This window comes from Apium graveolens, chromosome 8 (assembly GCF_009905375.1).
Source record: "Apium graveolens cultivar Ventura chromosome 8, ASM990537v1, whole genome shotgun sequence".
Classification (NCBI taxonomy): Eukaryota; Viridiplantae; Streptophyta; class Magnoliopsida; order Apiales; family Apiaceae; genus Apium; species Apium graveolens.
The window spans coordinates 251,859,278-251,931,366 of NC_133654.1; the positions used below are offsets into that span (position 1 = coordinate 251,859,278).

The 72,089-nt window shown below is 37.8% G+C and overlaps 2 protein-coding genes across 2 annotated transcripts; one reads left to right on the plus strand and one right to left on the minus strand.

The window, feature by feature from the left end:
* Window positions 1-13,870: 13,870 nt before the first annotated feature.
* On the minus strand, window positions 13,871-16,948 carry LOC141680647 (uncharacterized). Its single transcript, XM_074486818.1, has one exon. The coding sequence runs from the start codon at window positions 16,946-16,948 to the stop codon at window positions 13,871-13,873; it is 3,078 nt and encodes a 1,025-aa protein (XP_074342919.1).
* Window positions 16,949-35,413: 18,465 nt separating this feature from the next.
* LOC141678624 (ubiquitin-like modifier-activating enzyme atg7) lies at window positions 35,414-43,622 on the plus strand. Its single transcript, XM_074484970.1, has 20 exons — window positions 35,414-35,601; window positions 35,696-35,904; window positions 36,019-36,210; window positions 36,300-36,354; window positions 36,502-36,596; window positions 36,755-36,947; window positions 37,047-37,152; window positions 37,275-37,419; window positions 37,500-37,649; window positions 37,737-37,928; window positions 38,385-38,576; window positions 38,652-38,767; window positions 38,921-39,062; window positions 40,076-40,381; window positions 40,455-40,610; window positions 40,701-40,889; window positions 41,444-41,629; window positions 41,713-41,828; window positions 41,970-42,129; window positions 43,167-43,622. Exons 1-20 carry the CDS (start codon window positions 35,445-35,447, stop codon window positions 43,335-43,337), a joined length of 3,228 nt encoding a protein of 1,075 aa, XP_074341071.1. The 5' UTR covers window positions 35,414-35,444; the 3' UTR covers window positions 43,338-43,622.
* The last annotated feature ends 28,467 nt before the right edge of the window (window positions 43,623-72,089 follow it).

Here is a 72,089-nt window from a genome sequence, read left to right on the forward strand (position 1 = left end):
AGACCCGGAGGAGCACTTGAACTACTTTGAACAGATAGCGCAGATATACTACTACAATGACTTGACGAAATCAAGGTTCTTCGCTTCAACACTTAAGGGAGGGGCCCAGAGATGGTTCAGCAGAATCCCCTCCCGCAGCATCCATTCCTGGAAGGAATTTCGAGCCTCTTTCCTCAGGAGATTTCGGGCGAACAAAACGCACGAAATGCACATGTGTCACCTGGAGACAATCCGGCAGCACGACAATGTATCCCTATCTGCATACATGCGCCGGTTCCAGGAAGCAATCAATAAAGTTTCAAATCTGGATGAGAGGGAAGCTTTAAGCATTTTTAGAAGAAATCTGGACCCAGAGCACAACGAAAGGTATATTGTGGAGCTAATCAATAAGGAGCCGCAAAGTCTGGCAGCAGCTTATTCCATGGCTGCCAGATTCATTAAGGAAACAGACGTGCTCCAAGCAATGAGAATGACCCGGAATGGAGGGTTCAGGAGTAAAAACACTGAAGACCGACCGAAAGGAGGTTACCATCAGGACAAGAAATTCAAGCAAAGCAACCAAAGCCAAGAAAGATAAGCAAACCCGGTTTTCCAAAGACTTGGTCCTAAGCAGGAGTCGAACAGCGACCCAGGACCCGTGAAGCAAGCTCGGGAGCCAAAGCAGGAGCCGGACTGGACTCCTCTCAACATGACCCGGGAAGAAATCTTGAAAGAAGTCAAAGAAAAGCCTTTCTATTATCCTCCGAAGCCAATGCAAACTCCTCCGGAGAGTAGGCCCTACAATAGACAATGTGATTATCACGAGACCCATGACCACAAAACCGAGAATTGCTTATCACTAAAGTACTTCATTGAGGACCAAGTGAAGAAGGGGAATATGAACAAATACTTAGTTCGGGACAACAGCAGAGGAGAAGCACAGAAGAAAGGAAAGAATATAGTCAATGTGGTCCTAGGCGGATCCTACTCCCCACCCAGGAGCTCGGGCTTCGGCGAAGAAGTACTCTCAATCCAATCACTCCCAGACCTGGTGATATCCTTCAGCAGCAAGGACTATGAATGAGTCAACCCTCATCACAATGCAGCTTTGGTTGTCACTCTGGACATCTTTGATAATGAAGTAAGAAGAATGCTCATAGACAATGGCTCCTCAGTAAATATTCTATTCAAGCACACAGTGGATAGAATGCAGTTAGGGAGCGTCCGCTCAAATGAATGTCGAGAAGACCCACTCTATGGCTTCGGCCACAACTTAGTCCCGATCCAAGGAACTTTGTATCTGCCAGTCATTTTTGGATCTGCTCCTAACCAAGTGACTCATGCCATCAAATTTTATGTGATCAACGCTCCTTCCTCATACAACGGAATTATTGGCAGATCAGCTCTAACCATGATGCAAGCAATAACTTCAATCTCCCATCTCAAGATTAAGTTCCCAACCCCGACGGGAGTCGGGGAGATTAAAGGAGATTACGGAGTTGCTGAAATATGCTACAACCAGGGGTTAGTTATGGCAGAAACCCATCAAGATAACAAGAGGAAGGCTACGGTCCTTCGCAAGCAACAAAGCACGAAGAAGCACCGACCCCGGACAAGGGAAGAACCAAGCAAAACAAGTCCAGAAGAACTGGCAAGCAACCAAGTCATGGTAGTGGACAAGACAAATCGAGTCCTAGACCAACATCGTCCTACCATGCAAGCAACCGAAGAGCCTGAAAAAGCAAACAACTATCTAAAGAAGAACTCTGAAGCCCGGATTCATCAAATGATCTCAAACAAAGAACAAGCAAAAATTGAAGCAGCAGTCGAAACAGAAGAAATCGAAGTAGATGCAACCAATTCAAGCAAAAAAGTGAGGATTGGGTCAGGACTCGAGGAGTCCTTCAAGGAGAGATTAGTATCCCTGCTCCGGGAGTATAAAGATGTTTTTGCCTGGAGTCCAAGGGACATGCCAGGACTACATGAGTCCATAGCAATGCACAGCTTGGATGTCAACCCCAACAAAAAACCAGTAAAGCAGAAGAGAAGAAACTTTGCTCCAGAGAGGCAGAGAGCCATTGACGAAGAAGTAGAAAAGCTACTCAAAGCTGGAATTATCAAAGAGATCAAATATCCGGAGTGGCTAGCTAACGTGGTCATGGTTAAGAAGTCCAACGGCAAATGGAGAATGTGCGTGGACTACACTGACCTAAATAATGCATGCCCGAAGGACCCGTATCCCCTTCCAAACATTGATCAGCTGATAGATGCCACCTCAGGACATGTAATGCTAAGTTTCATGGACGCCTTCTCCGGATACAACCAAATAAAGATGAACCCGAAGGACATCCCTAAGACAGCATTCATAACTCACAGAGCAGTCTACGCTTATGTGATGCTACCCTTCGGGCTTACCAGCGCAGGATCCACTTACCAAAGAGCCATGAATAAAATATTCAAGTCCCAGATTGGGAGAAACTTGGAATGCTATGTCGATGACATGATTTCTAAATCAACAACTATACAAGGGCATGTGGAAGATCTGAAGGAATGCTTTGAAAATCTAAGGAAGAACCAACTCAAGCTAAACCCGGAGAAATGCACCTTCGGAGTAGGAGCAGGGAAGTTCCTAGGGTTCATGATCAGCAGCAGAGGCATAGAAGCCAATCCGGAGAAAATAAAAGCAATCCAGGAGATGAAAGCTCCCAGGACCCAAAAAGATGTGCAGAAGCTAGCAGGATCACTAGCAGCACTCAGGAGATTTGTCTCAAGACTAGCAGAGAGGTGCTTACCTTTCTTTGATCTACTCAAAGGAGCAACCAACAAGAAAGAGGTAAACTGGAGCCCAGAGTGCCAGAAAGCATTCGAGGAAATCAAAACTTACCTCTCTCAACCACCAGTCCTAACTAAAGCCAAGCCAGAAGAGCCTCTCTACTTATACTTATCAGCAGGAGCACAAGCCGTAGGAGCTGCCCTGATCAGGGAAGAAAATGGAACACAGCAACCAGTCTACTATGTAAGCCAAGTCCTAAAAGATTCAGAAACAAGATACCCAAGATTGGAGAAGTTTGCTTTTGCTTTGGTTACAACATCAAGAAAACTCAGACACTACTTTCAAGGGAGGGAGATCAAAGTAGTAACAAATCAACCACTAAGAAAAATACTCCATAAGCCAGAAATCTCGGGAAGACTTGTTAATTGGGCTGTGGAATTGAGCCAGTTCAACCTAAGCTTCATTCCCAGGACTGCAATCAAAGCTCAAGTTCTTGCAGATTTCATAATCGAATGCAACTTCCCAGAAGAAGACCAAGAACCAATGGACATGGATCAGGAGCCAAAAAAGGAAATTAGTCCGAGAGCCTGGACCTTAAAAGTAGATGGTTCTTCAACAACCGAGAGGTCAGGAGCCGGACTCATACTCAGGAGCCCAGAAGGATTCAAGATTCAGACAGCTATATCCTTTAACTTCCCGGCAACAAACAACCAAGCAGAATATGAGGCGCTGATCGCAGGACTAAAGCTCTCCCGGACTCTAAGGGTCCAGGACTTACAAATTTACAGCGACTCCCAGATAGTGGTCAAACAAACAAACGGAGAATACATAGCAAAGGACCCTACTCTGGCGAAGTACCAAGCACTGGTTCAGAGCTACTTAGCTTCAATCCCAAGCCACCAAATCCTCCAAATATGCCGAGAAGAAAATGAAGATGCGGATATCCTATCCAAATTAGTCCGGAATTCATCAGACCTAGACTGCTCAGTCTACTTCGAAGAGCTCCACAAACCATCCATTGAATCCGGAGAGGTCTTGGAAATAGAAAACACTCAAAATTGGATGACTCCCTTCATAGACTACTTGGACAAAGGGGAATTCCCAGAAGATAAAGGAAAAGCTCAAAGATTGAAAGCAAAAGCAGCCAAGTTCTTCCTCGAAGAAGGAGTACTCTACCGCAGGACCTTCTCATCTCCTACCCTGAAGTGCATTGGCCCAGAGGAAGCAAAGTACTGCTTGGCAGAAGTGCATGAAGGAATATGCGGAGACCACATGTCTGCAAAAGCCCTAGCTCATAAGATCATAAGACAAGGCTACTACTGGCCAACAATTCATCAGGATGCAATACAATTCGTCAAGAAGTGCAAGGAGTGCCAACTCTTCAGCAATGTATCCCGAATAAGCCCAGTCCTACCATCCTCAGTCCTGTCACCTATCCCCTTCGCTGTTTGGGGTATTGATATCATGGGACCATTCCCTCGAGCAAAAGGAGATCTAAGGTACCTACTAGTCTCTATTGATTACATGACAAAATGGGTTGAAGCAAAAGCAATGAGGACAATCAATCAGCAAGACTGCATAAAGTTTATGGACAACATTTTGATGAGGTTCGGAATACCACGAGTCCTAGTATCAGACAATGGACCTCAATTCGTTGGATCAGAGTTCGAGTCCTACCTCCAAGACCGCGGGATCAAGCACAAAAAATCATCAGTGGCATATCCCCAAGGAAATGGCCAAGTAGAAGTAACGAATAGAATCCTGCTCCGAGGTATCGAGAAAAGACTCAAAGAAACCAAAAGCAAGTGGCCAGAAGAACTACCAAGCGTACTTTGGTCCTACAGGACAAGCCCAAGGACAAGCACAGGAGAAACTCCATTCAAACTAGCTTATGGAACAGAAGCAATGCTGCCTATTGAAGTGGGCTCTCCTTCCCATAGAGCAATAAACTTTGAAGAAGAAGCAAACGAAGAAGGACTCAAAACAAACATGGAACTAATTAATGAAGTCCGGGACCAAGCTGTACAAAGGATGAAAAAATACAAGGAGAAAACAAGAGAGCACTTCAGTAAGAAGTCAAGAGTCAAAAACTTCCAAGTTGGAGACTTAGTCCTTCGAGACACTGAAGCATCAGATCCCACAAACACCGGAAAGTTAATGCCCAAATGGGAAGGACCATACAAGATCAAAGAACTCCTCAGGCCAGGAACATACAAGCTCCTCAACATGGATGGCTCAGAAGTCCCAAACACTTGGCATGGACTAAGGCTAAGGAAATTCTACCAGTAGTGAAGCAAACAAAGCAACCAAAAAACTTGTAGCCAATAGGGCAAGCAACCAAAATGTTTCTCCTTCTATATTGTATGAATGATCAATGAAAAGCTTTCTCTTTAAACTTGCATATTTTTCAAAAACAATCACTAGTCCGGACAAGCTATTGGTCTGGACTATAGCAACCAAATTCTATTAGAATTAAATCTCTAAGCAACCACTAGTCCGGACAATCTGTTGGTCAGGACTAGAGCAACCAATTTTTAGTTCGAATTAGTCTTCTAACTAAAAGCAGCCACTAGTCCGGACAAGCTATTAGTCAGGACTAGAGCAACCAACTTTTACTTAGAATTAATTTTCAAAATTAAAGCAACCACTAGTCCGGACAAGCTATTGGTCTGGACTAGAGCAACCAAATTCTATTAGAATTAAATCTCTAAGCAACCACTAGTCCGGAAAATCTGTTGGTCAGGACTAGAGCAACCAATTTTTACTTAGAATTAATTTTCTAACTAAAAGCAGCCACTAGTCCGGACAAGCTATTAGTCAGGACTAGAGCAAAAATCTACTTGGAAAATATTCTAAGGCAAAAATATTTTAAGGCAAAAACAAACTACAGAAACAAAGTAAAATAGCGTCAAGGAAAGCATTCATTACAAATTCAACGGCCTCAAACAAGCCCGGACCAAAGTACAAAAAATATTACAAGAACCAAATATTATCAAGTCTCAAATCAGTAGCAGTAGCAGTTTTACAAATAAAATATATATCAGTACTCCGGAGCATTGGGAGGCAGGAAACTGGGGCAAGGACCGTCGAACGGCTCCGGTTCACCTAGCCCAAGTTCAATATCTTCCTTGGCTTTGATAAACTCAGATACGAAACTATCCCAATCAGCCTCCGGATTCATCTTGATATGCTTCTCAGCAACCAACCAGCATCGAGCTATCTCCGGAGCACCAGCATTGGCAAGAGCTCTATCGTACTCCTCAGATCTTTTAAATTCCTCAATAACATCAGCCTCCGGACGAACAGCTGACATTTGCCTCCGGAGCTCTGCCAATTTGGATTTTAAATCAGAAACCTCCCTCTCCGCTTTATCAGCCCGGATAGTCACTTCGTTCAGATTCTTGTTCAACCCGGACAAAGAGTTATCCTTCTCAATTATTTGGTCCCGGAGCCGACTAATCTCAGCATCCTTATCAGCAACAGCGCTCCGGAAACCTTTAATCTCATTATAAGCAAGAGAGGCGGATCCGGCCATATATCCACCAAGCTACAAAAGACAGAAAAACTTAGAAAAATATTCTAAGTCAAAACAACATAATAAACAAGAAGCAAGAACAGAAAGAAAATACCTGACCCTAAAGCCGGGAACACTCCTTCATTGTGGCATCGAATCCGGACCCATTCATCTTACCCCACTGAGTTTGAGTCGGAATCCCAGCCATGAAACGAGCCACCCTCTCCTCCAGCACCGGACCATCTTCATCCGGACTATCAACATCAACTGCTTTCCCTTTGCCAGCCCCGGACCCGGAGCCAGCTTCATAGTTTTCAGCCCTAGTAGGTTTCGACCCAAGAGTCCGGAGCCTCTTCCTCCTCCGCCCAGAATCAGCACCCGGAGCCTCCCCAATAGGGCCTAAATCCTCAAGATTGTCAAACTCGTTACCCATATCCAACTCAACATTACGCTCCGGAGTGGATTCGTTCACAGGAACTTCGGGCCCCGGATTGGGGACGGCATTACTCTGCGATCCCTCCTCAGCCGAGGCGTTCGATCCGGAGCCAGCAACAACATTCTTCTTAGGCAACTTGAAAGCCTTGCCCAGACCTTTCAGAGCATCACTGTACGCTGAAGACGACATGTCCGGATTGTAATGGGGCAAACCTGCAAAGAAAACCAAAAACACAAGTCAAAACCGATACAGAATCAAGGCAAATAAACAAATACAAGAAACATATACAAGGTCCGGACAAAAAGAAACTACTTACACCCTATTCTATGCATAGTCCTATACATCATAAACGTATCCCGGGTCATTTGAAAACCCAAGCATTCACAAAATGCAAAAATCATCCGGAGCGCATCCCCCCGGAGAACATCCCTTCGGAAACTAGTCCGGACTCCTTCACCAGCTATGTAGGGAAGATAAAACAAATCCAAGCCCCTCAGCAGGATAAGCTCTCCATTCCAATGCTTCAGAGAAGACTGTTGAATCACTGGCCTATAAGAACCCCCATAACCGCACTCAGCAGCCCGGAACCGAAGCTCATAAAGAGGGGTCTGACCGGACCGGACCAGATGAAATAAGTGATGCCATAGTTTAAAAGTGGGCTGAACTTTAAACTTATTACAGGTGGCAATAAACCAAGTCATCCACTTTATTCCGTTGGGCGTAATCTGCATCGGAGAAACCTTATATACATATTTGCACAAATGCTTGAGAAACAAGTGCCAGTGCGGGTTCCACCCGGACCGGAGATGCTCCAGCCATACCGGAACAAACCCATCAGACGGCCTATGATAAATCCTTTCGTCCGGAGTCGGCCACCTCCACTCAATCCGTCGATCTAGTTGAAAGGCAGCCCGGACTGAAGAATCCTGCGCCTCATGGTCCAAGGCGGCGTATTCCTCCTTCAACTCATAAGGCTCCTTAGCCACTATGCTCCCAGAAAATTTCCTATCCAACTCTTCCTGATTGTAAGGCCCCGGAGCCGCGTTCTGCTGCCTAGCGTATCCGGACCTAATGCTCCTATAGTAAAAGCTATCCTCAATTTCCTCACTCTTAGTCACGAAATACCCGAGATTCTCAACCCATAGCCCCTCCGGACTGCACGGTACCTTCCTGGAGGAGATCTTAGCAACCGAAAGCTTCGTTATGGCCTCGGAGTCCGAAGTAGAAGCTTTCTTAACCATTTTAACCCCCTCAGAATACTCAGAATCCGAACTAGATGGCCCCGGATAGCAAGTTATGTAGGCCTTGGCAAGAGCTTTAGTCCGGACCATAAACCTAAAACAAGTGACAAAGGTTAGTCTATAACCCTACAGTTTATTTATTTTCAATGCTAGATGGTCCGGACTACCCTATTATCAATTTTATTACAAGCCAAAGGTAGCCAGTCCGGAGACCCAATCCAAAAGAAAACAAAGCTCCAAAACCCAGCAGGAGCTCCGGACTGAGAGAACCCCGAAGTTAAACACCCAAAACTAGCCTAATACTCCGAAATCAAACGACACATCAACACAAAAACAACAACCAATTACAAGCTCCAAATCCTACCCTATCAGTCCGGACTAGTTATCCAAGTCCGGACCCTAACAGAAAACCATAATTCCAGAAACACTATCATTACAGATCAAACACCAAAACATAAACATATACATATACACATACATACAGCAAAACACCCAAAACAAAATACAAGAACACAGAATCTCTACAACGAAACCATGAAAATCAAGAAAGAATCAGATTAAAGAAAGAAACAAAGAGAGAGAACAACACTTACAAGATGGAGAAAAACGGAGTGACTGGGAACGACCAAGAAGCAACCACTGCCAAACAACAGCGACAGGCGGCGACGGCAAGAACAGCAAAGGAAACTTCCAGAGAAAAAGAGAAAAATAGAAGAATTGGAGAAGCAATAAAAAGAAAAACAAAGAAGACAACACCTCCTTTTATAGGGGGTTAAAAACTAAACAGCCACACCATGTGGCACGATCCTAGCCGCCCATCATGAGCGGTCATTATTGGAGAGTCATTATTACAGCACGTCTTTTGAAAAAGACAACTGTAATAATTCAAATAATTGGGGGGAAACCCCCAAAACCGTTTCAACTTCCAAGCCCGGACTCCCCCACTCAACTCACTCCGGACTGGGGAGCAAGAAAAGCTCAATTCCTAACAAGGACAACCACCTAAGTCCTGATTCGCCGAACTCAGCCCAATCCGGACTAGGGGGCAAGAAAAGCTCAACTCCGGACAATGACAACCACCTTAATCCTGATTCGCCGAACTCCGCGCAATCCGGACTGGGGAGCAAGAAAAGCTCAATTCCTAACAAGGACAACCACCTAAGTCCTGATTCGCCGAACTCCGCGCAATCCGGACTGGGGGGCAAGAAAAACTCAACTCCTGCGAGGGACAACCATCTTAGTCCTGATTCGCCGAACTCAGCGTAATCCGGACTGGGGGGCAAGAAAAGCTCAACTCCTGCGAGGGACAACCATCTTAGTCCTGATTCGCCGAACTCGGTCCAATCCGGACTAGGGGGCAAGAAAAGCTCAACTCCTGCGAGGGACAACCATCTTAGTCCAGATTCGCCGAACTCAGCGCAATCCGGACAGGGGGGCAAGAAAAGCTCAACTCCTGCGAGGGACAACCATCTTAGTCCAGATTCGCCGAACTCAGCGCAATCCGGACTGGGGGGCAAGAAAAGCTCAACTCCTGCGAGGGACAACCATCTTAGTCCTGATTCGCCGAACTCGGCCCAATCCGGACTAGGGGGGCAAGAAAAGCTCAACTCCGGACAATGACAACCACCTTAATCCTGATTCGCCGAACTCCGCGCAATCCGGACTGGGAGCCAAGAAAACCTCAACTCCTTCCAACAAAACAATAAAAAACTCATGTTATAAAAATAAACCCAAAGACACTCCCCCATCCAGAAAATCTGCATAAGGGAGTGGGGGGCACATGATAGTACATACTGATAGTACATACAGCTCCTGGTAGGCCTACTTCTAAGCGCCTAACTCCATACAGCTCCTGGGAGGCCTACTCCTAAGCGCCTAACTCCATACAGCTCCTAGGAGGCCTACTCTTAGGACCCTAACTCCACGCGGCTCCTGGGGGGGGTAGTCCCGCACGGCACCACTCCTAACAAGCTCAGTCCCGCAAGCAGAACCCTGATACACCCCAGCATGTGAGACGTTGGCACAAGCACGTGACGGGGACAACTGTCACACATCAATCATGGGAATAATCAGGGCACGTGTCAGAGGATCCTCAAAACACTCCTCAACCAGTCCCGCGCTAACACGTGTAAAGCATCCACTCCCGCCAGGTGTCCTCCGCTCCCAGAACCAATGGCTACGATTCAGAGGTACCAACCCCAAAACCCTACCCTTGGGCTATAAATAGCCCAAGAAGGTGAGGTTTTGGGGTTAATCATTCTTTCACACTCATATACACACACAGCCACCTTACATTCATATTCATCCTCATCTTCCCAAAAAGCTAGTTCTTACTCTCACGCCGGAGGCGCCGCGGGACTCCAACCCCCGTTCCGGTGTTGTTTTGTAGGAACCCAACCACAGCTACACCTCTACAGCGGCGAAGGATCCAGGACGGCGTCGAAGGAGCAGCCCCGCCACCAGGAGTTATCACTAAACAGCCTTGTGATAGGTGTTACCCCTTGATTCAAGGAGTTAGATTGGAAATTTAAATTTCAAATTTTCCCTCTACAGAGTATTTGACCCTTTCAAGTTTCAAGAATGCAAGTAGTTAATATATTCTCTTACTCCAAAGAGATTTTTTATTTTGTTGATTTTGATGTAATCATAAAAATATATTAATTCTGATTTCCGAAATTATAACTATGCTTATGTTGTTACGAAATGTCAAAGAATATACGAATATAAACACATGAAAAGTTCCAGCCAGACAAATTAGGAAAATATCACAATTATGTTTTTCACTTTGATCACTAGATAGTTTTCATTTTAAGATTATGTACAGTTAACGTATATTCTATTATTAAGAAAAAATCATATCCAAAAATAAACTCTCGTAATTATGCAAAGTTAAAGCATTCGAAAAATCTTTTAAAAGATGGACAGTATATTTAAAAAGATATAGTTTCAATCTCATACTTGCTCAAATTATATAGTCACCCATATTTTATTATTATGCTATTTTTACTTCTATATTATACTTAAAATTGTTTTGTTAAAATTATTAGTTAAAATAATTTAAAATAGAGATTATCTAAAAATTTACTGAACCTGTAAGGTTATTTATTTCTGTTGAGTTTTTTTTGACTAATTTGACTTATATACCTTATAATTAAGTATCTGTCATATCCTAACAAATCTCGGAGGTGAGTGAGAATCGAATCCAGAACCTGAGACGACAAGAGATAAGCCCTTAACCACTTGAACTATCTCATCGCGCTCGATTTCGGTTGAGTTGGCTATAATGATTGCTTATAATTTAAAAATAGTATGTAGTTATTATTTCAGATTGTTATAAATAGAATGTATTATTTGAATATGGTAATATATTATGTTCAATTTAACTATAGGTTGTTAGAGGTTCAACAAATATAGCCAACGTGGAGAGATTAGCTAAATTTTTAGCTAAGGGGATGCAACAAAGCAGCGAATAATTTTTTACATAATATCTAAAATATATATTTATGGTATGTTTGACACATTTTTAGCCAAAGGCTCATCCTTGTTGGAGATGCTCTTACTATATTATAATAGACGAAATACTAAAAGTTTAGGAGTCGGTTGTTCAGTACTTGCAAATTACATAGTCGTCCTCGGTGACGGAGTCAGTTTCGAATATAAGGGAGGTCATGCAGTTTTTTTAACGAGTTCGAGTCGGACATGTGGCATGTTTTGCCCGAGTCCGGCTTGAAATAAGCTCGAGCTCAATTAAAAAAATCAAAAATATGTTCTTATATATTAGATTGTTGAGAATCTTTTCCGGTGAAAACCCTCTCTTAATTGTTGCAGTTGCAACCGTTAGAATCACTGACAATTTTAACAACATATAAACTCAAGGATATTCAATATCTTTGTGTAAGGCTGTAATACGATTTGGGCAGCTGGCGGGCTCGTCCGGCTTGAACTCGTTTTACTGGGCTCGACTCGGCTCGTTTCTTAAACAAATCAGCTCAACTCGACTTGTGAAATTAAAAGAGTTGGATTCTGATAGCGTTTTAGGCTCGATTTAGTGTAAAATTGAACGAGCCGGCTCTCCCGGCTCGTTAAAGCTGACTCGTTTAGCTAAATGAGCCGGCTCGACTCGACTTGTAAAAATTAACTTGTCGGGTTCGAGCAGAGGTTTAGGCTCGTTTAATAAACGAGCCGACTCGACTCAATTAAACCCGGCTCAACTCAATTAAACCCGACTCGAATTACACCCAACTCGAAAACTGGCTTGCCCGGACCGAATTATACCCATATCTTTGTGTTTTTCAACCATCTTTTGAACGAGATCAAGAATACCATTCAAATTTTGAAAATCAACTTTGCTTCCTGTGTCAATTATATAGTTAAAAAGCTGACCTTTTGTTGAAGGATATAGTTTTAATCAAAAGCTGATAAAGAATTATGTGAATTAAGATATGATAGGCAATAAATCAACTTCATATTAACTTCATTATAATTCTATCAAAATCAAAATTAATGGTGTTAAATAGGGCTGAACATGAATTAGCCAAACCGATTGAAACCGCCCAATCTAAACCGACCAAACCGAATTTTACGGTTTACTAACAGTTTGGTTCATTTACGAATTGACATTTTAAAAACCGAATTTTTTCGATTTGATTTTGGTTTTTACCTCCAAACCGGCCGAAATAATCGAACTGAACCGCATATTTAGATTAAAACATTAATATACATATATTAATAAAGTGTAATTAATAATAAATTATGTTATACAACATTTGTGTAATTACCCAATACCTCATCTATTCTTTATATATCTATCTATACTATATTATAATAGACGAAACGCTAAAAAATTGGTAGTAGTCGGTACTTATTAAAATTACATATTCGCCCTTATTTTATTATTACACTATTTTTACGTAATTACCCTATACCCCCTATATTATATATGCTAATAGTTATTCGACTTCTTTATATCTTTGATCAAATAAGACTTTTTCTAAAAAATATAGCTTGCAGCAAAATTCTCCCCAGCCCAGCAAATTTTTCTATGCCCTGTCTTTCGCGGTTGTTTTTGTTAAGCCTGCCCTAGTGATAAGAAAGAGTGTTTAGGTTTACAACAACAAAAGTATTTATCATCTTCTTATAACATAACATAAATCAATTAGAGAGTGTTCGTTTTCGGGGAAAAAACTTGACAGCCTATTTCTTTAACGGGTTTCTGGTATTTAGTTATTTTTTTTTTTTTGCTAAATTATGTGTATATCAACAAAGAACCAAGAAAACAACAGGGATCTACCCTATGCTCTATGACAGGCCATAGAGAGGGAGCTATCTATAACCAATCTCAGAAAAAGATTGGAGATAGAAAGCAAAGAAACAAACTACAACAAAATATTGGAAATACAGGAATGTAAATCTGGCCTACTACAAGATAAATTACTAAACCAATAAGAGGTGCTAAGTCTAGCAGCAAAATCAATGAACATCCCCTGCATGAGTTTTCTCGGGCCAAAAATTCCTTTGTTGTGCGCCCTAGCATTACGTTCCCTCCAAATATGATAGCAATAAATCTGAACTAAGCATAGAGCAAGTAAACCCCGAGGTTTGTCCTAAAGATCCGCAATATGGCTGAGCAAGGATAACCAAGTATCCCCAACAATCCCAATACCAAGCCTGCCTAGAATCCGAGATAAAATCCACCTACTAAAAGTGCAGTGAACAAAGAGATGATTATCTGTTTCCCTGCCAGAGATACAAAGGAAGCATTGTTGAGAATCCACAATACCAAATCTGTTCAATCTAGCTAACGTGCCAAGACGGCCATGACACACCAACCATTGGTGATGGGCAAATCGAGTGACACGAAGACGATGCCAAACAGCCTTAAACCAAGACACCAAATCTGCTCTACTTCTGATGGAATTCCAAATGTGTCATGTTCTGATTTTGATAGCTTCTATACCATCCCACCGAATAATATCTATCCCATTGGAGTTTATATTTGGATGATCAAATGTTTGAAGCCAGTGAATCAGCAAAGGATCCAAGTGATGATGCAAGGGGTTAGGAGTCGGGAGCCTCCAAGAACCGTTATGAATAATACCACTAAGCTTTGTAGTGTGGTGAAGGCCACATTGGGAAATGATAGGAGAAGTTTGAGAATTAGCCAAGCATGAACCTCCCCACCACGGATCAAACCACAAGGAGAAATTATCACCCGAACCAACAGAATAAGTCAGGAATTGAAGAGCAGTCACACGAAGCTTCAGGATTTTCCTCCAAATCCACGAACAATCTGTGGGAACTGTCATGGTCCAGAAATGGCCATGTTTAAGCACATTAGCATTCACCCACTTAGCCCAAAGGGAGTTGGACTTAGTTATCACCTTAAGCAAGTGATAGATTAGCTGAGCCCTATTCCATTCAGCCATATTCTTCAGACCTAAACCCCCTTCCTCCCTTGGAAGACAAATAACATTCCAGGCCACTTTGGCTCCACCCTTAATATTAATGTTACCTTTCCACAAGAATCTAGTGAGCATGGATTGTATTGTTGCATGTATAGAGCTAGGGAGCAGAAAATGATTACACCAAAAGGCTTCAATGGCATGCACGATTGACTTGATAAGCATAACTCTGCCTGCAAGGGATAGTAAAAGAGTAGCCCAGGATTGCAATCTAGAAGTAATTTTTTCAACTAGAGGCATGCAATCATTAACGCACAATTGGGAAGAAATAAGAGGCACCCCAAGGAATTTGACAGGGAGATTACCTCTAGGGATAGACAAAGTGTCAAACCAGCTAGTAAAATCAGAATCACAATTGCATAAGTAACTGGTACTTTTATTGATGCTTGGGGTCAGCCCACTCCAAGATGAGAAGATAGTGAAGGAGTCCATAATATGCTTAACAGAAAGCTTGGAACCATGAGAAAAAATCAGAACATCATCAGCAAAGAATAAGTGGTTCAATCTTAGTTCTTTGCAACGCCAGTGGTACTTGTAACCCTCAGGGGTTTTGTTCAATATGCAAGAAAGTATATTCATGCATAATGCAAAAATATAAGGAGACATTGGGTCACCTTGTCGAAGGCCTTTGGTGCCCTTGAAGTAACCATGAATAACCCCATTTAATTTGACAGAGAATCGAGTTGTACAAATACAAGCCCTGATCCAACGAATCATGATTTCCGGAAATCTCATTTTCTTTAAAATTGCAAATATGAAGCTCCACTGAACAGAGTCGAAGGCTTTATGCAAGTCAATTTTAAGAGCACACTTGGGCATGCCTGTCCCCCTTTCATACCCTCGAAACAGTTCTTGAGCCATAAGAATATTGTCCGAAATAGATCTCCCCGGTATAAAAGCTGATTGAGAAATGTGAACCAAATCAGGCATGACTTTCTTAAGTCTGGAGGCTATAATCTTCGAAATACACTTGTAAAGTACAGTGCACAAAGAGATTGGTCTGAAGTCTTGCATTTTGGTTGGGGCGGCTCCTTTAGGAATTAAAGCAATAAAGGTGGAGTTAATTCCCGAAGGCATCGAACATGAGTCAAAAAAATGTCGAACAGCAGCACAGAAATCAGGACCTGTAACTTGCCATGTAGCAAGAAAAAATTCCACATTAACCCCATCTGGACCAGGGGCTTTATTCTTTTTCATTTTCTTGATTGTGTCAAATATAAGCATGTCAGTCACCGGAGCTACCAAGATGTCTGATTGCTCATTTGTAACCGTTTTGCAATCAACCACAGAGAGATCAACATCACCAGTGACAGGATTGACAGGGGTTCCCAAGAGTTGAGAAAAGTAGTTCACAGCAATAGAAGCACATGAGTCCTGACCATGCACGAAATTGCCTTCAGAGTCTTGGAGAGTTAAGATTTTGTTTCGATTCCAATTAACTTTACACTGTTGGTGAAAAAAAGAATTGTTGTTGTCACCAAGATGCAGCCACCTAACTCTGGCCTTTTGAAGCAAGAGTGATTCTTCTTGGGCCAGAGCCAAGTTAAGCTTAGAAATCAGATCTTGCTCTTCAATAATTCTGGATTGGTCGAAAGTGGAGCCAAAAGAAGCCTGAAACTCTTCAAGATTACCACGGGCATGCTGCACATTATTGTGAATATTGCCATGATCCCTATTAAACTTACGAAGCAGCACTTTAGTGTGCCTGAGCCTTGCATGAAACTGGGCTATAGGGGAACCAAGGCAATGAGTAGACCATGCAAAAGAAACTATATCCAAAAAACCAGGGATCTCAATCATATAATTGAAAAATTGGAATGGCTTACCAAATTTACGTAGCTGCATAGGTTCAACAAACAGAAGAGGGTTATGATCCATAATGTCTCGATTCTTAACAAAAACGCTGCCCTCAGTGAAAGCATTAAACCAAGCAGAGTTTGCAACCATACGATCAAGACGCTTAAAAACTGGATCATTCAACCGTTTGTTAGTCCAAGTGTAATTGTCACCAACTGTTCGTAATGATTCCAAGCCATTATCATTCAGGCAATCCTTAAAACACTGCATCTCAGGAGTCCAGTGCTCACGGCCCCCAACAACTTCACTCAAACTAGAAATGCAGTTGAAATCACCAAGAAAAGCCCAAGGTGCAGAGCTGGGGCAAGTAGAATTGATATAATCCCAAAGAGGCACACGATCTATAGCATCATTAAAAGCATAAATAAACGTTACAATAAAATTCAGATTTTTTTCAATGAATCTAGCATTGCAAGTTATAAATTGAGAAGATTTCAAAAGCAAAGAAATATCCCAAACATTAGGATTCCATCCAACCCAAATTCTACCATTGTAGTGATGGTCATAATTGAATAGCCAAAGCCAATTTTTGTTTATTTTCTTCGAGATGGTAGAGGCTTTAGAAATTTTAACCTTTGTCTCCAAAATTCCCATAAACTCTATATTATTAACAGAAATAAATTGTTGAAGCTCCTGCTGATGAGGGATTTTATTAATACCCCTAACATTCCATGATACAAAATTCATTGGAGACGTCTCAGACTAATTGGCTGAACAGCCAATTTAGGACTCCTTTTATGTGCTGGACTTTTCCTGTTGACAACCAAGGTGAACCCATCTTCATCAACTAAATCAGATTTGGGCGCTTTGAGGGCAATCACAACCGGGTGGGTTGGATGCTTAGCTGCAGGCGCTGCATGTGTTGCAGGCGCAGGGGCTGCTGCAGGCAGGAATGATAAAGGTTTAGCTCGAGTGGCATCTTGGCTACGACCCCGTCTTCTTTTCTGACCCGGAGATTTAGTTTCAACTGCCAGCATAGTGGGCTCTTTAGGCTCCACTATATGATCCCTTTTGTCTGAGTTATTAGCCATATCAATTGTGACATCAACTGTGGCATTTTCCTGATTGTTCTCCAAATTAACTGATGTATCCCGATTGTGCACCAATTCTGAGTTTTCATTCAAGTCTTTGTTACCATCATCCTTGTCAAAGTCTTCAAGATTATCACCATTATTATCTTGCAAATGAAGATCATCCAAAGTTTGATCCTCATCAATAACTAAGTCACACCCTAAAAATTCCCCAACAACCACTGGATTGACTTCTGTAGCCCCACCTTCCTGGACTAAAGCTTCATCAGTTGTGATATGATCCTTGTTGTAATTATCAGTCCTTGCATTTTTCCCCCCTAGAGTTCCCTCCAGGCCTATTCCGTGGCACTGGTTTGACTGCATCGGGGTTGTGGGTGCATCGGGAGAAAGAATGCCCGAAAGCTTTACAATGGCTGCAGGAATAGGGTAATTGAGGAAATTGTATTAAAAAAGAATTTAATTAATTTTATATTTATTTTTTACTTAATTACCTTTATTTTATTATATATATAATATTTTAAAAAATTAAACCAAATGTAATCTATTGGTTAGTACAATGAACGTAGTGTGGGGCTAAAATAAATTTATTTTATATTTGGAGTCTAAACAAAATAAGATAACCTCTAAACTCCTTTTTTTTTCTTTTTTTTTGCTAAATAAAAACTCCTTTAATAAAACTAATATAATATCGACCTGGAGGGTTAAAACAAAATTGAGATATATTAAGGGTTTGGTTTAACATAAAAATAAAACTATATAGAACTTTACCAAAACCAATTGTAGTATCTAATATAGTATCCGGTGGGAACATTGGCCTTAGCTGATTAAAATAAAATTAACGTAGACTTAGCGGATTAAAATAAAATATAACCTATATTATAGACCTGAGCTAAAATAAAGTTAAAATCAAACAAAAGATAATATATTTCGTGGGTCAATATGACGAGCCTAACAGGAGAAAAATTAATGTATATTATAAATTCGGGCTAATATAAAATTAGAGACAAACTCGATAATCCGTTAGTGGTATAATGAACTTATCGGGTTAAAACAAAATTTATGCATTCATTATTTTCATGTACACTAGAATTCGACTCTTTTTTCTATCTATTTTAAAATAATAAAAAGATTATGCATTATACTTATACGTGTTGACGGAGAAATCTGGTAACAACAAAGATTGAGGTTTCTCGCCGGAACTAAGATCTGTGACAGTGGTTCTTTATCGGAAAATTAAGCGGTGTATGGTGATTTGTGGTTGTTTTAGGCTGAGATTGATCAGACTAAGTGGTGACTCTCTTATCAGCTCTCAACTTCTTATCCTCTCAATGTGTCTATGTACCCTTAATATAGGAATCAAGTCTGACGTAGTTCTCGTAGAACAAGAAATCTAATGGACTTAGACTTCTTATTCCTAGGTCCAGTAGAAACCCATCCAAAGTCCGTCTTCCGCTAGCTTTAGGAATGTCCAACTATGAGGCCCAACCGCGAAGGCCCAAGGCTCGTCCATAATCGCAGGACTTCACGGATAATGCATCTCCCTGCATAAGGATAACACTCCGCTACAGCTATTTCCCTTGAATTACGAATGCAGGTATAGCCACGGTTCACCCCAAATGCCAGACACGTCTCTGTCCCCCGAATGAGGATAACCCACCAGATAACAGGACTGGTGATCCCAAGCTCTTGGGTGCAAAGTGCAGGATGACCCCAAAGTTCTCTAATAAGGACACCCGTTGAATGCAAGAACAGAGTTCCCAAAGCACACACCAAAATTAACCCCACATCCCCAATGAGGACACCCGTTGAATACAGGAGGAGGCCTTCAATCATCAGGCATACCCCTGGAGGCCTTCAAGCTTTTCACGGACATCCCCCTCCTTGACCATCTCAAGGAGGTAATTCTTCAAAGAGTACCTGCAACAAATACATTAGTAAAAATAACCTCCATTGCTCCTCTCCATGCAGGCTTTGTCCTAAAATCACCATTGAGAACACATAGACCAATCACAGGATGCGTCCTCAGAGTCTGGGTGCGTCCTGACCTTTATAAATTCAACCCTTTTTCCCCCTCAACCATTTCTTACGGCATGACACAGCTGCAAGACGCGTCCTGATAGAAACAGGCGCGTCCTCCAATTTCTATTGCCACAAAACCACACTAGCAAGGTACTTTGGTCATGATTGACGCGTCCATATAACTTGGGCGCGTCCTTCCTTGACCATACACTCCCATATTCCCTCATTACGAGTAGGTGCGTCCTGTAGGCTTAGACGCGTCTTCACTTCCACAATGCAATACCGAGTTTGACTGTAACTAGCCCGCGTTTGACCCGAGTCAATTCAATGCCAAATTTTGGGTATAACAACTATCCCCCAAATTCCATTTGCAGTTAACAACAAAATTGGAATTTTTATCCTTGAATCCGAGTAACGAAATTTGGCCCAAAACAATTGGACGCGTCGTGACCGTAAGACGCGTCTTGCTTTCACCTTATACCTGTGGCGTACAGCTGTCATCCACGTAGCCGTCCTCCTCCTATAAATATCCTCCCCAACTCACAGTTATACTTTATTCCCTTTCTTCCCGAAAACCGCCATTGCCGCCCTTTTTAAGCAGTAGTTTCAAGGTCCAGAAATCCGGCGATCTATTCAACCATTTCCCGATTTTCTCAGCTTAGTCAGACCCCAACTTACGAGGTATGCAAATCTTCCATTATCTCTTAATTTCATTGAGCAAATCGACTAGAACGAGCAAAAAACTGTTCACATACCTCATGCTTCTATGAACTGTTCTTAGTTTTTCTTGTAAGTATATGTGTATATATCTGTAATTGGGTCATATTTTGCTCTTTTGATTCCATAATTACATGTTTCTAGGTTCATAGAAAAACTTCCCCCAAATCGATTACAATCGATTGAAATTCCACTACATTGCAACCATGTTAGACGCGCCTTCCCGTTAGGGTGCAACCTGTATCTCCTAATTTAAGACATGTTTAAGCTGTCCCAAACAAAGGTAATACAGGGCCAGAGACTTATTAGGACGCATCACCATAACACTTTCTTAGCGGTAAATTACTAGGACGCGTCTTCGAATACCTCTAGTAGCCTCCTTCATTATCAATCATTCATTTTCTTTTTCTTTCCCCTCTATCTTTTCTTCTTTCTTTTCTTTTTTTTATTTTTTTGTGGACGCGTCCTCAAATTCTTGTTCATTCTTTTGCAGTTGGAGGACGCGTCTTCTTCCTCACCTTTCCATCCGTTCAAAGTCCTCGACAAACACCTTGGAATCTATTCCCCGCACCTCATCTCTTTCAAACCCGATTTCCCTGAAATTCATAGGACGAGTCCCTTTCTCGAAGCAGAAAGACGCGTCTTCGACTCCCTTAAATCAAAGAACTCCATAATGTCGGATTCCAGTTCTGATTCCATGGATCATGTCCCCATAAGCTCAAGAATGAAAACGAAGGGAACTAAAAGACAAAGAACCCCAATTCTCCATGCTAGAGTTGCCATCGAAGATTGGACGGACGATGAGATTATACCTACCACAAGCCAAAAACCCCAAGGAATAGCTGTTTCAGACGAGGACGCGTCCCATTCTCAGGACGCATCAGCTTCCCAAGGCGCGGCTCCTTCTCAGGACGCGTCCCCTCTCAGTGTAAGCGAATTTGAAAGGAGGGTTCCTGACCCTGAGGCATACCCTGTATCCCCTCAGAAATCTGATTCTCCCCTAGAACATTGGGAACCTTCAGATGTTGAAGTAGATTGTGACTGGGCAAGGCTTGGTACCCTGACTGAGGCAGAGAAAAATGCCAGAAGGAAAAAAGAAGGTAAGCTGGCCTGCGTAGCTCTCGATTCAACTGCAACTGACTTGGAGATCCAGTGGCACATGAAATATTACGACATGGAGGGAATCTGGGCGCGCCCTCTTGGAACCATGAGGCCATATATCTTTAATATTGGGAACCAAAGGATCCCCAGAATGGTGCTTACTCCAAAATTGATTTCTCTAGGCGTGGGCGCGCCCTTGCACCCATATATCAAAAAGATCTTGAAGTGGTATGAAGTCGCCCCAATCCAACTGTCTCCAAACTCCTATAAACTATCTTGGGCTTTGTTCATGATGTACCACAACCTCAGACTAGGCGCGCCCTCCATGAAGGAATTCAGTTTTTTTTACAGCATAAGAAAATCAATCCCTGGTTATCACTTCTTTGTTGTTAACAAGTGGATGAATAACAAGGGATTTAATGAAGGCAAGATCAGCCACGGAAGGGATTGGAAAGAACCTTTCTTCTATATCTATGACGTCAAGAGATCTCGAGTTCGTTTCAACCTAGAACCAAGTAAGTGATTTCCAAAGCATGTCTTCATATACTGGACGCGTCCTCCGAAGGGGGTGCGCCCTCTCTTGATTACTTCTAACAACTTATCACTATCTTTTGCCTTTAGACAAAAGAGTTCAGAAGAAATTGACAGGAAAAAGGAAAAAGAGAGCAAATAAAGTTCTTCAGTATGCAGAGAAACACCTCAAGGATATGATCACAGAAGACAACCTCAAGCTGGTGGGCACGTTATCATCCCGGGTTGGCTCTATCTGCAAGTTCCATGAATTTCATAACGGCAAACCTGTTCTCACAACCTCAAAAAAAAACCAGAGGCCTCAGCGCCGCGGAGGTGGTCGAGTTTGACATTAGTAAGCAATTCAACTTAGAACAAGGTAAGTTTAAGTGAGGGAGGATGCGTCATTAATATTGGACGCGTCCACAGCTATAAAATTAGCTTCCCATTCAAAAAATATCAACTTAAGTTTTACGGGTGTTTCGTGCACACACATCTCTAGAGTTGGGTGTGTCCTGGACGGCAAGACGCGTCCTATGACTTATGCTTTTCCCATAACTCGTTATAGTCAATGTCCTCAGATAGGGCGCGTAATATATGTAGGATGCGTCATCCATTATTTGACACATACACGCATTATTAATATTCTACACTTTCCTTGTCATATTGTCAGGTTTTAATTGTCATCTTTTCATGCACCTTCCTGCTTTTTACTGTATGCACTGATAATTTTAATATCATAATATGGGCGCGTCCTCTTATCTGGACGCGTCTTCTTTATTTCACTGACACCAGTCATGTTTTTATCACATATATGGCCTCTCTTCCCAAAGGATTCGCAATTGGAGCTTCCAAAAAATTGAGAGCCAAAAAACCAACTCATGTGAAACCTGATCTCAAGGCTAAGGATCCTACTCCTGCCGTGACACCTTCCCCTCTGCCAAAAATCATCGATACCACAGTGCTGGACATCCCCGAGAAGGAGGACGCGCCCTCAAAATGTCAAAAGACTGTCCCTGTCGACCAGTCTTTCGTTCTCAGATACCTGGGCTTGTCCTCGGTAGGTGACTTTTCCGAGGATGAAGTCAGAGGTTGGACTTTCAGGACTGAGCAACAAACAGAGGAAGCTATGGTCAGGGATGCAGCCGAGCTTCACTTGCATGTCAGGCATAGTGCGAATATGTCTGCAAGGCTCAGGGCGCGTCTTGTCGTCACTGATACTGCCAAGAGCCAAGCTGAGGATAAGGTAAAATCTTTGGAAAAATACATCAATTTGCTTCCCAAGAAAAAAGATGCTGAGATCAAACGCCTGGAGGGGGAGAGGGCGCGTCTTGAGGCAGAAAAGGCTGTGTTGGAAGGCAATGTCTCCTCTTTGGAGAAAATGCTGGACAGTGTTATCGTGCTGAATTCCGCCATGCAGCTGGAGCTTGACACTCTGAATGGTGACAGGTTGCATGGATGGACAAAGGAGAAAAAGCTAGTTTACCAGCATGGCTTCCAGGCTGGGTTTGAAGAGTGGTGCTCTGGGTTTATTGCAAATGACCCAGAGTATACCTTTTCAAAGTTTGATGCAGACACCCAGATATGGGTCAAGGATTTCAGGGTCAGGGCCGCAGATTCTATCAAAAGCAAGAGGATTTTTCTGGGCTTAGAGGAAGAGGACGCGTCCCCTGCTCTTGCTCCGCTTCAGACTCAACCTCCCACTGCGGACGACCAAGATAAGCCTCAGGACGCGCCTCCTGCCTAGGATGCGTCCTATGCCAATTGTACTCTACTTGAACTATTTTAAGGGTGCGGGCCCCTTGAAGCCTTGCAAATTGTAGTGACTATTTTTAAACTTCATTCGCTTGCACTTTTTTATGAAGCCTCTCTGCCTTACCCATGCATATTTTTACTTAAGTATTCTATTTATTTATATGGGCGCGTCTTGTGTTGAGGACACGTCATTTTAAAATATTGTTGTTATCTTTTCTACTATCATAGGTCAAGCAAATCTCCATTGTGGGCGCGTCCTTTCTAATTGAACGCGTCTTTGTCTATTTTGGAAAGTACATGAGCATGGCATTATGTTGTACCTGTGTATTTAGTCAAGGCACAAAGCATAATAGGGCGCATCCTAATATTTTGACGCGCCCAGCCTTTATCTTAAAGAAGTACTTCGTCCCTCAGGGTGGACGCGTCCTTAATAAGGACTTGTCTTCCTTTTTTAGTTTGCTTTGTCAAAATTAAAGAAACATTCAACTGAAAGAGCATCAACCAAGATAACTTGGGCGCGTCCTTGAAAATAGTACACGCCTTAGTTCCATTTTTACTTGAGTGTTGTTGTTCCTTTTGAAAGCCACTACTTCAATTAACATCTGCATAGAACTATCACTCAGGGCGCGCCCTATGGCTAGGACGCGTCATGCAACCAAGCAAACCAAACAAATGACTTTTGGAAAAATTCAAAATTTTCATTTATAATACGCTCTGGTGTCAAAAGTGCACCAGTCCCACGACTACTATGCTCTGTGGGGAAATTATTTCGAAAAAATGACCCTTTAACTAGTTCTAAGGTAAGTAGTACATGCACTACCCCCCTAGGCTAGGAGGAATTTATTTAATTCTAGCCTATAATCCGGGCATAGCCCTAAATATATAATAAAAGAGGTACGTAAGGGGCCAAAGTCGCGCCTTACTGGTAATACTTTCGGAGATGTTCCGCGTTCCAAGCTCGCGGAACCAGCTTCCCTTCCATATCTTCAAGGTGATAAGTCCCTTTCCACAAGATGGCCTTTATTCTGTATGGTTCTTCCCAATTAGCTCCAAACACTCCATGTTGGGGGTTCTTCGTGTTGGGCATCACTTTCCTAAGTACCAAATCTCCTACCTTCAGCAATTGTCCCTTTACCTTCTTGTTATAATACCTTGCGGCACGTTGCTGATACGCTGCGAGCCTTAGCTGAGAATTTTCCCTTATCTCCTCTAAGAGAGCCAAATGAAGCCTTTGATTAACCTCGGCATCTTCCTTTGTATAACGATCTCTGCGAAGCGATCCCGATCCAACTTCCACAGGGACCATAGCTTCATAACCGTAAGTCAGCATGAACGGAGTTTCTCCCGTAATAGATCGTGGCGTATTGTTGTATGACCACATTACCTTCGGGAGTTCTTCAGGCCAATTTCCTTTACGTTCTTCCAGTTTGGCTTTGAAGGTATGCTTTATTATTTTATTAACAACTTCTGTCTACCTATTGCTTTGAGGATGATAGACCGCTGCAAACTCCTTCTTAATTTTCAACTCCTCACATAATTGTCGCAACTCCTTGCTATCAAATTGCTTTCCGTTGTCAGAGATAAGCTTGTGAGGGATTCCAAACCTGCACACGATGGATTTGAAAACAAAATCCCTGATTTTTTTTGCGGTGATAGTAGCCAATGGCATAGCTTCCGCCCATTTAGTAAAGTAATCGACCGCAACCACTGCATACTTAACGTCCCCTTTAGCTTTAGGTAATTCTCCGATAAGATGGATTCCCCACATGGCGAATGGCCATGGGCTTAGCATAGGCGTCAAGAGCGTTGCCGGCATAGACGAGTTGTTTGCAAAGCGTTGACAGCGATCGCATGCCCTGACAAAGTTTGTAGCATCCTCTTTCATCGTAGGCCAATAATACCCTTGGCGCAAAACTTTCATTGCCAACGAGCTACCCCCCGAGTGATTGCCACATATTCCCTCATGTACTTCCCTTAGGATGTAATTTCCTTCTTCTTCGTCAACACATCTAAGCAGAGGTTGATTGAACCCTCTTTTGTACAGAACTTTGTCATATATCACATACCTTGCAGCCTGATAGCGGAGTCGACGGGCCTTAAACTTATCCTCGGGGAGTGTTCCCTCGCGAATGTAAGCCAGAATGGGCGTCATCCATGTTTCCTTGGGAGCCTCATCCACTTACATGATTTCTATCTCTGGGATACTAGGAATCTCCTGGATTTCAAGAGGGATGGATCCTAACAACACAACCTCTTGTTGCGACCCCATTTTTGCTAGAGCATCCGCGTTACTGTTCTTCTCCCGCGTAACACATTCCAACCTAACTTCTTTGAACATTCCAATCAGGCGCTGTGTACATCTCAAGTATAATTCTGTTCGCGGGCCTCACGCTTGAAATCCCCCGTTCACCTGATTCACCACCAACTCTGAGTCACTTCTTGCAATTAGGTTTCGCACCCCCATTTCCAAAGCAATCTTCAGGCCATTAATCAACGCTTCATACTCCGCATCATTATTCATTGCATAAAACTTGAAATGAATTACGCTCATCAGATGATGGCCTTCGGGAGACACAAGTACTATACCCGCACATGCACCTCCATTGTTAACTGCCCCATCCACATGCAAAATCCACCAGGGATGTGAAAACTCCTCCAAAACTCCTCCATATGAGTAGGATGCAGTGTCACTAAAGCTTTGTCATCAACTTCAGAATCAAATTCCAACAAGAAATCAGCTAAGGCTTGCCCTTTAATCGCTGTCCGGGGCACATTTCCAAATCAAACTGTCCCAACTCCACAGCCTACTTTAGCATTCTTCCTAATGACTCTGGTTTATGAAGGACCTGCCGTAGCGGGTATGCCGTACTGACTTCAATTCTATGGGCTTGGAAATACGGCCATAATTTTTTTGATGCAAGAATCAGGGCGTAAACCAATTTCTCCATGCTTGTGTAGCGAGTTTCAGCGTCGTGCAACCGCTTGCTCACGTAGTACACTGGTGACTGCTGCCCATCTTCCTCTCTTACCAGAACTGCGCTGATCGAATATTCAGACACTGCGAGGTACAGTATTAGAGATTCTCCATCCAACGGTTTTGACAGCATGGGAGGGTTTCCCAGTTGCTCCTTGATTCTTTTGAAAGCCTCTTCGCATTCTGACGTCCATACAAAATCTTTCCCCGCTAAATTAATTGCCTTGAAAAATTCCTTGCATATATCGGGCGACTTGGAAACAAATCGATTTAACGCGGCGATTGTCCCAGTCAAACTCTACACCTGTTTCACATTGGTGGGTGACTTCATATCCAACAATGCCTTGATCTTTGCGGGGTTGGCCTCAATTCCCCTATGGTTGATGATGAATCCGAGAAACTTGCCCGACTCCACGCCAAATACACACTTTTGTGGGTTTAATTTCATGCGAAACCTCCTTAGGATGTCAAACATTTCCATCAGGTGCTTGATGTGGTCATTTGCCACCTTAGACTTTACCAGCATATCATCCACATATACTTCCATGGTTCTCCCGATTTGGTTCTTGAACATCATGTTTACTAACCGCTGGTAGGTTGCGCCAGCGTTAATCAAGCCAAACGGCATTCCTATGTAACAGTATAACCCCCTGTCAGTAATGAAGGATGTATGCTCTTGATCAGGGCCATACATCGGAATTTGATTATAACCGGAGTATGCATCCATAAAACTCAGCAATGCATGCCCCGCTGTCGCGTCAACCAACTGATCAATTCTTGAGAGCGGGAAGCTATCCTTTGGACAGGCCTTATTGAGATCTGTGAAATCCACACATGTCCTTCACTTCCCATTCGGCTTTTTCACCAGCACTGGATTTGCAAGTCATTCAGGGTAGAACGATTCTCTGATTAGCCCCACCTCCAATAACCGGTCTACTTCTTCTTTTAACACTATCGCCCTTTCCCCACTCACCGGACGACATTTTTGACGTATGCCTGTACAATTCGGGAAGATATTCAACCGGTGACACATTACTTCTGGGTCGATTCCTACCATGTCCGAATGACTCCATGCAAAGAAATCAAGATTCGCAATTGAGAAGCGGATAAGACTTCCCCTCGTTTCATCATCCAACTGGGATCCCACTTTTAAAACCTTATTCGGGTCATCTTTGTCAACCAGAATAGATATTGTGTCTTCGGCCGGTCCCCTCTTTTCGGCGGGCATAGGGATCCTGGGATCCAAATCGAAATCAAAGTCTCGGGAATCTTCGACTTCCACTTTTGCATCTGAGGGCGCGTCCTCATGAGTGGGAGCATCTACCTCAAGACAAGGCATAGTTTTATGCAACGCAAGTGAATAGGGCGTGTCCTCATTTGGAGGAGCATCAACCTCAATTTCATTTTTATTCTTCAAGGGCACGTCCTTCTTTTGAGGAACATCCACCTCGAAGTTATTTCCGATACCTTGCAAAATCTCACTTCTTCCTTCCAACTTTTCTCCGTTAACCTCCTTTCGTATGATCTTCTCTGCATGGCTTGCCACCACTTCTTCCACGCTACGGATCCTCGAAACATTCCCCAGCGTCCGAACAGAGTTCTCAGAGACATAGGTTTCTTCCTCTTCGGGGCCTTCTACGAAATATTGGGCATGAACCTCTCCGCTTGGTTTTGTATGAATATCCTCTACATCCTCGAATGGAAGACTCTTTCCTTCGTACCTTCTCCTGCGGAATTCTTTAACAGCCTTATGGTAGCAGTCGCGTGACTCATACTGCGACCCTCTCAAACTGCCAACTCCGTTTGGTGTTGGGAACTTTATCATCAAGTGATGTATCGAGGTTATCACCCTGAACGCTCGCAACCAAGGTCTGCCGACCAACACATTGTGCGCGGAATCCTGATCCAGCACTTTGAAGTCTATCATTTGAGTGACTGACAAAGATCCTTCCCCGAGCGTGACGGGAAGTCTGACCAAACTCATAACTCTCACTGCTTCCCCAGTAAAGCCATAGACGTGCGCATCTTCAAAATACATGTCGCTATCCGGGAAACCCAGTTTTTTGTAAGGACTGTAGTACAAGATGTTCGTGGAACTCCCATTGTCCAAGAAGACTCAATGTACATTCATTTCCCCAATAAGTATGGTAATCACCAACGCATCGTTGTGGGGATGATGTACCCACCTTGATTCATTTTCCTTGAACATAATATCAGCGGACTCTCCCTTAAAGACCTTCGGAGGTCTGTCTTCTAAGCTGTGAATGTTGGTGAGCGGTGGATGTCACGCTTCTCTCGCGTTTCTTTCCAGTGCTCGATTACTATCACCAACAAAAGGGTGTCCTCCAAAAATTGCCCTGATACTGCCAGCCCTCTGAAACTTAACTTCTGCTATTTTTTCAACATCTTCCGCCCGCGGGGGCTGTCTTTCATCCTTACCCTTGTCATCGATTCCCCTGCGTCGCTTCACCTTGTCAATCCATTCTCCTAGGTTTCCAGCTTTGATCAATTCCTCAATTTCATCTCTCAGGTGACGACACTCATGGGTGTCATGGCCGGTAGACTCGTGGTAGTCACCATACTTCTTTTTGTCTCTGCTCTGCCATGAAGTTAGACGGTCGGGCTTCTTGAAGATTCCTCTATCCTTATTTACCTCAAAGATATGATCAATGGATGCCGCCAGCGGCGTATAATTGCTGACCCTCCTCTCGTAGTTCGATGGCGGGCTCCATTCTCTCCGCGTGTTCACGGTGTTCACTCTATTGGGGCTTCTGGCATTCCGACGATAATCTGGGCTCAAGGATCTATCTCTTCTCTTGGATCGCCCCTTGGAGTTATGTGCGTTGTCATTCTTTTTTGTTTCTGCAAGCGACTGTTCAATTGCTTTGAATGATTCCGCCTGCGCAAGCACGTCAGCTAGTGACACAGGGTCTTTCCCTTGCAGGTGCTTCCAGAAATCCGTTCCCACATGCAATCCAGCTATAAGAAGTATTTTTAGTGTCTCATCAGTTGCACCCCTCACCAAAGTGGATTCTGCGTTGAACCTTTTGAAGTATGAGGTTAAACTTTCTCCTTCCTTTTGCTTCACATCAGCTAGGGTGGTAACAGGTGGTGTGTACTTCACTACAGCTTAAAATTGTGTCAAAAACAAAGTTTTCATCTGTTCCCAGGATGTGATCACACCTGGGTCCCAGTTTCTGGAACCACTGTTGAGCGCCTTCCCTAAAAGTGGCCGCCAGAAGACGACATCGAGCCAAATCAGGTACTTGATATACATCCATTTCAATGCTAAAACGCCCCAGGAATTCCACAGGATCAGAGTTCCCATGAAAACGCAAGTCATTGGTTGTATTCATGTATCCTGCGGGCAATTGCGCCTCCCTCACAACAGCAGCAAAAGGAGAAGGAGCTTGCGCAGTCGTCGTTACTCTTCCTCCCTCAAGATGGTTGAGCAACCTCTTGAGATCATTCACATTAAACGTCCCTACCCCAGGAATGGTTTGAACATTAGGCTGTTGGGGTTGCTCTGCGACTTGCTGTAATTCCCCTTGATTACCCCCCGGGTGTGGCGGTGGATCCCGCCGCCCCTCGCCCTGAGGCTGCGGCTGTGGCATGTTACCATCTTGGTTTTGAGTATCGATTCTCTCCCAATTTGTTGGACCGTAGGTGCGATGATTTACTTCACGGGCGAGGTCTCTGGTTCAAGTCCAGGATGGTTCCCGCACGCGAGGTTCCTCTTGACCGCGTCGCGAAATTTCATCATTGTTTTGCATTCTTACTTGAATTCGCCCGCCGTCCTGGTCATGAGGACGCACCCTGGACCCATTACCTGTAGCACTGTGGGAAGCTACGGGAATAATGGCAGGGGCTTCTTCAGCGTAGGGTGCTACATCTCTCCTATCATTGTAGGGTGCTCTTCCATATTGATATCCCATCCTTCCTCGTCCATTCCTCTGATATCCCCGGTAGTAATTCCCGGGCCTTCCTCGCGGAGGGGCACGCTCGTGCTTGCGGTGCCGCACCCTGTCATCCCTTTGGAATGCAGGGGGCACACGCGTTGTGTCACGGGGCCTCGCTTCTCCGACGTTTCCTTCCTTTTGCCATTCTACCAGCAACATCCTCAAATCATCGTCTTCCAACCTTATGCCAAGCCTCCTTTTCAAGGTTGAAAGATCCCTTCCTTCCTCATCTTGATTTTGAGTGTTCTCCGCACGACGACGCTCGTCCATCGTACGCCCAGACCTATGTGGGTGTGGCACCACCTGGTTACCAATGTGAGGCCTTTCCCTACCATCGGTGTCCTCATCAACAAGCTCCACAATAGGATCTACATCATCAGAATATCCCAAGCGTCGCGGAGTGATTCACGGGTTTTCCCCGCTGCCTTGGGTGTCTCCTTCAACTACTGGCACTTTCCCCACGGCATGACCGTGACGGGGAAAACGACGACCTCTTCTCGTCCTCCGACGCTCCACCGTATTCAGCCTTGAGTGAAAATTATTAAGAGTATCCCCCATGCGGTACAACTGCTCCAAGATATCATTGTTGCCGTTGAGAATTGGAGGTGTCCCCCCCACATCCGGAGCTCTTGGTGGATCCACCATGTTTCTGAGAACGTAGGGTTCATGGCGAGTGTAGCCTCCCCCGCCCTCTCCTTCAAATCTGCTGTCACTTCCATCATAAGAACTTCCATCACGATTATAAGACATCTTTTCCTCCTAAGATTACGACCTTAATTAGCACCCCTCCTTCTAGCGACAATTTGTTGACGGAGGAATCTGGTAACAACAAAGATTGAGGTTTTTCGCCGGAACTAAGATCTGTGACGGTGGTTCTTTATCGGAAAATTAAGCGGTGTATGGTGATTTGTGGTTGTTTTAGGCCGAGATTGATCAGAGTAAGTAGTGGCTCTCTTATCAGCTCTCAACTTCTTACCCTCTCAATGTGCCTACGTACCCTTAATATAGGGATCAAGCCTGACGTAGTTCTCGTAGAATAAGAAATCTAATGGGCTTAGACTTCTTATTCCTAGGTACAGTAGAAGCCCATCCAAAGTCCGTCTTCCGCTAGCTTTAGGAATGTCCAACTATGAGGCCCAACCGCGAAGGCCCAAGGCTCGTCCATAATTGCAGGACTTCACGGATAATGCATCTCCCTGCATAAGGATAACACTCCGCTACAGCTATTTTCCTTGAATTACGAACGCAGGTATAACTACGGTTCACCCCAAATGCCAGACACGTCCCTGTCCCCCGAATGAGGATAACCCACCAGATAACAGGACAGGTGATCCCAAGCTCTTGGGTGCAAAGTGCAGTATGACTCCAAAGTTCTCCAACGAGGACACCCATTGAATGCAAGAACAGAGTTCCCAAAGCACACACCAAAGTTAACCCCACATCCCCAACGAAGACACCCGTTGAATACAGGAGGAGGCCTTCAATCATCAGGCATACCCCTGGAGGCCTTCAAGCTTTTCACGGACATCCCCCTCCTTGACCATCTCAAGGAGGGAATTCTTCAAAGAGTACCTGCAACAAATACATTAGTAAAAATAACCTCAATTGCTCCTCTCCATGCAGGCTTTGTCCTGAAATCACCATTGAGAACACATAGACCAATCACAGGACGCGTCCTCAGAGTCTGGGTGCGTCCTGACCTTTATAAATTCAACCCTTTTTCCTCCTCAACCATTTCTTACGGCATGACACAGCTGTAAGACGCGTCCTGATAGAAACATGCGAGTCCTCCAATTTCCATTGCCAAAAAACCACACTAGCAAGGTACTTTGGTCATGATTAACGCGTCCATATAACTTGGACTCGTCCTTCCTTAACCATGCACTCCCATGCTCCCTCATTACGAGTAGGCGCGTCCTGTAGGCTTAGATGCGTCCTCACTTCCGCAATGCAATACCGAGTTTGACTGTAACTCGCCCACGTTTGGCCCGAGTCAATTCAATTCCAAATTTTGGGTATAACAATACGTTGAAACATTAAAAACTTGATATTCGGTCTGTCGGTACGATATTTAGATTTTTATAATTACAATATTATTTTTATATCTGTATTATTCGTACTATTTTTTAATCCATCATCGGTTTAACGGCCTTGGAATAGAACAAAATAATATACATTATTTATCCGATTTAAAACAAAATTATACTATTGTTCCGAGTTTAAACAAAATTATATTATGTGTCCGAGTTAAGATAAGATTAAAAGCAAATTAAGCATTATTAGTTGAATTTATCGGTATATTTCGTTGGGGCTAAAAAATAATATACCATTCACCTGGGAAAAAATATATTTTATTATTGAACCGTCTAAAATAAAATTTAAATCAAAAGATAGTTCGTTGTTAAGTTTAATGACCCGAGATTAAAGAAAATCATACACTATTTATCGTGACATACACAAAATTATACTATTGATCTGACTAAAAAACAAATAAAAAACTAAATACAATTAATTGAATTTACTGCGTCGGACTAAAATAAAATAATAAATACTACTGACGCGGTTAAAAAAATTATGTTATTTACCAGACAAAACAAAATTAAAACTGAAAGATAATTTGTGGGTCCATATAATGACATGTGCTCAAAAACAAATAATATACTACCTATCCCGACTAAATAAAATTCAAAATAAACTCAATATAATTACTCGAATTTGGTTGTATAATTACGGGTTTTCTTCTATGTCTATAATATTCATACAGTTTTTATTAAAATGAAAACGAAGATAATTCGTCACTTACATTATATACCATGCAGGAGGGCTTAAAAAACATTTATACAATTATTCCAAGATAAAAGAAAACTAAAATAAAAAAATTAGACTAAGTAAAAAAAATAATATATACTTTTATCGGGGCTAAAATAAATTTATATCAAATATTATAAATTAAATAAATTAAACTAAAGATAAATATAATTAGTTGAATTTGGTCGATATAATAGATCTTAGGCTAAACAAAATAAGGTATAAAATTAGTCCGGACTAAAACAAGAAAAAGTTAAATTAAGGATAATTCGCATTGGATAAAATTAATTTGTTAACTAAAATATAATTATCATCTGTATACATGCCAATAAATAAAAATATATATATATTTAATTACATATTATTATATTTTATAAAAGACTTCTTATTTCAAATATATCAATAACATGTATGTCTATGTGTATATATAATTATTGTCAAATAATATTAATAAACATTTTAAATGACAAATTTCATATTTTATTTTTTTTAATAAAAAATAATTTTGAAAGAATATATAATAATAAAAATAATTCGTGAACCACATATGTTCTAATAAACTAGGTTTTGAGCCTAATGAAATAACTCACCCCAAAATTTATTAGAATATATATAGTCAAATGTAAGGTGTATACGCCTAATTAGTTAAATAAAACTTTGAGTGTAGTTAAACATGGACGATTTAATTAGTAAAACATTAGCCGTTTCGGTTCGGTTGATATAGATTGTATATTTAACTCGCACTATTTGTTTTGAAACTGACACCAAATTTGAAGTTAAAAAGAATATATAGCATGTCAATGTTAGCACTAACAAGCTAATATTTTTCAAGTTAAATCAGTAATAAAAACTTGTTCCATCTCCGGTTGTAGTTTGGTCGTTACATTCTAATCGTTGAAGTTTTAAATCAAATTTATGATTTAATTTAATAGTAACAAATCAAAATTTGAATCTTATCAACAATTTAAAAGAAATTTTAAATTAAAAATTTTTCATTGAAATATATGATCTATTTAATCGGGCCGAATGTAGTGTTGTAAAAAGAAGATTGCTTGAGCTACCGATTTGAAATTAATTGAAAATCTGAGAATAATCGGATAAAAAATTGGATATATTATAATATTAAATTATGTTTGATATATTATTATGATTATATTAGTTATTTATTAACAAATATATATTTATTATATCATAATTACTATAATTATTCATATTTTTATGAATATAGTATTTTAATTTTAATAAATAGTTATATATGCTCCAAAAAGAAAAACTGGTAAGGATAAATCGGATTTCAAAAATTGAATCGGTCGGATATCTTGCAGGGGATTAATCGGGGATTAATCGGGAATTAGTCGGTTGAATCGAGGATTTTTTTGAACTAAATCTATTTACTGGGCCATTTTATGAAATTATATATTTTAAAACATAATTATTATAAATAACTATTATAATATAATGAAAAATATATAGACATATTTATCTATACTTATTCCGACATCATTTCTCCTTTAACAAATATTATTAATAAAAAATAAAAAGAAAAAGAAAATAATAATTTTATAAAACAACTATGCATCACACATATTTTTAGGCTAGTTTACTTTAATATAAGTTTAATTGATTATCTGTAATATAGGTATAAATATTAGAAATAATACTATACTGACAAATTGTCATGTGTATAGGAGTTATTTTTTAATCAATTTTTTTCTTACAGTGTATTCTTTTCATATTTTATTACTATTTTAATTTTAATTATAATAATTTAACCCATCAAAATTGATTTTAAAAAGAGGACTTTTTAAAAATAAAGTTTTTAAGTCCTTTTTTTGCAAAAATACGTTTTTAAGTTTTAATTTGGAAATATACGATTTTTCATTTTTTTACAAAATATTCCTCTACAACTTGATACGACCAAATATAATCTCAAATATAACTAAACAATGTTTCAGTCAATTATAAGAAAATGTAAAAAAAGTTGCATATATATATAGTTGATTTTGATTTCAAATTATATTTTTAAAGAATTTTCAAAAAATATATTTTTAAAAGTATTAAATTTGGTAAAAGTTAGTAATTTCTCGTTAATTGTTTATTTAAAATATAATAGTGGGAGTGATTGATTAGAATTAGGATACGGGTTCCGACAAAAAAGAACACGGGGGACAACCTGTTTAAGATCGTTTTTGATAGCTGCGTTCTGGGGAACTTGTTTAATTACTTATTTTACGAAGTCAAAACACTTCTTAAATTGATATTAAGGATTTGACTACTGACTCTACCTCTGGCTTCTGAGTTCTGTTGTTATGTCTAAATCTAATGTTTCCAGTGTACTAGAATCTATGTCTGGAGATGATCCTCGTAATATACATAAAAGTTGTGTGAATCAAAGTTTTTGGCACAGTTTAGCTTCTTTGAAGCTCGATCATCTAGGAGTTGACGAGTCTCCAGTTCCAATAACAGGTTACAATTTTTGTTTTTTTTTTGACATGTATAATTCTTCTACGCTGGCTTGGATTATATAATAACACATTGTCGTTTTATTTATTTTTTCCAGGTTTTTATGCACCTGCAAGTTCACCCGTTTCGATTTCTTTAACTGTTGTGGCTGAATCTTTACCGCCTGAACCAACTGCTCATCCAATTTTAACTAATGGAGATAGGAACAAATGCTGCATTCCAGGCACTCTTTACAATACCAACACGATCGAAAGCTTTAAGGATGATGAACATAGACAAAGCTTGTTTAAGGCCGAAGCTCAAAAGGTTGTATGTTTTGTAATATGCCTTATGAAAACCAATGTAGTACTAATTTACTTGGCAGATCAAGGTATCGTCTCGCATGTCATGATTTTTTTATTTTTACTTTGATATTACAAGATTTGGGAAGATATTCATTCCGGGAGAGTAGAGCAGGACAGTTCTCTGCTTTCCAGGTTCCTTCTTATCACATTCGCTGACCTTAAAAATTACGAATTCTACCACTCGTTTGCTTTCCCTGCTCTGGTGCTTGATCCACCTGCAACAATAGCTAACTTGAAGCCCGCATCTCAATATTTCAGCCTAAAGGAGGTGCTCACTATGTGCAATTAATTTTCCCAATTTGACTTAAATATTAGCGTGCTTGGGTTCATTTTAATCTTTGAGAATATGTTCCGTAGGCTGAATCCCTTATAGCAGCTTGTAAAGAGTGGCGGAATTCAAGCACCACTACAGGTACAATTAGAAGCTCCTTATTGAATCAAATATTATACTGCTTCCAAATGAGGCTCCTTTAATATTAAGTACAAAATTATAGTTTTCGGTAATATAGTCGTATGTAATTTGTTTTGATTAGCAACTTAAGCATTAAATCTGGTGCAGGTGTGCCATTCTTTTTGGTGTCTATTGATTCAAATTCAAATGCTTCCATTAAACATCTGAATGACTGGGAATTTTGCAGAAGTGATGGTCATAAGGTCTGTTCATACGTCTTTGTACCGCCTGAGAGTCTTCTCAATGTCAAAACTAATTCTATATATTTACACGTGCCATGTGTGTTCTTTAATTAGGTCTTGCCCTGTTATGATTTTAAAAGTCAGTTACCTGCTTTCTGAGTTTTTTTAATTTGTAGCAGTACCTTTTTGGCTTTTACGATCCTTGTCATCTTCTAAATACTCCTGGCTGGCCTCTACACAACTTCATTGCATTTATATGCTCAAGATGGGATCATCAAAAAATTCGCTTTTTCTGCTATCGTGAACACCGTCGTGGTTTTGCTGATTTGGGGGCGTCCCTTGTCGGTGAGGCCTTAATATCAGTTTCACTAGGTAGGGCACAGGAACTTTGGTAAAGCTTTTTTTCTGCTTATTACATTATCTCGTTCAATATTTTGAGTTCTCTCTTAGGTAGTTGCATGTTTTGGACAGAATGGAAAGATCAAAAACATATTCCCAATGCTGTTGGTTGGGAGTTCTACGAAAAAGGGGAGATGTTTAGCAAGACTAATCTTGCTAATTCCATGAATTCAACTTTGTATGTTTCAAGTCTTATTACATATTAGCTCAGTGTTGAATATTTTTTTTTGAGGGATCAGTGTTGAATATTTTTATACTAGTTTTTAGCTCTAAAAACATTGTTAACAATCACTATGACAGGTCAGCAGTAACAGCTGCAGAGTTGAACTTAAAACTAATGAAATGGCGTGCCTTGCCATCATTGGATCTAAATACGCTGTCTGCTACCAAGTGTCTTCTCCTGGGTGCAGGCACCCTTGGATGTCAGGTGGCTCGCATGCTCATGGTGAGAGACTGATAGTTAAATTCAGCATATAATTTTGCATGGATGTTATATTTCAGATTAAAATTTATGTTGTTTTGCAGGCTTGGGGTGTCCATAAAATTACACTAGTTGACCGTGGCAAGGTATCAAATTTGGATCCGTTGTGGCAGTCCCTATACACATCAGATGACTGTGGTAAATATAAGGCCCTTGCTGCAAAAGAACGTCTGGCAGAGATATATCCCGCTGTGGTAATAAAAGTTTCTTGCGTGAAGTTTTTATGAACTCTTTTTGTCAAAATTCAGAATTTATCTTCTCTCCTGTATATGTTTGCTCAGAAAGCTGATGGTGTTGTGATGTCCATACCAATGCCTGGAAATCCGGTTCCCATCCAAGATGAGCATGATGGTGTACTTGAGTGTTGTGAACTATTACAGGATTTGATTGATTCTCATGATGCAGTTTTCCTTTTGACTGGTACAAGAGAAAGTCGTTGGCTACCAACCCTTCTATGTTCCCATGCCAACAAGGTCGAAATTTTTATTCTCCTATGTATGCTTAAGTAACAAAATGTGAATCGATTGCAACTCTCACATGGCATTACACAGCAACTTCTTGTTTTATATAGAATTTAGGATACCAGATGAATTTCATTGATATCCGATTTAGTAATGAGTAGGCTACTGAGATTAGTCATTTTGTGTGAACATAATAATGAGATGTTTCATAAAATATTGAATAATTCTCGATATGAAGAAAGAAATTAAAACGGTTAATAAGTTTTTTCATCTTTTGATAAGATTTGGAAAGCGGGGCCTAAATAGTTTTTTTTATAGAGTGATGATTTTTTAATGGTGATTCTAGTATAAGAATTAAATATTCATGTCACTGTTTATTATTCTAAATGTTAGATGAAACCAGATACCTATTGTTTGATCAGTAAGTGTTGACAGATGTTGATATGTGTGTGTGTGTGTGATTTGCAGATTACTGTTACAGCTGCTTTAGGTTTTGACAAATTTCTAGTTATGCGTCATGGAGCTGGTCCCCTCAGTGATTACAGCACTGAATCCGTGAGTGCTTTATCTGCTGAAATGGGTAATTCTTCTCTAGCAGACAGAGATACAAGGCCGAGATTGGGTTGTTACTTCTGCAGTGATGTCGTCGCACCAATTGAAGTAATTCTTTATAAAGCATTTCTTTATATATAATTACCTAAATATATTATAATGCGTGGTTATGTTCTTTTGCAGTCGACTTCCAACCGCACTTTAGATCAGCAATGCACAGTAACACGTCCAGGACTTGCTCCGATAGCATCTTCCCTTGTAGTTGAACTTCTGGTCAATGTTTTACATCATCCGCATAGGTAAACTTTTTAAATTTATTATATACTAAGTGTGTATTTTATGATTTCTCAGTGATGATAATGTTTAATCATACAGATGAATATTGAAGTAGTTAAATTGATAGTTCTACCCAGAAGCATCTCTGATTGTTATACTCAACTGCAATTTTACAGGATATATGCCGATGCAACGGATAGTGGATTAATAGAGCAACCACTTGGAATATTACCTCATCAGATCGAAGGTTCACTCTCTCAAGTTTCTCAGAGGACACTTGACAGCAATTCATCCAGTTGTACTGCTTGCTGTTGCACTGTAAGTTTACCATAGTACGACTTCTCTAATATAAGGTTGAGCAGAAGCACATAGTTTCTCTTGATAGAAATACATAAAAATCTTCGGATCTATCAAGTTATAATCAATTCAATATATTAATCATAATACACGGAGTATAAGCTTATTCGTAGATAAAATGATAATAAATTTCTTATGTAATTATAATACTATAACTCATTATATTCCTGAAAATATACTTAATACAACGAATTACTTGGTCAATTAGAGTTCATATAATTTGAATGATATAAACATACCCTGACTTGTAAAAATTTTAGTCTATTGTCTCCATCAATACCCTGACTTGTAAAAACTATTAATTTTACGTTTTCAGTTGATCAAAGGTTTTTAAACCTTCTGAAGTGAATTTAGTGCTTAATTAAGCCATGCAGAGAGAAATGTACAAATTTCTGACAAAACATTTTGATAATGTAAATAAGATTAATTTTTATTTCATGTCCCTCCCAACTCTTCGGTTTATCCTGTGTCAGACAAGACATTTATGCAGTGTCATATGCTTTGACTAAAGCATTAACACTTTGACCAGATGAAAGACTATATTTGACTGGACTTGGGATAACGAAAAGAAATTGAATGAGAAATAAGAATAAGGTAAAAAAGAGGCCTAATTTGCGTAGTCCTCTACTGAATCATGTTAAATTTTGCTCCCAAATTATGTTTGATATACTTATTGATATGATATGATGTGTCCCCAGACCCATATCAGAGTCCCAGTGCTATCAAATTTCCGGAAACTCAGAACCTGACACTCGGATGTGTCTCCAAGATTTAGTTCTTGAGTCCGACTAATGGAACTATTTTATATTTTAAGTGTTTGGGATTCATATGAACTTGCAACATCCATTTGACTTTCACTAACGTGTTAGTCTAAGTAACCGTCTGATTTCTTTTCTTTCTATCAATGCAACATATTTACCTATGGATTACCAATCATGTTTCCAATATATTGACATGATGTTTATGTTGTTCAGGTGGTAACTGAATTTCACTATCGAAGGATGGATTTTGTCCTTCAAGCCATAAATCACCCTACATATTTGGAGGGCATCACTGGCCTGACAGAGCTAGAGAAAGCTGCAAATAGGCCTTCTAATTTAGCTCTAAAAACATCATTAATGATCACCGATGACAGTTTAGCAGCATCATCTGTAGATTTGAACTTAAAACTAACGAGACAGCGTGCCTTTCCATCACTGGACCCGAATACGCTTTCTGCTACCAAGTGTCTTCTCCTAGGCGCAGGTACCCTTGGATGTCAGGTGGCTCGCATGCTCATGGTAAGTGTTAGATTCAGCATAAAATTTGGTGTGAATATTGCATTACAGATTTAAAAAAAATGATGTTTTGCAGGCTTGGGGTGTTCGTAAAATTACACTAGTTGATAGCGGTAGAGTATCAATGTCGAATCCATTGCGACAGTCCCTATACACATTGGAATCTGTTAAAGGTGGTGAATATAAGGCCCGTGCTGCTGCTGATAGACTTAAAAAGATATTTGGCACTATGGTAATGATGTTACTCGTGTGAAGCTTTATATATGAATTCTTTTGTGGAAAATTTCAGAATTTATCTTCTACCTTGTATATGTTGGCCCAGGAAGCTGATGGCATTGTGATGACTATACCAATGCCTGGACATCCGATTCCAAGCAATCATGAGCATGAAGTACTTCAGAATTGCAAACGGTTGCAGGAGTTGATCGATTCTCATGATGCAGTTTTCCTTTTGACTGATACAAGGGAAAGCCGTTGGCTACCAACCCTTCTATGTTCTAATGCCAACAAGGTCGAACCTCTTCTTCTCATTATATGATAATTGATAATAAGTTAAATGCTCATTTTTCTGCAAATGTTTATGTATTGCAACTGTAATATGTCATACACTGCAATTAATTGTTGTATATAGAAATTTGTGATATCAGATGAATTTTATCGTTTTCTGCTTTATAAATGAGTTAGTAAGCTTTTGATATTCAGTCATTAGGTTTGGAATAGAGGATTCATGATGTTTCATACAGAAATCCATCTTATCCCAGAGAATTTATCACCCATTTAAATCAATTTTTTCATCTTTTGGTAAGAATTAGAAACAATTTTTTCATCTCATTCTCATAAATGAGATAAAATGGTTAAAACAATTTTTTCATCTTTTGGTAAGAATTAAAAAGCTGGACTAGTGATTATAATCCAAGAACGTAAGATACCTGTCTCTGTTTATAATTCGTTACATGATTTTAATATTAGAGGGTACCTATGGAAGTCTTATATTTGGAATTAGCTTCGTAGAGTTGGATTCGTTATTGTTGGGTGTTGACATACACACATACATATGATCTGCAGATTACTATTACAGCTGCTTTGGGTTTCGATAGTTTTCTAGTTATGCGTCATGGTGCTGGTCCCCTCAGTGATTACAGGGCTGAATGCATGAGCGCTTTGTCTGCTGAAATGGGAAATGCTTCTCTCGCCGACAAAAGGCCGAGATTAGGTTGTTACTTCTGCAGTGATGTTGTCGCGCCTATTGATGTATGTACCTATTCACGAAGAATTTATTTTATTATAAATATATGCCTTATTTGTACTATAATGCTGGTTTTATTCTCTTGCAGTCAACTTCTAATCGTACTTTAGATCAGCAATGCACGGTTACTCGTCCAGGACTTGCTCCTATAGCATCTGCCCTTGCAGTAGAACTTCTACTTGAAATTTTAAATCATCCGCGGGGGTAAGCTCTTACTTTTAATACATACTAAGTGTGTAACTGACTCCTTGTAATGATGTTTAAGCATACAGTTAAAATCTTAAAGTGATACTTTGACGGATCAGCATTTCTGATAGTTACACTGGTTTAAATGCAACTGTACAGGATATTTGCCAAAGCTGAAAGTGCCAATACAATGGATAGTGGATCTGTAGAGCAACCTTCTGAAATTTTACCTCATCAGATCCGAGGCTCACTCTCTCAGTTTTCACAGATGAAACTTGTCGGCCATTCATCAAGTAGTTGTACTGCTTGCTCTTGCACCGTAAGTTAAAATTACTACACGATTCTTTTATAAAAATTGAGCAGATTCACATACCTCTTTTTTGTTAGAAACAGGAATAAAACCTCACATCTAACCAGTTCTGATCAATTTAAAATGTTTAGTATCTCTGTATAGAGATCCTAAGACACAGGGATCAGGGATCAGTAAAGTTGCAGATAAAAGGAAACAAATTCGTACATAATTATAATACTATAGTTAAATATTTCCAAGAACCTACTTCATATAACTAATATACCTAATCAGTTACAATTAATTTATATTTGAATCATACATAATCTATTTACAATTTAAATTATTAAATATTTTATCTGCACAAATACTATGTCTTGTAAAAATTATTACTTTTACACTTTCAGTTGAAAGGTGTTTTGTAGAATCTCCTCAGTGAATTAGGCACTTTTTCAAGACAGGGTGACTGAAATGCGCATAATTCTTAAAATTGGTTTGCAAAATTAAAATAACATTTATTTTCAAGTTTCAACCCAATGTTTCCAGCTCTTTGGTTTTGAAAGTTATACGCGTATCGGAAACTTACTCATCCTGACTAAAGTGTGGAGACTTTACCAACAGAGACTAATTATCAGATGAACTTTGTACGCAAAAAAAAAAAATTAGGAGAAATTAGAAAAGTAGAATAATTAGAAAATTAGAAAATTAGGATTCATCTTCTTAGTCCTCTACAAAATCATGTTATATACTTGCTTATTAATGTAATAATAAGATACGATGAATCCTCGTGCCCATGTCCATAAATAGGACAGCATGCGCCCAATGTTTAGAAATTTGAAGTCTGGTCAGACTGTGTGTTCAGCATTTCATACCCGAGTCCGAGTCACTGACATTGTATACGTTCTCTTTTAGATGTTTGTAGTTCATATATACTCGAAAAACGACAGTCATCTAACATCACCACTGTGTCGATCTGTTTGATCTCTTTTTCCCATCAATGCAACATATACATTGATTGATTACAAATCATGTTTTCGACATATTAACATGTTTTTTATGCTGTTCAGGTGGTAAATGAATTTCGCAACCGAAAGATGGATTTTGTCCTCGAAGCCATAAATCACCCTACCTATTTGGAGGACCTTACTGGTCTCACAGAGCTGCAGAGAGCTGCAAATTCTTTTGATTTGGACTGGGATAACGATACAGATGATGACAATGAACTTACCGAAATCTAAGATGGTTGTGTAGCAATTATTAAAAGCCCATCTGTCACATACATTACTGTTCAACATGTCACGGTGATATCATATTTATGTTATGTGTTGAGATGAGTCATTGTTGACGGAAGAATTTGGTATCAACAAAGTTTGAGGTTCGTAGCCGGAAACAAGATCTGTGATGGCGGTTCTTCGTCGGAAACGTGAACAGTAGTCGGTGGATCTGATGAACTGTATTCGTCGGAAAAGATGAACAGTGTTTGGTGGTGGTGATTATTGGGGGCTGAGATTCAATTTCGGGGGGTTATTATTATGGATCGTTTATATATCAACCAATTTCGGGGGGTTATTATTATGGATCGTTTATATATCTGCACAACCCTAAAGAGGGAAGGCGAGGGAAGGTGCATGCATTTTCGTATTAATTAATATTGTTATTTTTTGCATGTAGTAAGCAATAGACAAAATCAAATTCATTATTTTAAATGAAATCATCTCTATAACCTCATACTAATTATACATCATAATCTCAGAAAACATTATTTTATAATGCTATCATACACAATCAGATTTAAATCAGAATTTTTTTACCTCTTACAATAGCTTTCTGGTCACCGGAAGTCTCAACTCACCCTTGCCCTATTATCCATAACGCTCTCCAAGCTCCTTTGGATATTCTTTGGCTGGATGCAGGAGTCCTCACACGGTCTCTTCCATATCGCTATTCTTCAAGATATTATTTTTCTGAACCAATTCTGATTGTATATAATACTTATAAAATAATCTGTTTCTATTATTATGATATATTCCTAGTAGAGTTTATAGAGAGTGAAGAAGTTTAGCCAGACATATTCAGAGAGAGAGAGAGAATTGAACTTCAGAAATTTTCGTATATCTCTTTTCCATTTCATGTATGGACTTATTTATAGTAGTCTTTCTATATGGTTACAGATTACCGGGATAACCGGTTTCTTTTACATAATTACTAATAATTCAGGAATCTTTTCTTTTCTTTGTCTTCCATTTCTTCTTTTGTCGTCTCTTCATATTTTCTTCATCTTTATCTTTTGTGTCTGCCATGATATCTTGCAGGATCTGTCATCTTTTTCCAGGGAATCTGCTTTTTCTTTTCTTCTTTCTTCATCTTTGTCTGCCATGATATTTTTGGAATCTCCTGGTAATATAACTTTTTGGTTTTCACCATTCAATTTGCAGTATTCTGGTGTATTACACCATTTTTGTATTATGCAAAGGGATCAGAATTCATCCCTTTGTCATCATCTTTTAGACTGATAATAGGTCTCTTTCGAGGACCTGTTATTCTTTGATAATATTCAGTAGTATGTTTTGCATGATTATATTTCAGGTTTTCTATTTTATCAAGCATTATCTCTAATGCCATAGTTCCTGAATTTTGTATAATATTATCATAATATAAGGTTATTATACTTTCGGTGAAACCTCCACCATGGCTTTCAGAAATAATTATAGCTTTCCGAGCTCGTAGTATATCTTGTATTTTGGACCTGAGGGTAGCTAGTCCAATGGCTCGTTTTTCACATAACCATTCCTGGAATTTGTTAATATCACAGGGATTTGGCAATTTCAAGCTTTTGGTTTCTCCCACAATATCTGCCATATTCCTTCCCAATTTAAATAGTTGACATATTATTATGGGTTTTCCAACTAGATCGGTTGATGCATCAAAAACTTGTATTCCATATGAGCCTGCTCCCATTTCCCGTATCATAGCTTCCACGGATTTGACAATTATACTTGGTAGCTTTGATATACAATACATGGTTTCATTTGTTAAGATCTTGTCAACAAAACCATGTATAAACAGGTTATAGACTATGTCAGGTTTTGCATTTTCACAACAAATATATCTGGGATATTTTGTAGATTTTGTCAGTCTGCAAACATCAGGGTTAGATTTATAATCATAATATTTCATCATTTGCTCATATGTTTTCACTATCTCAGGTGAGTGTTTCAGCCTATCACTCATTGATAAATTTGACAGAGTAGTTGATATGTTGGTTGAAGGTGATGGCATGGTTACAAGCTTTGATGAAAATGTTATAGGTTTTATTGTAGGGATTGCAACTGAAGCTTGTAGAGTTGTTTTGTCTTTTATAGCTTCCATAATTTGTTTCAGAAAATGTTGGTTCTCCTGAACCAGGGTTTCTATCTCCTTTTGGAGTTTGGTGATTTTCTCATTATTGGTTGAGATATGAGAAGTGACATCAGTGATATATTTCTCAAAATTTTCCATATCCTGCTAAACAATTAAATTTTCCCTTTACAAAAACAAAATGCATGACATTCAATGACATTTAATTTTCTAATAATTGATATTAATAATTCATCAATATACCTTCTATTAGGAGTGAAATAATAACCAATGTGTTTTTCTATTTCTAGAAATCCTTTGTATGCTTCTTCTAGTTTTTCTGTATTATTTTCATCTAATCCTTCGAGAGCAAAATTTTTTATAAATTCAACAGCTTCTGAAGTAGTAGTCCATATTATTAAAGATCCCGATATGATTTTCCATGGTTGAGCTTGTCTTCTTGTATATTCTATTTTCATTGTTTATTTTCTCTGCTAAGATAGTCAGCTAACACATTTTTTGTTCCTGATATATTTTTTATTACAAAATCATAACAACAGAAAAAAGATTGCCATTTTCTTCTTTTATTTAATTCTGGTAATAATTCTATTTTATTAGTAATAAAGGCTTTTACTTGAGTATTATCTGTTCTTACTACAAATTTAACAGGTAATAAATGATAATGAAACTTTTTAATCCCATATTTTACAGCTAATAGTTCTTTTTCATTTATGTGGTAGTTTGATTCATTAGGTTTCCAAGTTCCTCCTGCATATCCACATATATGTGTATTTTCTTTATCTATGTCATCCTTCTCATATGCTATTAGGACTGCTCCCCATCCTATATCACTAGCATCAGTATATAATTCTAAATGATCTGTTTCTATGGGTATTCTATGTTTTGGTAAATCTTTCACCTTTTCCTTAAGAATTTTTATACAGTTTTCATGTTCTTTTGTCCATCCAAAAGGTTTATTTTTTGTTAGTTCCTGTAATGGTTTTCTTAATTTAGGTAAGTCTTTAATATGATCTGAGGCATAATTTATTATTCCTAAAAATTGTTGTACCTCTTTTTTATTTTCTAATTTGTCCTTAAAATTTACAATCTTTGTTACTATATGGTCTTGTAATTGTATACCTTCTTTATCTATTTTGTATCCTAAATATTCTATCTTATTCTTAAATATTTCAGATTTCTTTTCAGAAAGTAATATTCCATGCTGGTCTATTGTTTTTATAAATTGCTCTAAATGTTTTATATGCTCTTCTAGAGTTTCACTATATATTAATATATCGTATACATATACTATACATAAATCTTTTAATTTCCTAAAGATTTGGTCCATTCTTCGTTGAAATATTTGTGGCGCATTTTTTAATCCAAAGGGTAATACTATCCATTCATAATGTCCTTGCGGAGCACTAAAGGCTGTTAAAGGTCTTGATTCTTTGGTTAATTTTATTTGCCAAAATCCACTTTTACAATCAAATTTACTAAACCATTTCTTATTTCCTAGTCTATTTATAAGATTTCTTTTGTATGGTAAGAAATATCCATCAAATATAGTTTTCTTATTTAATTCTCTATAGTCTATTACCATACGGGCTTTTCCCCTTTTCTGTTCATTATGTTTTCTTACAAGGAAAGCCGGGCTACTATGTGGACTTTTACTTTCTTGTATTAATTTTAGTTTTAATAATTCATTGATTTGATTATCAAATTCTTTTTGGTCTGAAGGGCTATACCTTATAGGTTTAGATCTTATTATATCATTAGGGTTTAATAATTTTATTTCAGCATATATCTTTTCCTTATCCCATAACCTCATAGGATTTTCTCCGAAGTTGGATTTTAATAAATTATTATATTTTTCAGTTAATTCTTGTAGATTATTATTTCTCTCTATTTTTAGATTGTTTATTCTTATAGTATTTATAGTACTTATTGGCATAATTCTTTTTAATACTATCCACTTATTACACGGAGTTTGTAATGATAGGGTATTTGAAGTTACTATATGTGTTTTAAAATAATCTAAAAAGTTATTTCCTAATAATATAGATTGCTTCATCTTATTCTGATATACAATAGGTAAACTGAATAATGTTTTATTTAGCTTTATTCTCATGTTTTTTGCTATTACATCTAATTCCTTCTTTTGTTCATTAAATCCTGATACCCTAGTTCTATGTGCATTAGATTTTTCCCATCTATATGAAGCTAAAACTTCCTTTTTTACTAGACATAGATCTGCTCCACTATCTATAAATATTTTTTGTTTTAGGAATTTATATTTTTTATATTCTACATCTGCTTCTATGTATATTGCTACCATTCCTCCCAATTGCTTTCACTAGATGATTCATAATTTATAAAGTTTATTTCATTATCAGTTTCACTAATATAAAACTCTTCATATTCATACCATCTATTGTCATCTTCTTTAATTTGTTCTATTTCCATTATGAATTGTGATGTATTTATATATTTTACTTTCTTTTCTTTCAGTTTAGGACATTTATTAGCATAATGTCCTTTTTTATTACAATTCCAACATTTACATTCACTTATATCTTTCTTTTTAAAAGGTTTTCTTCTAAACTTTCTCTTATTTTTATATCTTCTCCTATTTTCTGGTGTATTTCTAAATTTCCTAAATCTTTTTCTCTTATATCTGTTGTATTTATAAGGATAATTATTTCTATTTTGTTTGCTTCTGTACTTATCATATGATTTTTTCTTATTATACCTCTTCTTATAGTTCCTATAGGGTTTTTTATCTTCACATCCAAATACTAATCTTCTTTCAGTGAATCCACATATTTCTCTTAATCCTAGTTTTTTATCCTTTTTAACCTTCTGTTGTACCCTATATTCTTCACATTTTCTCATTAGATATCCTCTTAGTACTCTTATTCTTTCACCCAGAGTGTTCTCACGAGGTTCTAACTTATTATATTCCTTAGTTATCTCAGTATTATAAGGTTCTGGTAAATGATCATAATATAATTGTTGATATATATGTCCTTCTTCGGGTAAGAATCTAGCTTCATAAAAGAATTTAGTAAAACTTATAGTATATTCTGGTAACTTGTTAATTTTACAGCATTTCATGTTATTTAGATTCATTATTATTTCTATTTTTCTTTCTATTAAAACTTGGTCTCTAGCTACTATCCAAGGTTCTCCTAAGAATTCTCTTTTTAATATCATATCAAATATTTGTAACATTGATTTCCAATCCGTTGCATACCTTAGTACTTCAGTTTTTAACTGATATTCTATGGATTCTATCCAATATGCTACCTTTCCAATTAACGTTTTTGAGATCAAGTTATAAGTATATTCTAACTCATCTGTATGAGTAGAATTCATTAATGCTATATACATTCCTAAATTCCAATCAGTAATTCTCCTGCTAATTTCTTGTTCTTCATATACATTATCTAAGTCTAAGAAGTATCCATTCAAGTTTACGCCTTGTGACATTGATCCTATAAATTCTTTAAATTCATTATGTTGTCCTATTGGTATGTGTTTTGGTATCGTGTTCCTATATCTTGTTATAACTTCCATATTATGGTCGGTTACTTCTTCTTCTCGGTAGTTATCCATCTCCTCATTCTTTATTCCTTCAGTTTCTATATCAGTATAATTATCTTTATCTTCTTGGTCACTATTCGATTCTTGTTTTATTACTGCATTTACATTTTTCATTCTTTCTAAAGCTTCTATTATATTTTTATTTTCTATTTCCATTTCAGAATTTTCCTCATAACTACTGTTATATTCTTCTATTATATTCACCGTTTTTCCTAAATTATCTTGTTCCAATTCACTAGTACTTGTATTATTATTTGTAGATACAGTACTAGAAACTTCACTTGTATCTTTTTTTTTTCCTTTTATCTTATTTAATTGCCTTTTCAATATTTCTATTTCTTTTTTATTTTCTTCTGTTTTTTCATTTAATTCCTTTTTTGTTTGTCTTAAATCTCTTTTTACATCTTTTAGTTCCTTTTTAGTTTCTTTATATTTATTTTTATATTTTTTATATTTTTCTAACCATTCTTCATTAGTATTTAATCGTAATTTTTTATTCTCCGTCCTTATTTCTTCTATTTCTTCCTTTTGTTGTTCTAATTTTGACTTTAAATATTCTATCACAGTTGTATCAATCTTAAACTCAGCTTTGCTTTCACTAGTTATTTCCTTTTTTAATGGTTCATACTTATATTTTTCTCTTTCTAAAATTTCTTTTCCATGATTCTTTAAAAATGTTATCACGTTATATTCTTTTTGTTCTTTAGTTTCCATTAGAACTTTCCTTTTTTACTAAGTTATCCCAAATTATCTAATACCTTTCCTATTGGTTCAGATATATTAGGTTTCATTTTACTTATATCTATCATCATTGGCTCATTAACTCTTCTCCATGCATTTATGGCTTTTAATTCTGGCTTATTTGTAATTTCTTTTTCTGGTATAATTTTTTGTTTTCCTTCTTCTAATTTTATTAACTTGTCTAGTATCATTTTTAAAGTAGGTATTTCAGAATTATTCCATAAGCTTGTTAACTCTTCTCTTATTATTTGTCTCAAATTTTCTTGATTATCTTGTTTTTCTACCAATCTCATTATTGCATTTAGTTTTTCCTTAACTATTATTTCTTCCCATAAATTTTTTATAAATTCTGAGTCTGACATTTTATTATTTGTTGATTCGCTTCTTCCAACCATTTCCAACATCTATCCAATATTTACTAGTATTTTTACTCTGTTCTTCTAATTTCTTAATATCATTTTCTAACTTTGTTTGTCTTTCCTTATATTCTAAATATTTTATTTGTGAATCTATTTCGCTTTCTAACATACTCTGTATTTTCTTTAACTTTTCTTTCTTATTCCTTAATTTTTCTTGTATATTCATAGTTTTTCTATAAATCTTTCTTTTCCTTGATCTACTATCTTTATTCCATTATTATTAATTTTATAATTTATCATTTTTAAGAAGTCGCTTCCTAATAATAATTCACTCGAACTATCATATTCTATTACTCCTATATTTATATTATATTCCAAGTCTAATATTTTAAACTTTAAATTAGTACATTTAGTAATAAATATTTCTCTATCATTTTCTGCATATCTGTAAGTCTGAGGTTCTATCCACTTACAATTTTCTTCATTTACCTTGCTTATATGAATAAAACTTTTGGTAGCTCCTGTATTAATTTCTGCTATACAGTCTCTTGTTATTGTTTCGTCAAATATTATTATTTTTATTTTCAAACTATCAGTATCTATTTTTATTAAATCTATCTTTCTACTCGTCATACTCATTGATCTAATTAATCTTATAGGATTTTGTTCTTTTCTAAAACTTAATCTAGATCCTTCTAATATTGGTTTAATTCTTTGCCTTGGAATCATTTGTCTATTACTAAAATCTATTGTAATTTCTTCTGGGATTGTTATTTGAGATTCTTCTTTATGTTCAATTTTTTCTAATATATCATTATATAACTTTGGTACTATTATTCCTAATTCCGTTTGTTTCTTTACGTGATGGTTTCCAGTCATAGCATAAACCATTTTGGTTTCTATACTAATAACTTTACTTCCTTTTTGCATTTTTATTCCATCTAACTTATAGTATAATGTTAAAGATCTTTCTTTATTTTCATCCCTTAGTGATATACTGAAATCGGGTTGTATTATAAATTTTAATTTCTGATATATCAAGTTTCCTTTTATTACTGCTATTAATGAATCTTGTATATTTCCTATTATTCTATCATCCAATACATATATCTGTATAGGAGTATCGATATTTTTCTGAAAATATGCTTTTATTGTAAATTCTATTGCTCCAAAATATATGTTTTTTAGTTTATTTGCTTCCTTTTATTTTAATTTGGATAATTCTCTTTTTATTAATCCATCTGTTATTAAATTTATTCTTGTTTTTCCATTTATTGTATCTATATCTATTACATTCTCATGTTTTTGGGCTATATACCTAATTTCCTTATTTCTTTCAAAATATGATGTCTTGAATATCTTTTTTATTGTTAATTCTTCTGTTTCACTTTGAATTTGATTATATATATCTGGTTTAAAACTTAGAGTTTGTGATGTTCCTCCTTCGTATTCATCCATTTGATAATACATATCTTGTTTTTCACTTATTTCTTCTAATGACATTTTATCCATCTATATTTTATCCAGTTATATTATTTGTTAAAATTATTCTTTTAAGTCCTTGTATTCTTAGTTTATCATTTCTAAATGTTATTATCATATTTCCAAGTTGTTGGTAAATTCTCATAATTTCTTCGTTATTCTCTCTTGTCCATGTTATTTTATTTTTTCTTTCTAGTAATTTTTCCAGATCTATTTCTAATTTTTCTTGATTTTTTATTAATTGCTTTAGTTTTCTATTATTTCTAGTTATTGCATTTGGATCTGTCCAATTCATTTTTTAATTTTTTGTTTTAAATCGTCTATTATCTATATTGTTCAGTTAATACTTCTTTTAAGTCTTTTATTTCGATTTCTAAATTAGTTTCTATAATAAATTTTTCTCGTTTTAATAAAAGTTTTTCTTCCTCTAGTCTCCTAATTTTTTCATCTCTTTCTTCCAGCATTGTTTGTAATATAGCTATAATATCTAATTTTTCATTTATTATTTGCATGCTTATCTTACAACTTTCAATATGTTGATTTATTAGCCTATTATATGTTGGTTCTTTATCAGCTATATACTGAATTGATCGTATCCTTAAATCTTCCATAAGTCAGATTAATTGTCTGTATAAAATTTTCTTACACATCTGTTGTGTTACTTTGTTTTCTACCATAAATAAAATTAATAGAGTTGCTATTATTTTAGATTTATATCTTTTATTCCTTTCTCTATTTATTCTTGTCGGAGGTCTCATTTAACTATCAAATTTTATTTCCTTTTTACGACCAATTTCGGGGGGTTATTATTATGGATCGTTTATATATCTGCACAACCCTAAAGAGGGAAGGCGAGGGAAGGTGCATGCATTTTCGTATTAATTAATATTGTTATTTTTTTGCATGTAGTAAGCAATAGACAAAATCAAATTCATTATTTTAAATGAAATCATCTCTATAACCTCATACTAATTATACATCATAATCTCAGAAAACATTATTTTATAATGCTATCATACACAATCAGATTTAAATCAGAATTTTTTTACCTCTTACAATAGCTTTCTGGTCACCGGAAGTCTCAACTCACCCTTGCCCTATTATCCATAACGCTCTCCAAGCTCCTTTGGATATTCTTTGGCTGGATGCAGGAGTCCTCACACGGTCTCTTCCATATCGCTATTCTTCAAGATATTATTTTTCTGAACCAATTCTGATTGTATATAATACTTATAAAATAATCTGTTTCTATTATTATGATATATTCCTAGTAGAGTTTATAGAGAGTGAAGAAGTTTAGCCAGACATATTCAGAGAGAGAGAGAGAATTGAACTTCAGAAATTTTCGTATATCTCTTTTCCATTTCATGTATGGACTTATTTATAGTAGTCTTTCTATATGGTTACAGATTACCGGGATAACCGGTTTCTTTTACATAATTACTAATAATTCAGGAATCTTTTCTTTTCTTTGTCTGCCATTTCTTCTTTTGTCGTCTCTTCATATTTTCTTCATCTTTATCTTTTGTGTCTGCCATGATATCTTGCAGGATCTGTCATCTTTTTCCAGGGAATCTGCTTTTTCTTTTCTTCTTTCTTCATCTTTGTCTGCCATGATATTTTTGGAATCTCCTGGTAATATAACTTTTTGGTTTTCACCATTCAATTTGCAGTATTCTGGTGTATTACACCATTTTTGTATTATGCAAAGGGATCAGAATTCATCCCTTTGTCATCATCTTTTAGACTGATAATAGGTCTCTTTCGAGGACCTGTTATTCTTTGATAATATTCAGTAGTATGTTTTGCATGATTATATTTCAGGTTTTCTATTTTATCAAGCATTATCTCTAATGCCATAGTTCCTGAATTTTGTATAATATTATCATAATATAAGGTTATTATACTTTCGGTGAAACCTCCACCATGGCTTTCAGAAATAATTATAGCTTTCCGAGCTCGTAGTATATCTTGTATTTTGGACCTGAGGGTAGCTAGTCCAATGGCTCGTTTTTCACATAACCATTCCTGGAATTTGTTAATATCACAGGGATTTGGCAATTTCAAGCTTTTGGTTTCTCCCACAATATCTGCCATATTCCTTCCCAATTTAAATAGTTGACATATTATTATGGGTTTTCCAACTAGATCGGTTGATGCATCAAAAACTTGTATTCCATATGAGCCTGCTCCCATTTCCCGTATCATAGCTTCCACGGATTTGACAATTATACTTGGTAGCTTTGATATACAATACATGGTTTCATTTGTTAAGATCTTGTCAACAAAACCATGTATAAACAGGTTATAGACTATGTCAGGTTTTGCATTTTCACAACAAATATATCTGGGATATTTTGTAGATTTTGTCAGTCTGCAAACATCAGGGTTAGATTTATAATCATAATATTTCATCATTTGCTCATATGTTTTCACTATCTCAGGTGAGTGTTTCAGCCTATCACTCATTGATAAATTTGACAGAGTAGTTGATATGTTGGTTGAAGGTGATGGCATGGTTACAAGCTTTGATGAAAATGTTATAGGTTTTATTGTAGGGATTGCAACTGAAGCTTGTAGAGTTGTTTTGTCTTTTATAGCTTCCATAATTTGTTTCAGAAAATGTTGGTTCTCCTGAACCAGGGTTTCTATCTCCTTTTGGAGTTTGGTGATTTTCTCATTATTGGTTGAGATATGAGAAGTGACATCAGTGATATATTTCTCAAAATTTTCCATATCCTGCTAAATAATTAAATTTTCCCTTTACAAAAACAAAATGCATGACATTCAATGACATTTAATTTTCTAATAATTGATATTAATAATTCATCAATATACCTTCTATTAGGAGTGAAATAATAACCAATGTGTTTTTCTATTTCTAGAAATCCTTTGTATGCTTCTTCTAGTTTTTCTGTATTATTTTCATCTAATCCTTCGAGAGCAAAATTTTTTATAAATTCAACAGCTTCTGAAGTAGTAGTCCATATTATTAAAGATCCCGATATGATTTTCCATGGTTGAGCTTGTCTTCTTGTATATTCTATTTTCATTGTTTATTTTCTCTGCTAAGATAGTCAGCTAACACATTTTTTGTTCCTGATATATTTTTTATTACAAAATCATAACAACAGAAAAAAGATTGCCATTTTCTTCTTTTATTTAATTCTGGTAATAATTCTATTTTATTAGTAATAAAGGCTTTTACTTGAGTATTATCTGTTCTTACTACAAATTTAACAGGTAATAAATGATAATGAAACTTTTTAATCCCATATTTTACAGCTAATAGTTCTTTTTCATTTATGTGGTAGTTTGATTCATTAGGTTTCCAAGTTCCTCCTGCATATCCACATATATGTGTATTTTCTTTATCTATGTCATCCTTCTCATATGCTATTAGGACTGCTCCCCATCCTATATCACTAGCATCAGTATATAATTCTAAATGATCTGTTTCTATGGGTATTCTATGTTTTGGTAAATCTTTCACCTTTTCCTTAAGAATTTTTATACAGTTTTCATGTTCTTTTGTCCATCCAAAAGGTTTATTTTTTGTTAGTTCCTGTAATGGTTTTCTTAATTTAGGTAAGTCTTTAATATGATCTGAGGCATAATTTATTATTCCTAAAAATTGTTGTACCTCTTTTTTATTTTCTAATTTGTCCTTAAAATTTACAATCTTTGTTACTATATGGTCTTGTAATTGTATACCTTCTTTATCTATTTTGTATCCTAAATATTCTATCTTATTCTTAAATATTTCAGATTTCTTTTCAGAAAGTAATATTCCATGCTGGTCTATTGTTTTTATAAATTGCTCTAAATGTTTTATATGCTCTTCTAGAGTTTCACTATATATTAATATATCGTATACATATACTATACATAAATCTTTTAATTTCCTAAAGATTTGGTCCATTCTTCGTTGAAATATTTGTGGCGCATTTTTTAATCCAAAGGGTAATACTATCCATTCATAATGTCCTTGCGGAGCACTAAAGGCTGTTAAAGGTCTTGATTCTTTGGTTAATTTTATTTGCCAAAATCCACTTTTACAATCAAATTTACTAAACCATTTCTTATTTCCTAGTCTATTTATAAGATTTCTTTTGTATGGTAAGAAATATCCATCAAATATAGTTTTCTTATTTAATTCTCTATAGTCTATTACCATACGGGCTTTTCCCCTTTTCTGTTCATTATGTTTTCTTACAAGGAAAGCCGGGCTACTATGTGGACTTTTACTTTCTTGTATTAATTTTAGTTTTAATAATTCATTGATTTGATTATCAAATTCTTTTTGGTCTGAAGGGCTATACCTTATAGGTTTAGATCTTATTATATCATTAGGGTTTAATAATTTTATTTCAGCATATATCTTTTCCTTATCCCATAACCTCATAGGATTTTCTCCGAAGTTGGATTTTAATAAATTATTATATTTTTCAGTTAATTCTTGTAGATTATTATTTCTCTCTATTTTTAGATTGTTTATTCTTATAGTATTTATAGTACTTATTGGCATAATTCTTTTTAATACTATCCACTTATTACACGGAGTTTGTAATGATAGGGTATTTGAAGTTACTATATGTGTTTTAAAATAATCTAAAAAGTTATTTCCTAATAATATAGATTGTTTCATCTTATTCTGATATACAATAGGTAAACTGAATAATGTTTTATTTAGCTTTATTCTCATGTTTTTTGCTATTACATCTAATTCCTTCTTTTGTTCATTAAATCCTGATACCCTAGTTCTATGTGCATTAGATTTTTCCCATCTATATGAAGCTAAAACTTCCTTTTTTACTAGACATAGATCTGCTCCACTATCTATAAATATTTTTTGTTTTAGGAATTTATATTTTTTATATTCTACATCTGCTTCTATGTATATTGCTACCATTCCTCCCAATTGCTTTCACTAGATGATTCATAATTTATAAAGTTTATTTCATTATCAGTTTCACTAATATAAAACTCTTCATATTCATACCATCTATTGTCATCTTCTTTAATTTGTTCTATTTCCATTATGAATTGTGATGTATTTATATATTTTACTTTCTTTTCTTTCAGTTTAGGACATTTATTAGCATAATGTCCTTTTTCATTACAATTCCAACATTTACATTCACTTATATCTTTCTTTTTAAAAGGTTTTCTTCTAAACTTTCTCTTATTTTTATATCTTCTCCTATTTTCTGGTGTATTTCTAAATTTCCTAAATCTTTTTCTCTTATATCTGTTGTATTTATAAGGATAATTATTTCTATTTTGTTTGCTTCTGTACTTATCATATGATTTTTTCTTATTATACCTCTTCTTATAGTTCCTATAGGGTTTTTTATCTTCACATCCAAATACTAATCTTCTTTCAGTGAATCCACATATTTCTCTTAATCCTAGTTTTTTATCCTTTTTAACCTTCTGTTGTACCCTATATTCTTCACATTTTCTCATTAGATATCCTCTTAGTACTCTTATTCTTTCACCCAGAGTGTTCTCACGAGGTTCTAACTTATTATATTCCTTAGTTATCTCAGTATTATAAGGTTCTGGTAAATGATCATAATATAATTGTTGATATATATGTCCTTCTTCGGGTAAGAATCTAGCTTCATAAAAGAATTTAGTAAAACTTATAGTATATTCTGGTAACTTGTTAATTTTACAGCATTTCATGTTATTTAGATTCATTATTATTTCTATTTTTCTTTCTATTAAAACTTGGTCTCTAGCTACTATCCAAGGTTCTCCTAAGAATTCTCTTTTTAATATCATATCAAATATTTGTAACATTGATTTCCAATCCGTTGCATACCTTAGTACTTCAGTTTTTAACTGATATTCTATGGATTCTATCCAATATGCTACCTTTCCAATTAACGTTTTTGAGATCAAGTTATAAGTATATTCTAACTCATCTGTATGAGTAGAATTCATTAATGCTATATACATTCCTAAATTCCAATCAGTAATTCTCCTGCTAATTTCTTGTTCTTCATATACATTATCTAAGTCTAAGAAGTATCCATTCAAGTTTACGCCTTGTGACATTGATCCTATAAATTCTTTAAATTCATTATGTTGTCCTATTGGTATGTGTTTTGGTATCGTGTTCCTATATCTTGTTACAACTTCCATATTATGGTCGGTTACTTCTTCTTCTGGGTAGTTATCCATCTCCTCATTCTTTATTCCTTTAGTTTCTATATCAGTATAATTATCTTTATCTTCTTGGTCACTATTCGATTCTTGTTTTATTACTGCATTTACATTTTTCATTCTTTCTAAAGCTTCTATTATATTTTTATTTTCTATTTCCATTTCAGAATTTTCCTCATAACTACTGTTATATTCTTCTATTATATTCACCGTTTTTCCTAAATTATCTTGTTCCAATTCACTAGTACTTGTATTATTATTTGTAGATACAGTACTAGAAACTTCACTTGTATCTTTTTTTTTCCTTTTATCTTATTTAATTGCCTTTTCAATATTTCTATTTCTTTTTTATTTTCTTCTGTTTTTTCATTTAATTCCTTTTTTGTTTGTCTTAAATCTCTTTTTACATCTTTTAGTTCCTTTTTAGTTTCTTTATATTTATTTTTATATTTTTTATATTTTTCTAACCATTCTTCATTAGTATTTAATCGTAATTTTTTATTCTCCGTCCTTATTTCTTCTATTTCTTCCTTTTGTTGTTCTAATTTTGACTTTAAATATTCTATCACAGTTGTATCAATCTTAAACTCAGCTTTGCTTTCACTAGTTGTTTCCTTTTTTAATGGTTCATACTTATATTTTTCTCTTTCTAAAATTTCTTTTCCATGATTCTTTAAAAATGTTATCACGTTATATTCTTTTTGTTCTTTAGTTTCCATTAGAACTTTCCTTTTTTACTAAGTTGTCCCAAATTATCTAATACCTTTCCTATTGGTTCAGATATATTAGGTTTCATTTTACTTATATCTATCATCATTGGCTCATTAACTCTTCTCCATGCATTTATGGCTTTTAATTCTGGCTTATTTGTAATTTCTTTTTCTGGTATAATTTTTTGTTTTCCTTCTTCTAATTTTATTAACTTGTCTAGTATCATTTTTAAAGTAGGTATTTCAGAATTATTCCATAAGCTTGTTAACTCTTCTCTTATTATTTGTCTCAAATTTTCTTGATAATCTTGTTTTTCTACCAATCTCATTATTGCATTTAGTTTTTCCTTAACTATTATTTCTTCCCATAAATTTTTTATAAATTCTGAGTCTGACATTTTATTATTTGTTGATTCGCTTCTTCCAACCATTTCCAACATCTATCCAATATTTACTAGTATTTTTACTCTGTTCTTCTAATTTCTTAATATCATTTTCTAACTTTGTTTGTCTTTCCTTATATTCTAAATATTTTATTTGTGAATCTATTTCGCTTTCTAACATACTCTGTATTTTCTTTAACTTTTCTTTCTTATTCCTTAATTTTTCTTGTATATTCATAGTTTTTCTATAAATCTTTCTTTTCCTTGATCTACTATCTTTATTCCATTATTATTAATTTTATAATTTATCATTTTTAAGAAGTCGCTTCCTAATAATAATTCACTCGAACTATCATATTCTATTACTCCTATATTTATATTATATTCCAAGTCTAATATTTTAAACTTTAAATTAGTACATTTAGTAATAAATATTTCTCTATCATTTTCTGCATATCTGTAAGTCTGAGGTTCTATCCACTTACAATTTTCTTCATTTACCTTGCTTATATGAATAAAACTTTTGGTAGCTCCTGTATTAATTTCTGCTATACAGTCTCTTGTTATTGTTTCGTCAAATATTATTATTTTTATTTTCAAACTATCAGTATCTATTTTTATTAAATCTATCTTTCTACTCGTCATACTCATTGATCTAATTAATCTTATAGGATTTTGTTCTTTTCTAAAACTTAATCTAGATCCTTCTAATATTGGTTTAATTCTTTGCCTTGGAATCATTTGTCTATTACTAAAATCTATTGTAATTTCTTCTGGGATTGTTATTTGAGATTCTTCTTTATGTTCAATTTTTTCTAATATATCATTATATAACTTTGGTACTATTATTCCTAATTCCGTTTGTTTCTTTACGTGATGGTTTCCAGTCATAGCATAAACCATTTTGGTTTCTATACTAATAACTTTACTTCCTTTTTGCATTTTTATTCCATCTAACTTATAGTATAATGTTAAAGATCTTTCTTTATTTTCATCCCTTAGTGATATACTGAAATCGGGTTGTATTATAAATTTTAATTTCTGATATATCAAGTTTCCTTTTATTACTGCTATTAATGAATCTTGTATATTTCCTATTATTCTATCATCCAATACATATATCTGTATAGGAGTATCGATATTTTTCTGAAAATATGCTTTTATTGTAAATTCTATTGCTCCAAAATATATGTTTTTTAGTTTATTTGCTTCCTTTTATTTTAATTTGGATAATTCTCTTTTTATTAATCCATCTGTTATTAAATTTATTCTTGTTTTTCCATTTATTGTATCTATATCTATTACATTCTCATGTTTTTGGGCTATATACCTAATTTCCTTATTTCTTTCAAAATATGATGTCTTGAATATCTTTTTTATTGTTAATTCTTCTGTTTCACTTTGAATTTGATTATATATATCTGGTTTAAAACTTAGAGTTTGTGATGTTCCTCCTTCGTATTCATCCATTTGATAATACATATCTTGTTTTTCACTTATTTCTTCTAATGACATTTTATCCATCTATATTTTATCCAGTTATATTATTTGTTAAAATTATTCTTTTAAGTCCTTGTATTCTTAGTTTATCATTTCTAAATGTTATTATCATATTTCCAAGTTGTTGGTAAATTCTCATAATTTCTTCGTTATTCTCTCTTGTCCATGTTATTTTATTTTTTCTTTCTAGTAATTTTTCCAGATCTATTTCTAATTTTTCTTGATTTTTTATTAATTGCTTTAGTTTTCTATTATTTCTAGTTATTGCATTTGGATCTGTCCAATTCATTTTTTAATTTTTTGTTTTAAATCGTCTATTAATCTATATTGTTCAGTTAATACTTCTTTTAAGTCTTTTATTTCGATTTCTAAATTAGTTTCTTTAATAAATTTTTCTCGTTTTAATAAAAGTTTTTCTTCCTCTAGTCTCCTAATTTTTTCATCTCTTTCTTCCAGCATTGTTTGTAATATAGCTATAATATCTAATTTTTCATTTATTATTTGCATGCTTATCTTACAACTTTCAATATGTTGATTTATTAGCCTATTATATGTTGGTTCTTTATCAGCTATATACTGAATTGATCGTATCCTTAAATCTTCCATAAGTCAGATTAATTGTCTGTATAAAATTTTCTTACACATCTGTTGTGTTACTTTGTTTTCTACCATAAATAAAATTAATAGAGTTGCTATTATTTTAGATTTATATCTTTTATTCCTTTCTCTATTTATTCTTGTCGGAGGTCTCATTTAACTATCAAATTTTATTTCCTTTTTACTATTCATGTACCTTTTACTATTCATTTTCCGCCTATTACTGGCTCTGATACCAATTTCGGGGGGTTATTATTATGGATCGTTTATATATCGAATATCCAAAGGAGGTTGGAGAGCGTTATGGATAATAGGGCAAGGGTGAGTTGAGACTTCCGGTGACCAGAAAGCTATTGTAAGAGGTAAAAAAATTCTGATTTAAATCTGATTGTGTATGATAGCATTATAAAATAATGTTTTCTGAGATTATGATGTATAATTAGTATGAGGTTATAGAGATGATTTCATTTAAAATAATGAATTTGATTTTGTCTATTGCTTACTACATGCAAAAAATAACAATATTAATTAATACGAAAATGCATGCACCTTCCCTCGCCTTCCCTCTTTAGGGTTGTGCAGATATATAAACGATCCATAATAATAACCCCCCGAAATTGGTATCCTTATTTATAGGGGATCAAGCCCACGTAGTTCTTGGGGAACAAGAAACCTAATGGGCTTAGATTTCTTATCCCGAGGCCCAGTAGGAAACCCACTGGAAACCGTCTTCTACTAGCTTTAGCAATGTCCGCCGATGAGGCCCAAGACTCGTCCGCGGCTTCGAGACTTCACAGATAAGGCATCTCCTTGACCAAGGATAACTCTCCGCTACCAGCTGTTTCTCTAGTCCGCGAACGCAGGTATAGCCGTGATTCACCCCAAATGTTGGACGCATCCTTGTCCCCCGATAAGGAGCCCCTACCAGATTGCAGAACAAGTGATCCCAAGTTTTTGGGTGTAAAGTGCAGGATACTCCAAAGTCTCCTAATGAGGACACCCGTTGACTACAGAGACAGAGTTCCCAAAGCACACACCGGATTTCACCCCACATCCCCAATGAGGACACCCATTGACTAAAGGAGGAGGTCTTCAGTTCAGGCATACCCCTGGAGGTCTCTGACCACGGACACCGCCTTTCCCGTAGATGTGCTACAGGAAGGAGTTCTTCAATAGAGTACCTGCATCAAATATGTTAGTAATAACCATCTCCATCTTCCTTGAATCTTTCACAGAACCTGTCCAAGTAATCATGTTAAGGTCTTCCCAAATCATTTTACCAACTTAGGGCGCGCCCTAAGTTCTACCTCTTGGAAGGAACCATTCTAAGAATCCTCTACCATTTTCACAGCCACAAGGCGCGCCTTCTCTCTCTTTTAAGGGCGCGCCGTCCGTTATATGGACGATTACGATTTCCCATATTTTCCTTTCACAATAAGGCGCGTTTTCATTACATAGGGCGCGCCTACTATCTTTTTATGGAAAGTTAATCTTATCTTTTCCTAGATTTCAGACGTTTCTCCTTCGATTTTGCCTATTTTATCAATCTCAATCTGAATATTGTTTATACCAATTTTCGGGCATAACAACTACCCCCCAAATTCCATATGTCATTGAAAATGAGATTGGAATTTCTCTTTTATCTCTTAACAAAATCTGTATAAACAATTTCCTAGTATTACTTAATGGGGCGCGCCTTAAACAGGGCTTGATCTGTTTAGAATTCCTACTTTCGCGCATCCCAAATTTCAAACCGCTGTTAAACTTATGAGGCGCGCCTTCAAGAGGGCGCGTCCTAAAATTTGAAATGATTCGAAACGGTTTTCCTTATTCTTCGGGAACCGTGATTGATATGACAGATTTGACAGCTGTCCTCTTTACCTATAAATACAAGTCACCGTCAGTCATTTTTATTTTTACTTTTACTCTTCCCTTTCTTTTTATTTTCTCTTTCTTCACCAAAAACTTCAACTCCAGCGGCTACCTTTTGCTCAGAATCTTCTCTCTCGGCCACCATTTCCTCAGTTTTTTTCCCATCATTCTCTTCTCCATTCGAAAAGGTATGTAAAACTTCTTTCTTTTCTGAATTTCATCACATAAATCACATTGCATGCTACTTTGTCTCTTCAACTCCTTTAACTGTTCTTGAAGATATACATAAAATGGTGTATGTATCTGTGTATGTATATGTGTAATTTCAAATTTTTACTCACTTAGATCCAAAATTATTGGGTTTAACTTTTAAATTGATGTTCTTGAGAACTCCAATCGTTAGTGCCCTTATGCCTTAAAAACCATCACTTACGATCTGCACATGACCATCGGTGCCTTTAAAATCCGCCAGCAACTTAGGACGCGCCTTATTTTTAGCTTATAATCTGTAAATGACCATAATAAGGCGCGCCTATTTATAGTAAAACACATCCTTATGAGTAAACTATGATTTTCGTTATGGCGCGCCTTCTCATGAGAAGGCTTGCCTTAGAAGGGAGTTGACATAGATCCTAGGAAATATTCTTCTCTTACACCTCCCCTTATCTTTCTTGTTTCCTTTATACTTTCGTATTTCGTTCTTTCGTATCGGGCGCGCCCTCAAAATTTCTTTTGGTTTTCTTGACAGCTGGAAGACGAGGGCGCATCCTCCCCTTTTCACCCTTTCAAGAATTTCCTTACTAATCTGGGAATCTATTCTCCCCCAAACACTTACTTTGATCCCCAGCCTCCAAACGCTCACCATACTCCTCAATTTTTGAACCGGGTGGCGCGCCTTGTTCAAGATTCTAAAAAGGGTACCTTAATGGCAGATTTTTCAGACAGTTCGTCCATGGACAACATTCCTCTATCTCGTCGACACGGAAAACAAAAACTAGTCCAAAAAGAGAGATCTCCAGCTCCAACCAGTACAGAACTGGACGATGATGACTGGTTCGAGAGTTTGAATGCTGACAGATACAGAGGGGTTGAAAGAGGCGTCAATGTGGACGCAGGGCCTTCCAAGGTTTCCTATAGGGCTGTTTCTCCAAGCCTATCCCCTCAAATACCACAGGACGCGCCTACTTCTCCCATTCCTGAAGGCGCGCCTGAAGTAAATGCATCACCACTCCGTGATGAAGAAAATTTCTTTGATAAGGACTCATTCCAGTTTTCCACCTCCCTTGAAACTTCTCCAATCCCCTTCCAACACTGGGAAGTTTCTGACAGTGAATTAGACTTTGATTGGGAGGAATTCGAACCATGCAATGAAGCTGTGAAGAAACATTTCAGGAAGGAGCATGGGAAGCTTTTCTGCGTGGGCCTGTCCTCAGCTTGTTCAGATGAACAACTAGGATGGCTCATGGAGTTTTATGATATGGAGGGCATATGGGCGCGCCCTTTAAGCATGATGCTGCCCCATATATTCAACTATGGGAGGAACTTCAAAATCCCCAGAATGGTGACCAGCCCCAAGCTGGTATCTTTGGGTATAGGCGCGCCTTTACATCCCTACCTTAGGGAAGTGATAGAACTATATGACGTGGCTCCACTCCAACTTTCTCCCAACAACTACAAGTTTATCCTGGCTCTGTTCATCCTTTATACGGACTTGGGTTTCCCCCAGCCGTCAATGGCTGAAGTTACTTATTTTTTCAATCTAAGAAAGTTTGACCATGGGTACTACTATTTGGTTGTAGACAAGCAGCACAACAAGAAGGGTTTTTCCTCTGGCAAGCTTAGCCATGAAAAAGGTTGGAAGGAAAACTTATTTTACTTGTACGACGTTCCCAGAATAAAGATAAGATTTAACAAGTCACCAAGTAAGGGCGCGCCCTTTCTTTCTTTTCCTTGCGTTATTTCTATGTTCTTTCTTCCTTTTCTCATCTTTATACTTTTTCAGACAGACCAGTGGTCAAACCTCTTAAGGGCCAGCCCAAAAAATGAGCTGAAGCCCTTCTTAGAGTGGCTGCTGATAGGTGGAACTTAAAAACCTTAGTTACCCCGACCAACTTGATGCGAGTAGGAATCCTTTCTGACCAAGTAGGAACGAAGTATAAATATGTAAAATTTAGGAAATGTGCTCCTGTTTCTCGCGTCATTGACTTAGATAGTGAAGAAGAGGCTGAAGAAGAAGAAGAAGAGGCAGAAGATAGCTCTTTTCAAGGCCAAGATCCTTCAGGTTCATTAATTATAGAGCCTAAAGGCGCGCCCTTTACAATTGGCGCGTCCTAGCTTCTTTTCTATTAGCTTTTGTATTAGCATACTATATGTAAATTAATGTGGCTAGTCTTTCTGCCCCTTAGGGCGCGCCTTTTCACTCTAGGCGTAGCACTTTATGCATATTTATCAATGTTATCTTTATCAATTGCCTTTATTTATTACTCTGTTCAGCACATTTAACTATCACGCTCAATTAACATGTTTTGTGTTTTATGCAGAAATGACTCCTCCAAGAATCCCCAAATCTTTTGGGGCGCGCCCTGGTGATAAACCTAGGCCCAAGCCAAAGAAAGATGCTCCTGTAGCACAGGCCTCCATTCCAAATTCTGCCCCCATTCCTCAAACAACATATGTCCCTAAAAGGCCCATAATTGATCTTATAGAGAAGCAGCGCGCCTAAGAGGCATAGAACAGAGGGCGCGCCTTCTGGCTCATCTGCTGCTTTGAATGCTCTCGGCCCCATGGGTTCCCTTCACGTCTCAGATGAAGAAGTGGAACAGTGGCAAGCCATGGATTTGGGAGATGCTGCTCGTGCTTCTATAAAGGCATCTTGCCAATTATTCATCCACTCTACCCGAGTGGTGGACAAGCTACTTGAAGAGGGGGCGCGCCTAGAGAGGCTGCAGGGTGACAACAACATTCTGAGAAACACCCTCAAGGACAAGGATTTTTTGCATGCTAAGGATATCAAGGCCAAAGATTCTGAAATCTCCTTTCTCAAGGATGAGGTGGCCAATCTCACTTCTCAGCTAGAGATTGCCAACAAAAAGGCTACCTCTCTCCACACTGAGCTTGCTGCAGCCAACTTGAGGATTGAGTATCTGAAGGAGCAGCAAAAACTGGGATGGCCTGATGAAAAGAGGGAAATGACTGATGAGGAATTTGCCAGTGGTTTCCAAATCTATAGGGTTGGTTTTATGGCCAACGATCCTGATTATTCTTTTGAGAAGTTTGGAGAAGAGACCGTCGCTGAGATGATGGAATTTAAAAAGGAGCATGCTGCTGAAATCAAGGCAAGGAGGATAGAACTGGGGTTAGAGGAGGAAGAAAATGAGGGCGCGCCACAAGAGGAAGTCCCCAAGGACGCGCCTGAAGCTAATCCCACTGTTCCTCTTCAATCTATTCCTCCAATAGACTAGTCTCAGGGCGCGCCTTGATTCATTTTAGTTTAAATTTCAAATACTTCTGAGGAGCCAGCCCTCTTTTGATGTTGTGCAAAGTTGTATGACTTATTTTTCTGCTACTCTTTTACTTTTGCATGTATGGCTCGACGTTAATTTTATCTTTCCCCGTATGCATAAAAATTTGTTAAGGCACTTTGATTTTTCCCTTGGCCATTTATAAAAAACATGACTCATATTTTGACGATGGCGCGCCCTCATATCACCATAAATCTTGTCAGTTCATTATGACTGATGTTGTTACAGGGCGCGCCCTTTGATATTAGAGCTTATTTATTTAGCACATTTGTGGGTGTTTTCTTTTTACGTGATCTCGAAGTTGTTATCGTCCCTTTTATCGTAGCGCTTAGATATGAGGGCGCGCCATATTGCAAATAACACGTACTTTTTCTCATCAGTAATGCCTTCGCGATATTTTACTTACTTATCAGTCCAAGGGCGCGCCTTAATTTGGGGAGCTTTTGCCTTAGTTTATTTTGCTGGCTATGTACATTTATTCCTTTAACCCTTGTATACTATGTTTATCTTGATTATGAAGTAGAAGTTATTAGACAGGGCGCGCCTCAATATAGGGCGCGCCTCTGATGTTTTTCAAATGAGAAATTTCATGTCAAGCAAATAAAGCAATTTGAATTAACTTTTTCCCTTTTATTGATAATGCGCACTAGTGTATAAATTACACCAGTCCCATGGCTACTATGCTCTATGGGGAAATTATTTAAAAAAAAATCTTCCTTCTGCTAGTTCCAAGGTTCGCAGTCACATGTACTACCCCCCTAGGCTAGGAGGGATTTATTTGCTACTAGCCTATTACATAAGAATCAAATAAGAAAATAAGGGGGACACAGCCACACCCTACTGATAATACTTCCGCAAATGTTCTGCATTTCATGCTCAAGGAATAAGTTTATCATCCAGATCTTCTAAGCGATAAGTTCCATTCCAGAGTATAGCTTTAACTTTGTACGGTCCTTCCCAATTAGATCCAAGCACCCGTGCTGGGCTATCTTAGTGTTAGGCATAACCTTTCGTAACACAAGATCTCCAACCTTGAACGGTACGAATTTTTACCTTTTTATTGAAATACCTTGCGATTCTCTGCTGATATGCAGCAAGCTTTAATTGAGAGTTCGTTCGGGCTTCGTCTAACAGATCCAAGTGAAGTCTCTGGTTAACTTCTGCATCTTCCTCAACAAACACGTCTCTCCGGAGGGATCCAGCTCCTACCTCCACGGGAACCATGGCCTCATACCCATAAGTCAGCAGAAAGGGGGTTTCTCCTGTGGTCGATCTAGGGGTCGTATTGTAAGACCAAAGGACCATGGGCATCTCCTCTGGCCACTCTCCTTTTTTCTCTTCTAATTTTGCCTTCAAGGTATGTTTTATGATTTTGTTTATGGTTTCCGTCTGACCATTACTCTGCGGATGATAAACCGCGGTGAAGTCCTTTTTAATTTTCAAGTCTTCGCAAAGCTTCCTTAACTCTTTACTATCAAACTGCTTCCCATTGTCTGAGATGAGTTTGTAGGGGATACCGAACCTGCATACTATGGAATTGAACACAAAATCCCTTATCTTCTTTGCCGTGATCGTGGCTAGTGGCATAGCCTCTTCCCATTTGGTAAAGTAGTCCACAGCTACCACGGCGTATTTTACACCCCTCTTTGCTTTGGGCAACTCTCCAATGAGATCAATTTCCCACATGGCAAAAGGCCAGGACTTACCAATGAGGTAATGGTTGATGCCGGGGCATTGGAATAGTTGGCGAATCGCTGGCAACGGTCACAAGCCCGGACAAAATTGAAGGCATCTTCTCTCATAGTTGGCCAGTAGTATCCCTTTCTGAGTACTTTTAATGCCAAAGAACCACCCCCCGAGTGATTGCCATAAATCCCTTCGTGTACCTCTCTGAGAATATAATTTCCTTCTTCCATATCCACACAACGTAACAGTGGCTGGTTAAATCCTCTCTTGTATAGTACCCCGTCATATTCGACATACTTTGCGGCCTGGTACCGAAGGCGTCGAACCTGTAGTTTGTCTTCTGGTATAGCTCCTGTCTGAATATAGTTAGGAATGGGGGTCATCCAGCTTTCTTGTGGGATTTCTTGCATTTGAAACACCTCCACCTCCGGAGTACTTGGGATTTCTTGGATTCCCAAAGGGATTTGTCCAAGTTGAATGCTGTCCATCTGTGAACCCATCTTGGCCAAAACATCCGCATTACTATTTTCTTCTCGTGGAACGCTTTCTAGCCTGGCATTTGAATTTTTTTCAGTAGGCGTTGCGCACATCTCATATATAGCTCCGTTCGCGGTCCCCGGGTTTGGAAACCTCCGTTGACCTGGTTCACAACTAATTCGGAATCGCTCCGAACTATCAGATTCACGGCCCCTACCTTCAGAGCTAATTTCAGACCGTTGATCAAGGCTTCATACTCAGCATCATTGTTAGTAGCATAGAACTTGAAATGGATAACACTCATCAAACGGTGTCCCTCCAGAGTGATCAAGACAATCCCGGCACCTGATCCATTGTTGTTCACGGCCCCGTCCACATGTAATATCCACCAAGGGTGTGGGAGTTCCTGCCTCTTTTCATCCTGATGACTTCCTTGCGAGGTCGGTTCTGCCAACACTATGGCCTTATCATCAACTTCTGGATCGAACTCAAGTATGAAATCAGCCAGTGCTTGTCCGTTGATTTCCGTGCGAGGACAATATTCCAAATCGAATTGTCCTAGCTCCACTGCCCATTTTAACATTCTCCCTGACGATTCGGGTTTATGTAGAATATGCCGAAGCGGATAAGCGGTGCGAACTTCTATTCGGTGAGCCTGAAAGTATGGTCTTAGCTTTCGTGCTGCAAGAATAAGAGCGTACACTAATTTCTCCATGTTGGTATATCTGGTTTCCGCATCCAACAACCTTTTGCTCACATAGTATACGGGCCACTGGTGGCTTGCTTCTTCCTTTACCAATACCGCGCTGACGGAATATTCAGACACCGCCAAATAAAGAATCAATGTTTCTCCGTCTTCTGGCTTGGCCAACATCGGAGGATTTCCCAACTGCTCTTTGATTTTCAGAAAAGCTTCTTCACACTCAGGAGTCAACAAAAAATCCTTCCCCCTTCCTTTGATTGCCTTGAAGAATTCTTTGCACCTATCCGATGATTTTGAGACAAATCGGTTCAGGGTCGCAATCCTTCCTGTCAGACTCTGTACTTGTTTGACGCTGGTGGGAGATTTCATGTCTAGCAGAGCTTTGATTTTTATCGGGTTAGCCTCAATCCCCCGGTGGTTGACCATGAATCCCAAGAATTTCCCCGACTCCACACCGAACACACACTTCTGCGGGTTTAGTTTCATCTTATATTTTCTCAGAATATGGAACATTTCAGCTAAGTTGGCGATGTGGTCTTCCGCCCTTTTCAATTTTACGAGCATGTCATCCACATACACTTCCATCGTCTTCCCAATCTGCTTCTTGAACATTTTGTTTACCAATCTTTGATAAGTGGCACCGGCGTTGATCAGACCAAATGGCATTCCGATATAGCAGTAGAGCCCTCTATCAGTGATGAAAGAGGTGTGCTCCTTGTTAGGCTCATACATAAGGATTTGGTTATACCCGGAGTATGCGTCCATGAAGCTGAGCAAAGCATGTCTTGCCGTGGCGTCGACCAACTGATCAATTCTTGGTAGGGGAAAACTATCTTTCAAGCACGCCTTATTCAGATCGGTGAAATCCACGAATGTTCTCCATTTGCCGTTGGGCTTTTTTACCAACACCGGGTTTGCTAGCCATTCTGGGTAGAAGGATTCCCGAATTAGTCCGACGTCCAGGAGCCTCTCTACTTCCTCTGCTAGGGCTATAGCTCTTTCTCCGCTTACGACCCTTCATTTTTGTCGAACCCCTTTATGCTTGGGGTCGATATTCAATCGGTGGCACATTATCTCTGGATCAATGCCTACCATATCAGAATGGCTCCATGCAAATACATCAAGGTTCGCCAAAAGAAATATTGAAAGACCCTCCTTCAACCTTGGTGCCAACTGGGATCCTATTCTCAAAACCTTACTCGGATCTTTTTCATCGACAGGGATTTCGATCGTATCTTCTGTTGGCCCCATCTTTTCCGTCGGCATTGGTATCCGGGGATCCAGGTCAGGCGAATCATGGATTTCATTGTCTTGTAGAGAAGGCGCATCCCCTTTAGGAGGAGCGTCGACTTCTTTAGAAGGCGCGCCTTGCATAGCAAGGGCATCAACTTCCTTGGTATGTTTTGCGGGTAAGGGTGCTCCTTCAGGGGGAAGGGCATCATTCTGTTCGAGGCTTTGCAAGACATCGAATCTCCCTTCTAACCGTTCCCCATTGAAATCTGTTTGGACTATAGTGTCCATTGCCTCCTCTTCTTCCAACATCTCAATTCTGATTGTGTCTTCCAAGTACAACATTGTTGGGGGCAGCCCGGAGGGATGCTCATCTTCTTGCTCAACATAATAGTGGACTCGGATTTCCTCGATTGGTTGCTCAATGCTTTTTTCTTGATCTACGTCCGAAGTATCTTCGGCATGGGAGTCTTTTCTAAAGCCTCTCATAGCTTGCCTGTAGCATTCCCGAGAGTCATACTGAGAACCCTTTATACTCCCCACCCCATTTGGCGTTGGAAATTTGATGGTTAGGTGGTGGATTGAGGTGATAACTCTCATCTCCCGCAGAAAAGGTCGTCCCAACAACACGTTGTGGGACGATTCCTGATTCAGGACCTTAAATTCAAGCATCTTCGTTACCGACAATGGGCTTTCCCCCAAAGTACATGGCAGCCGAATCGGTCCCATGACTCTAACTCCTGCGCCTGAAAAGCCATAGACCCACGAGTCTTCCCCCGACATATCCTGATCAGGTAGTCTCATTTTCTTGAAGGTGCTGTAGTAGAGGATATTTGTCGAGCTTCCATTATCCACGAAGGCTCTATGGACATTTTTGGTTCCGATCTGGATGGAAATGACCAGCGTATCATTGTGGGAATGATGTACCCATTGGGCATCCGCTTCTTTGAAGGTGATATCCATGGACTCATCCTTGAATATTTTGGGCGGCCGAGTTTTCATCCTATGAATGTCCGTGAGAGGCCTGAACCGGGCTTCCCTAGCGTATCTTGCCAAGGCTCGGTTACTGCATTCCATCCTGGGATCTCCCCCGTAGATTGTTCGGATACTTCCATCCCTGACAAATTTATTTTCCTCCAGGGTATCATTGTTCGACCCGCGCGGGGCTCGCCTTTCTTCTTCCTTTGCTCTGTCATCCTTGTGCTTCCTTACTTCCTTGACTACCCATTCTCCAAGGTATCCTTCCTTGATAAGCGTTTCAATTTCATCTTTTAAATGTCGGCACTCATGCGTGTTATGTCCAGATGATTCATGGTATTCGCAATATTTTTTCTTGTCTTTGTTTTGCCATGATGATAAAGCTTCAGGTTTTCTAAATAGCCCTTTATTTTTGTTTACTTCGTAGATATGCTCGATAGATGCGACCAAAGACGTGTACCGGCTTGTTCAGTAGTCATAGTTTGAGGGAGGACTCCATCCCCTCCTTGTGCTCGCGGTATTTATCCGATCTGGGCTTCGACTACTTCTTCTGTACCTTGGGCTTGGAGACCTATCCCTCTTCCTTCCTTTGCTTCTCTGACTTGACTGTGAAATCGGTTGCACTTCTGCCAGAG

Excerpts from the sequence above, each read along its gene's own strand:
- LOC141678624 (XM_074484970.1), top strand. The coding sequence starts at position 35,445 with ATGTCTAAATCTAATGTTTCCAGTGTACTAGAATCTATGTCTGGAGAT. Across the intron at positions 36,597-36,754 it reads GCAGAAGTGATGGTCATAAG|TACCTTTTTGGCTTTTACGA; the intron begins GTCTGTTCATAC and ends AATTTGTAGCAG. Across the intron at positions 42,130-43,166 it reads GTACTGCTTGCTCTTGCACC|GTGGTAAATGAATTTCGCAA; the intron begins GTAAGTTAAAAT and ends TATGCTGTTCAG.
- LOC141680647 (XM_074486818.1), bottom strand. The coding sequence starts at position 16,948 with ATGAATTTTGTATCATGGAATGTTAGGGGTATTAATAAAATCCCTCAT.